This window comes from Neopsephotus bourkii, unplaced genomic scaffold, assembly GCF_033783945.1.
Source record: "Neopsephotus bourkii isolate Nb327-2 ecotype Australia unplaced genomic scaffold, CSIRO-AGI_Nbou_v1 NB_936, whole genome shotgun sequence".
Classification (NCBI taxonomy): Eukaryota; Metazoa; Chordata; class Aves; order Psittaciformes; family Psittacidae; genus Neopsephotus; species Neopsephotus bourkii.
In genome coordinates, this window is record NW_026901430.1 from 4,122,838 (window position 1) to 4,177,219 (window position 54,382).

Below are 54,382 nucleotides of genomic sequence, written 5' to 3' on the forward strand. Positions count from 1 at the left end.
CCAGTACAAAGAGGCATGATTCAGAAAGTTATACTTAGGTTTATTTCATGGTTGCACGTGGCCTTACAGCATTCTTTCACCATTAACTATTGCCTGGGATATATATTACTTAATAGAAGTATATGTTTGCAGAAACAGAGCAAAGCAAGAGCCCCACAATAAAGACCCAGCACCTTTTGATTGTGTAGTTTAAAATTTTCCCAGTGATTCTTTGCTTAGACAGAGCCTCAGTTATGAATACCAAATCATTGTGAGAATTCCTGTGGGCCTGTGAGGAGTGGGAATGGTAAACGGGAGGTTGGTCTGATACCAGAATTTAGTCTAGGAGCTGTTTTCATTCTCAGTTGTTCTATATAAAAGTACACCAAGCTCTTGACATTTTCAAGCGAAGCAAATAAATATTTATGGCTTATAAAGGTTCACCTGGAACTACATCAGCCCTGGTGTCACCAACATTCTTTAAAACCACCATGTGCCCAATGCTGTCACTGAACTTGGGCAGCTCTGCTGTTCGCCAGCTTGTGTACCTGGTGTAAGTGGAAGTCATTTCCTTTGTGCTTGAGCTTCCCGTACGCAGGCAGATGAGTGTTCTTCAGTGAGGTGGTTCTGAAGTTCCCCATAATGGTGGTTTCTGGGGTTTGCTTCATCTTGGACAGGCAGTGGTAGATTGAACAGCAATCTGGAAATCTGCGTGCAGTGAAACCAGCCATTTGGTGTGTCTGGGACACAGATCTGTATCATTCCCACTTCTCAGCATGAGTAGCCAGGGCAGGAGAATATGGCTATGAGTGCAAGGAGGAAAAGGCTTCAGACATCTTCCTTTTGTATCTCAGATTGCTTCAGGAGTGGCTGAAGAACAGAATTTGTCACATCAAGAAAATGAAGTCCACAAACACGTGGTGCACCATGCTCCTCTGTGTCAAAAGCATGTGTGTGAAGAAGTACCAGCAGCATCTGTACGCAGGTGGTGGTGGCAGACTACAGACACAGGTAACCGTGCATGATGAGACAGTGTTCTCCGTCATCTTCATGCTTCCATGTCCTTGGCATGTTCCCCAGCCTTTCCCACTATCAGACTGAACTTGTTTGAGATGCAGAATAGCAGAAAGTAAAGCAGCTTTAAGTCATCGTGGACTCCTCTGAGCAGCTGACGGCCTGGAGATCTCTCTCATTCCTGACAGAAATAAGCAGTTTGTTAGAAGAAAATAGAGACTTATTTCTGTGTATAAACAAAACTACGTGGGCTCTAAGGCCTGTCATTTAATGAAGTATTTCTGTTCTCCAACAGCCTGACTTCTGAGGTGTCTCAAGGGCCCACCGAGCCTTTCACAAACCTGTGCTCCCAGGCACCAGTACTAGCAAGGGCAAAGTTGTGTCATTAAGCTGGAAACGGTTTTGTTCAGGGAGGGGCCGACATCGGAACAGTCAGGATTCCCCATCTGAGTAAACACAAACCAGGGACAGCAGCTTCTTCTGTACTTGGGAAGACAGCCAGGAACAGGAAGGTATCGGGCACCCGAAGAGCAGGTACTGCAAAATTTCCACCCTAAAAGTTTCTCTGCTGTAACTAGGATCCATGTTAAAAGTATTTTCACCCAAGTATCCAGAAGGACTGAGCCTGGTAACTAACACTGGGGGGAGGATGGTACCGTGTACCAGCCATGTGCTTTCAGCACAGCACTCAGATACCAATCAGCGCTCTTGTTCAGTAACGAATGCAGATAGGCAGATCTGGCCGATGGTACATAAACACAGCAAAAGGACGTGTGAAGCTTGGAGGAAAGGCAGGACTGGCACTTCTGTAACTCAGCAAGTTTATCTCGCAGCAGGAATTTCATTTCAGCTGAAACTTGCAGTAGTGATTGATAGAGACCTTGGGAAACTTCAAATACAACAGTTCTCATTAATGATACTGATCTCAACTGCCAAGTGCTCTCGTCTTTGCCATTTTTGATAATGGAAAGTCTGACTAACTTTTCAAGGCAGCGGGCTGGGCTTTATTTTTGTAACTTCTTTAGCTAATGTTGAATTCCTTTGCATTTCATTAGGTTGCAATGCAGGTGGATGAGTTTTAAATCAGTTCTAAAACTGCTGCTTGCCAGTTACCTCTGCTTTTTGTTTTCTTAACCCTACTCCAGGTAATGTGTCCTTTTAGAACATGCCAGATGTTTTACCCTTCATCTGCTCAGGTAATTGTCTTTATCTTGGTAGTTTCCCACCCTCAAAGCTACTTTCCAAACAGATTGGTGCTGCTCTACTGTACTGTGCCTACAGACAGCATCGTCAGACTCCACTGGTCACACACGTGGTTGGGAGCTGCCCATGTTGCTCCTGCTCAAGCCTCTGCCTTGTACTGAGACTTGGCATGGTGGCCTTGTGCCCTGTAACATAAACAGCTTCAGCAGTCCTGTTTTCTGTTTCACTTTGGTGACTTTTCAAGGAGCAATTCACTCTTCCACAGTTCCTGGGTTAGTCATGGCCCTGTCTCAATGCAGGTTTCAGGGATATGGTGCTTAACACATTTTAATAATAGTGTGGAGTCCCTAGTACTCATGATTCAGAGCAGTACTGCCCACCAAAACACTCCTTCCCCTGGGAGCACAACACGGAAGAAGCTCCTACCTAACCAACTTCCTGGTACAGCGATGCCCAAAGGCTGCCTCGTGCGAGGGCAGAGCCTGGTGTGGGACAGGGCTGCTGCTTTTGTTACAGGTAATTATGTGTCCAAGAAAACAACAAAAGGTGGTTTTATTTATACCCCACCCACCAATTAACTGCCTCCTTGCAATAGTCAGGGCAGTTTCTGGTCTTTAATCAGCCAAGTTCAGTTGACTTGGATGTCAGTTTTGGCTGATGCTTTCTTTGAAGTTAAATTGAGTACTTAAAAATTTCAGAGACCAAACAGTCGATCTCCAGGTAAACTTACGTGTTTCCAGATCTCTCCCGTCCTCTCAATGACAATGGTTTGTGATTTATTGACAGGTGATGTAACCTTGTAGTCGTCAGACAGGAGTCCCAGAATAGGGTACTGATTCCTGTACCTGTGAGGATAAGAGTTGCAAACCTGTGAACTGCAGTCCACATGTCCATATCCATGTCACAGACTCTGATTATGTCATGTTGGCCATCCAGTCCCACATCCCCCCAGAGTGCCACTAGTAACTAAACTGCCAATACAGGCATTTAAACATTGCTTTAATGTTCTGGCCACCCCTCCAATTGCTCTTGCAATGTTTAGTATGGAATGCTCCCCGGAGAGAGGAAAGCCTAGCTCAACTTTTCCCTCTTCAAAGTGAATAGGCACTATTAAGCCATTTGCAGGAATAACTCAGGTAACGGAGGCTCCACAAGGGAAAACCAAAAGGAGGTCTTTTTAAGAAAGGTTAATAGCTACATTACTTCTTGGTGATGACAGTAGTTACAGCAGGGGACTGACTGCCAGATAACTTGTCATGCTTCAGTCTGTAGAGGTCCTGAGAAAACCAAAAGTAAGCATTCAGATGCAGTCATGTTTCCTGACGTATTCCCTAAAGTCACAACAAAGAATTTGCAGAAATTCATCTCAAAAAGCAATCAGAAATGCCCATCCTGCCAAAAGGCTGGCAGTGGAACAGCAATAGATATCCTAACCCCAATCCCCAAAGCAGGAGAGCACTGGTGACTTCTGGCATGTTTCTACCTATGCAGTAAGCAAAGGCTTAAGTACAAAAATTGTTATAAGAGAAATCTAGTGTTATTTTACCTCTTGCTGTTGTTTAATAAAAGCATCTTTCTCCTCCAACATTGATGTCAGTTCATGCAACCGCATTTGCAAGTCACTGTTGCTTCCTTCTCTCCTTGATATGTCTTGCTGGAATTGGCATAACTGAGACTGCAAAACACATGTTGAGGGACAGTCAGGTGTTTGGGGCTCATGCAGGTCACCAGGCAGGAGTACCCAGGGCTCCAGGTGTGTAGTTCTCATGAGCTCCATGAACAGTAAGAACCAGAGATTGTCAAGTGAGAATGTTGAGCTGCACAGTAAATCCAGAAATGCTGAGTTCTACCCAGTATGACAGCCTTATAACTGGGGTTCATACAGCACTAAACAAGTGGAACTGGCTGCCAGGGTGGTAAATTATTACTGTAAGGACTTCAGTGAGAGACACTTCCTACTTACGGTTTTGGCTGGGTGTTTTGTTTTCTGTCAGGTGTCTCTTCTTTAGTGTCTTACTTTACCAGGACACTCAAAGTGTCCCTTTTGGCACTCTTTCCTATCTGATTAATCCCTATTTTCTACATCTGAGAAAGTGTATTGATTTTTACATCACAGTTTGAGGTGAACCATAAGGGTTCCTGAACTGTTGTGGGTGTGTATTAAGGAACTGCTGAACCAAAAGATACCTGGTTGATTTTTCCCATTCCTTAATCGAAAGTGAAGCTGTTTCAACTCCAGGTGTACAGGGGGAGGAGCACACACATGCCAAGTGAAACAACTTACCCTAAGGCTGCGGATCTCGCGATCTTTATCCTCCCTCAAGTTATTGATCATCTCTACGTAACGGCTGGAGAGTTCGTCCGTGGTGGTCTGCAGGGTTGGATTAGAGCAGGCCTGCAGAAAATGAGATTGTATTTCACTTTAAAAAGAGAGCTTTCATCTTTAATTTTCCTATATTAACGCATCTGTACCTGTGAATAACAGCCGCTGGACACAGAACAAGTGAGCCGGTTACCTGCAGCCTGAGGCTCTGGATCTCCTGCTCCAAGGCACGCTTGCAGAACTCCAGCTCCTTTAGCTGACAATCCTTTTCTCCCTCACTGAGCCGAAGGCAGAGGAGCTGTTCCTCCAGAGAGCGACACTTTGCAGTACTTTCTCTGAGTCCTTGCTGGAAAGCACAGAAATGGGATGAGGGCAGTGTTCCTTAAGGAAGTAACAGATGACACGCACACCCCGACAGGTACCAGGCAGCAATTACTTGGAATGCTCAACAGCCAAACACTGGCTAGTTTTTAGCTGACTAATGACACTGAAAATACGGGTTTAGACTTACCTGCTGCTGACGATTATTCTCTCTCAGAGAAGCCAGCATAGTTTCATACTCTTTTACTTGACAATCTTTAAAAGCCAAATCCTTCTTAAGTAACACATTGTCTGTTTCTAACTTCTGCAAGACAAAAGCCTTTATGTCAATAGCTGTAATTGTTTAGTAAACTTTTCCTGTGTTCAAAGTGAAACATACTGAGCAATTAGTAACTAAGAAAATACTCCATTTTCTTGAAACAATGGGGTTTTTTAACTACATCACACACTTGAAGTAGCTGGCTGTGTGCTGGGGTAAGCACTGGGATGCTGAACCCTGCTCTTTCAGTCTGCCCCAGACAGAATTACTCAGTTATTTACAGAATAACAGAAACCAATGAAAAACCCCAATCCAAAACCACTTCACTGTACAAACTCCTTGTCCTCTGTTAAAGGTAACAGTTAAAACTCCCTCTCCCCTCCCTAAACTTGGTATTTTCATGTTTCCAGTGGGGCGGAGTACTTGGGCTGGTGTGGGAAAGGTTTCTGCTTTCCTAACAGCAATTATCTACTGTCTACTGTATGTGTGGCCATAGAGCTCCAGCTTCCAGGTGGGAAGCCTGTACCAGGTGAACCACTGGAGCTGTTAATGCCACGAGCTGACACCAGCTTTCTGATAAAGTGGGAAATGCAGCCCTGTCAGGGTGAATGGAACTGAGGTCCCCTGATTCCTAGAACAGCACTAGTAAATAGCCACTTGGTGTACACCCCTTGCCCAGGTCTAAAGGAAAACTATAGTTCCATGACACCACCAGTGTGCATCACAATTCAGAGCTTTAAATCCAATTTCACTCAGCAAGGTCATTTCTTTGAAAGTATTTGGTGGGTTTAGGCTTCAGACTGATCAGCTGCAGACCACTGCTAGAAAGAAATCCACCCCATCCACTGAGCGAGTCTTGCAAGCCCAGTAATGAACCAGCCATTTCCAAAAGTGCCTTACCCCCAAGTCATCCTGCAGGTGGCAAAGCTCTTCACGTAGATTCTTGAAAGTGGAAAGCACAAGTCTCAAAGATTTATCTGATGTGACTCTCATCTAGGAGATGAGGGGGACAGTGGAAATGGATTAATAGATAAGCTTTGTTTACAATATGCTTGACAAGAGGTAGAACAGAAAATGCTACACAGCTGAACACAACTACTCCTGGAGCTACTGCAGCGTGCCTCCAGTTTCTACAGAGCAGCCCATTGTCATGCAGTTTGTTCTGCAAAGGGCACAGGTTTTACACTGCTGCCTTGTAACACAGGGTAATGCTTTTAAAATGGAAGGAACACGAGAGTAAAGAATTGCATGTGTACAGCAACACAGGGGAACCCAGACGTGTTCCATTGCACAGTCATTAGTGACCGATGCTAAGAAAGCAGCAGTAGTGCTCTACCCCACCTGAGGAGGCACAGAGGAAGCAGCAGCAGCCGGGATCTGGCCAAGTGCTTGCAGCCAGGGGAAAGAGAATTTAATCAGAGCTGTACAAATAAACTTTAAATAAAAGCCATACAACCAACTCCTCCCTTCAAAAGGAAAAAGGTGCCAAAGATGAAGGAGGCGACTAGATGAAGAGGGGCAGCCGTGCACAGCAGCCTAACCCTGTTCCTGGATTTTCTTTCCATGCAGGTAAACAGCCGTGTATTGATTCATGTTAAAACACAAACAGTTGTGTTTCCTGACACACTTCTGATATTTGAAAGAGTAATAACAAGTTTTGACAGAACACACAAAGGAATTCCTCAAGTTTTGACTCATCTGGAAGGGCTGAATATTCCATGCAAACAAATGATTTTTCTGCTACCTGGACAAAAGTGAAATCTTCCTGCCTGTCTCCCTTCCTCTGACTCTCTCCCTTCACTTCATCTGGCGATCATTTGGGCTGAGGAGAGCCATCAAGATCTCCATCAATACAGTGATGAGCCCATGTCCTACTTTTTTATCCCCACATCCCCAGGATGTGACTAAAGCATCAAAAAGTAGTATGTCCAGTGTAACCCACCCAATTAAAATGGAATTTCAGCTTTGACTTACAGTTTAGTTGGTTTTATTGTGAAATGCACTCTAAGAGTAGGCTAAAAGAAGAAATTAAGTCAAAATGGTTGAGTTTAGGCTATAAAATGTATCAGGAAGTCCCCACTCGCAATTAGTAAGTGTTAGAGGTTGCTAAATTCATGTACTCCTACAGTGAAATTCTCTGTGCTCCTAGACGTGAGCCTCTGGGCATACCCCACACAATCACTCCCTGAGCCGTCTGACAAAGCTCAGAATCCTTCTTGGATGTGAAGCCAGAGCACACAACCCCTTACCTCAGGGAGGCTGGGTATAAACACACCTGCAGTACTGCACTAAAAGCCATACTGTAGAGTACTACAGTGATGGGAGGCAACAAACGAGTAGCCATTACCAGAACTCATCTGCCTCCCTTAATGTGGCTGGTGATCGCAAAGGCAGGTAATGGTAAGGCAACTGAAGAACAAGATCTGAAGAAACAAAAGCCTTTATAAATGTAACCAAGCCAGAAAGAGTTCTGGTTTGCTAGCGCATGTCATAAGTGTGCCTCAGCACAACGTGATCTGTTAGAGGGTTTTTAACCAGGGTACTGGTAAAAGGTGAGACCTGAGTTACAAGCATTGTATGTAGCTGGCAACCAATACCAAATACAACATTCAGTGAAGCACCTACTGCTTGCCTTTAACTTTTAAAGTAAAGCAGTAATAAACAACTAAAAGATTAAAGGTTTGTGTTCTCCTGTGACTGATTAAAAGCCAAGATGGTTTCCAGTGCAACTGGAAGAAAGCACCAGTAAAGCTCAGTTTGCAAGTATGAAAGTGGAACCAACTGCTACAACATCACTTGAAGCCACCTGTATGATTCTGTGCTCTTTACACTAGGAAAAAGTGCATAAGCAGAACAGAGAGTTAAGTGTGTTACATAAAGTCCCTGGTATGTGTAAGCCAACTTCTGTTGTTTCAAGTTACTATAGACGTCCACACACCCCCTCCACCCCACTCGTGTACCTGGAGGAGATAACGAATCTGCTGCTTTGTTGCCTCAGACAGTCCTTTGGGAATTAATTCTTCAATATCTTCAGTCTAAGCAAAGAAGGGAGGAAAGGGGAGACATCTTGATTAAGAATTTTGCCTGTAAGATCACAATGTGGGTTCTTCATTAATTACACAGCTCTTCTATGAAAAACATCTTTAGTACAAGGCAAATAAGAACGAAAATAGATCAAAGTGTATCCAGCAAATTTCTAAAGCCATATGTATGTGAGGCAGATAAAACCCGAGATGAAGTGATACATGCAGCATACATTCAAATCACTACGGGTAACATTTATTTTACAAGCAGTATTCAAAATAATCCTCTCCAGAAGTAGGAGGTGACATCAGAACAGAACTCCCAGCAGTCGAGGACAGGAGCAAACCTCACGTTTCTCCTGCACAGACTGTCAATAAAGAAGAGATGAGCAGCCCGTCATAGGAGACACTGCTTCATGTGGTATCATCCTAGACAAGTGTTTCTGCTGTGCACACAATGTCTTCAACGACATAACAGAGGTGCCAGTGAGCCTATCCTGGCCCCCCTGGTAAAAGGAAGCTTGCTGCAGATGGGAAGCCTGTTCTGGCAGCTCACATTCCTCTCGTTCCTGCGAGAGGCACTGTCTTCACTCCTTGCAGAGCAAGGCAGCGCGTGTTCCTGAGCTGCAGCTCTACTGGCAAGACAGTGAACGCTGCTTTGCAAAACACACGTAATGAAAATACGTGTGGCTGTGAGAATTTGTTTTACAATGAAACCATTAGGCACAACAGGAAAGACTTTCCAGAATTTGACTCTCATACACCGGAATAATGCAAATTATCAGAGTTTCAGTGTTATCACATTTGCAAATATGTGCCTCGCTGTAGGATTCAGACTGTGAATGTTACTAACAAGCAGGGATCATTAACTGATAAAGACCAGCATCCTTCATTTAAACTGGCTGGGCTTAATTTGCTTCGGGATCCACACTACTGCTTTTAACACTGTTGGGGAAGAGCTTGCCAAGAGCATGCCTGATGCTTACCTGACCCGTAAATTCAATGTCATGGTTCCTGTAAAACAGAAAATCCAAGGGAACAATTACCAGAATGCTTCTTGAGGCATTTATTCAAGTCCACATTCACAACTGTACAAGGATTATCTTTAAAAAACAGAGCAAGAAAGGTTCTTTGCCAGATTAAGAGCTGTTACCTGCCTCCTAAAGTGTTAGGCAACATGAGGTGCCTCACTCCACATAGAACTATCTGAGGAGAATGGACTACTAACAGCAGTACAGTTAACACAGGCTACCTCCTTTCTCTGGATAGTTACCCCAGTTGTGTTCAGTTAACCCCATTACAGTCTTAACTGGCTGGGTAATGGATTACCCAGAACTATGCTGCAACATACTGACATGCCTGAACTGTTCGCACTGCAGTGTCAGGGTCTGTGTGTGGCTTAAATTCCACTCTTCCCCTGCTATGGGACCAGTTTTCCCATATAAGTGACCTTGGAAAGCACCAAACAAGAGTGGGAGTGAGGGGGAAGAATGTTGTGGGAGTAGTTGTGAGGGAAAGGTAAGAACTTTGTGCAGGCTCAGATTACTGGCTGCTGTGATGCTGCGTTTCTCGTTAAAGACAATGTGCAGGGCTCTGCAGAATACCTGCTTAACTTTGCATGAACACACTGGCTTTATGCCTTATAGTGACCGCCTTATAATCCATGCTATAACATAACAACATGGCACAGCAAAGGAAATGGCAATCTGGACATTTAAGTTGTTTCTTCAGGACGCAGGAATAGAATTGTATCATTAAACGTGTCAGAGAATGCTGTAAGCGTGCTTCTTTGCTCTATGTGCAAACAGTCATGCATAATTCTTACTGCCTATTAGTCTAACCAATTGGGAAAGGCATCAAATTCAATACATTTACTTGGCTTACAGCATTTGTATGTCCTCAGTTACTCAGCAAATTAGATGAGTGTGTAAAATACAGTCAATTCTATTCATCAGGGTAGAAAAAATCCCACAATTTGCAAACAATACTGTCCTCTCAGCTGTGCAATGGTAGGCTCTCGGGAACAGGGGAATAACAGAACAGATATAATGCCAATACCTTCCTCCTATCTTTTCCACATGCTGCAGTAAACAACTGTGCAAGTCGTTGGCCTTGCGGTGCAGCTCAGCCAGGAGCTCACCGAAGTAGCGGCAGTCCAGCTGGTCATTATTTTCCTGAGCACAATTCACCTAGCAGGAGATACGCAAAAAGATCACAACTGAGTTCCGTTCTTTGGGATGAAAGCTGAACATGAACATGCTGCAGGTATGATGGGTTTGGTTTTGTTTGCTCTTAACAATTTGCAATCTGTTTACATTCTTCTTTTCCTTGGTATTGAGTCTTCCATGTCTTCTGGTTTTCAGCAAACTCTACAGAAACAAATAGCTTCCTTTACACCACCAACAAATATGCAGAGTAGCATCTTCTGCAGCAGTGTCATCATTATGCTAATATGGAAAGTGCTGAGAATTAGGAAATCTCATTAATATACATGCTTCCCTGGCTGCAGTGGATGAACGCCTGTGGGCAGCACCGAGATAAACCTAGCCGGGTGCCAGACTCCCCACTGAGCAAATGGCATTTGTATTGCCACAGTCCAAATGTTTATGTACGTGAACAGTAGAAGGATTGCAGCAGCAACCAGAACTGAGTGTACCTAAATTGGCTTATGGGAGTATCTGGCTATGGAAGATTCCCCAGAGGTTTAGCACTGAGGTCACTAAGTATATGCTTGTCTTGCCACCTGTTTAGTGAGTAGGTGCACAGGAAGGACTGCTACACTCCCTTCCCAACTGAAATAACAGTACCCATGTATAGCAAGCCTGCTGCAGCCCTTAGAAACTCCAGAACTTGCAACCTCATGCAAAATGAAAGGAAGAGGAAAGTAATTTTGTGCTTACAGTGAATCCATGTCTAATACTTGTACAGCAAATTGAAATATATTTGAAGTCCTTACTGATCAGTTAAGGCAGAAACAATCCTGAATTGATGTATGTCAAGTTTATAAACTAATGTACTTTTTCTCCAAAACTAGAGGCTTAAGCCTTACATTATTCAGTCTTTATTGTACAGGGACTCATGAAACCTGACTAAATCAATGGGTAACTCTCCCAGATAAAGAAAAAACCCAAACAAACCAGCAAGACAACAGAGTTAAAGGACCACAGAATGATCAGTCAGTACTCCTAAGCGCAGCTCGGTGCCAACAAGAAACACACAAAACACTTAAAGCGGCCCTTTTTTCCTCTTAACATCATCTGTCAAAGCCTTGGACATTTCCAGACAACACCTGCAAATACAGTGTACAATGAAGTTACCTACAGCAGACACATGAGCTCTGCTGTTCACTTATAATGGGTGTATGGTGCTTAATTACCCTACTATGAACAAAAGATTCTGGGATTGGAGATTAGCAATTTTATGTATCTGTAAAGTTTTATACTCTTCATGCAAAACAAAAATACACTGTGAACATTCAGCAAGTGATTCTTACCTGCTCACAGGTTTGCACTGTCACCCTCCTCACTGTATTTCCTCTGCAGTCATCGCTGACAGAGACTGGAATTACTTCACAAGGGCTGCTGGTCTGTGTCTGCTGGCACTGGTGAGTGACCTGGGACTGCTCGGAGTACTGGCAGGGCTGGGCAGCCTGGCACTGCTCCACTTGCTGGGGACTCTGGCACTGGCGGGAGAACTGATACTGCTTCTCCTGGAAACAAGAATGGATTGTTTTAAGCTGATGGACATTGTCTTAATCACATGGAAGCTTCATATAAATACATAAATGACTGAAATGTGGGTTTGCAATGAAAGGACTAATAACAGCTTCACATATTTTAGTAAGCCTGATAAAGGTGTTTTTTTCCTAGCTGGAAGTTTGCCTCACTCTTTCATTGTAACAGAACTGGTGAATTACAACCAGTAATTCACCAACTCCTCAAATTTTAGTGGCTGCAAATGAAAAGCACAAGACCTTTCCTGGGCTGTTTCATTGTGTTGCTACTCTTAGCATATTCAGGCAATGGGGAACTCTGTTATTTACTTTAGAACACACATCCTGTTTCATTAAGTATTTCAGAGATTAGAAAGAGAACTCCAGTAGGTCTAAGATGAAATTTCAGACAGCTTTGCCAAATACATTTTTTCAAGAATGAGTAAAAACAAATAATAAATAATGTGTATTTTCAATTATTTTTGGGTGGTTTTTTTGTTTTTTTTTTTTGTTCTGTTGTGGAGCTACTGCAAGAAACTCCCAGTCAATATTCAGATTTATCTGACTGACAGTACAGGAGGTACAATAGCAGTTTTCATTGTTAGTGTGAAATAATCAGTTCTTAGTAAGGATACAGCAACGCTCTAACTCCTGCTCTCCTTACAGAAACTGCTTCATTTGCTTTGAGAATGTGCCCTAGATCTCAACAAGGAAAAAAAACCCAACCAAAACCACCCCAAAAAAGCCTCATCCCAGAAGCATCACATTCCTGCTACCAGCGCAATTTTCTTTTGCATCAGATAATATAAACAACCAACTTACTTGGAGGGGATTTAATAGCTCATATTTTCTTATTGTCTTTTCATAGATGACATTATTTCCAGGACAGAAATTTGCCCCTCTCAGAAATGGGGATAATGGCTCCTGTAAAACATTTTTTAAAACATTCATATAAATCAAACAGAAAATTCAGGATTAATGCGATTTTGACTAAAACGTGAGAAGGGATTTTTTGTGATTTGAAGACATGGTGGACACTTTGAGATAGTTCTTCAGGATATGTACATGTGAGTGTATGTCCATTTGGAAACAAAGTGGCTGTGCTTCCACCTAGACAATATTTGAAATAAGCATAGTAGAAACGCTCAGAAACTCATCTCCACTAGCAATGTTACTGAAGCATGTTAAGAGACTTCAGTGCTGACAGTTAGGAAACCTGACTAGCAATTCTGTAATATTTTCAATCCCTATACTTTAATCTCTCACCATCAGAGGTATGGACCATGTATTTCAACATATTTAGCATCCCCTGATGCTGAGCACTTCACCAGTTCAGGGCGATTAAGGGAGGAAGAGATACACAAATAGAACTCCATCAGGAAACAGTTTTCTTACCTGATCAGGATTCTCAATGATAATCCTTCGAAAAGTGCCCTGCGAGAAGCAAGATCAAAGATTCAGTGATGACTGCACTTTAACCTCTAAAACCTCTTTATGCTCAGAGCTCAGCCTTACACGGATTCCACAGTAACCTGAATACTGGCATCTGTGTTTCCTGCTATAAACACACTGGCCGAAATCGCCTAGAAATGTTTTACAGCCAGGGCCTTTCCACCCCAAAGGAAGCAGGCCTTGTACAGGGTGGCAGTACACAACCTGTTACTCTCAGTTTTAAGAGTCTGGTTTTTCTCACTCATCTCTCTGCAGGTTTGAGGCACTAAGTCCTTATTTTCTCTAAGTGCCAACAGAACAGGAGACAAGTCAAAGCTGGCATATCAGACTAGGTCTGCAACAATCTCATGTCCCTGTTCCATAGCCACTGTCTTTTACTGACAGTCTTTACTGCTATATATCAAGGTCCACTGCTATAAATGGATGCACACCTTAAACACTCTTTTTTCATTTCATCAAGGGAAGAAAATCTGCATTTTGCTTAAACACCAAACTGAAAGGGCTGAGGCACTGCCAGCACATCCCATCGGCCACTACCAAATGCACTCAGCAGTGGCAATTGTTTCTAAAAGTGGTCACAAAACTCCACAATTGACACCTATGAAAACAAGATGCCCACATGGAACATTCTGCACATTCTTCAATTAGAAATATGTCTTTTTACATCACAGGGATCTGTAAGTGACAGCAGTTAGGTTCATTTTCAGATAGGTCTTGACACGTTTTCCCCCAGCACTGGCCACAAGCAATCACAGACACTGTCTTCCATTTTGTGGACTACCATGTTGTACCAAACTGTGCATGTTGCTTGACATCCCCACATCCAGTTCTTCATCCAAGCAATCAAAATTCCCACTGAATCTAATTTAACGACTGGGCCATTTGTTAGTTCACACCACACCAGTTATTCTTCCCCACAGCACAAACTTCCAATTTTCATAATAATCATTTCTTCCCTTAACCCATGGGCAGTGCTTGGGAAGTTTATATTGCTGCAGTTCAGTCTCGGAGACATTCTTAACCGGGTAAGAACAGCTCTGAAGTAGGTCAAGTTTCCAGCTGTGAACTGTTGCAGTTTAGGAAGCCTGAAGTGGTTTTGCCAGTCTCCCAAGAGTGAATCATAACAGCACCAGGAAGGAGAAATCAAAGTGGAAAAGAAACTGTTTCAGCAGCAATCACAGTAATTAAGAAATCTTAAAATCATAACTGCTGCAGAGAACTTGGAAAGCAGCTTGCTGCCTCTCCAAGACACGATGTACCTCAGGTGGGTCTGTCAAGGGAAGGAACCCACCAACGCCAACAGAACTTTCTGTATCAGGACATAACACCAAAAAGAAATATCAGGGAGCTCTAGAACATAATACAGCCCAACCCCTACATCACTGAGACACCTACAGAATTAGAGCTAGAAAGTAAAACACTTAAAAAGAATGAATGCCCACTGGTGCTTCCTTCACATCAGTTTCACAGAAGGTATCATCCTGGAGCACTCCAGTGCTATGACATGAGTATTGTGAGAGAGTGGTAATAGTTCTTATTCAGAGTTGACTACTATGGTATGGCACGGCACATGAAAACAAGATAAGCACTGTGCACGAAATCAAAAGACACCTCTTCAGTCTACTGAAAAGTTGGACAAACCTGCCTGAACTAAATCCTGCTGCCACAGGGCTTTGGAATACATAACTCACACAGTCTAGTTTAGAGAGGGTAATGCGCAAAGCTATTTTATCTAGTTACCTATGTGTTCTCAGAGGAATACGCTCAGAACTGAGAAGACCAGAGCATTTTAAGTTAAAACATGCTTTTATAATATTCAAAAGGATAGTCTAATCATATGTGGAATATTATATAGGACCTACAAATGTTTTGCTTGGATAAAATCATGCTTATTTTTAAGACACCCAAACTCTTTCATTTCCAAAGGACTTTGATGGAGATACATTTCCCTCGCTCCCTCACAAACATGGATTTGCCTGCCCTTCTTCCCATACCAGCCAAGCAGGCTGGACCTGCACAGGCTGGGAGGGAACCAAGAAGCCAGAAACCCTGTGACTGTGCTAGCCTGAAGTACCCACACACAGTCCCTTGCTCCTCACCGGGAGATGCCACCTCTGAGGCCTCCGGAGCAACAAGTGTGCCGCAGGAGATATGCTGCCACTGAAGATGACCTCGGACTGTTTCCATTTTTCCCATCATTCCCAAGGGGCACAGTTCAGGCTACTCTCAAGTTCCCTACAACACTACGGAGGTGCAATGTTGTGCAACTGGGAGAAGGAAGAGGAGGCTGGGATTTTGAAGGGGAAAGCCCAGCATAACAGTGCTGCTGTGGATTTCAGCGGAGTGACTGGGTTTGGGATTTTCAGCAGGCTGATCTGGGCCTATGTTTATAATTTCAAAAGGTATATGCTAACACTTTAATAATGATTTTTGCTAGTCTTTAAGATTTTTAAATAAGATATTTCAATTTTAAAACAAGCATTCCATAGATTTATCCAGTTGTTGTGTACACATTTTATACAAAACCAAATCAGTACACTAACTCGTATTTCAACAAGGTCCCCTTAGCTTCAGACAAACCAACGATTAAGGTGAGAATTTAATCCACGTCAAAACCTTTCACCCATAACATATTGTCTTGTTAATTACAAGCAATCCCATCAGAATATATGAGTCACATTTGGCAGCTGAAATAGGGAAATGGCAGGTACCTTTGAGGGCTGTTTCCAACAATACAGATCTTACAAGCTGGTTAATATTATACCATTTCCACAACGAGAGGTGAGAGCCTTTCACAGAACAGAGCCCAGCCCTGAAAAGATCTTGCTCACAGATTTTCTCACATGGGTAGACAACTCCTACGAAGGCTTTCAGGATTCCGCCCTCTGCACTGACAGCAGACATCTTGTGTGTGCCACTTCATATATCATCTTTTATGACCACAGTGAAAGGGTTCATACGGGTAAGCCATACTAGAGGAGAATTTATTCTAAACAACATTCCTCACTTAAATCAAGCAGATGAGAGAAAAATTTGCCGTGAATTACTCCAGATGAAGCTTGTCATGGCTGGGAACAGCATTTGGCTTCTACATCAAGGATAAAACAAAGTTAGACCAAAAAAGTCAAGAAAACTGAATCCTACTACAAAAAATACAATCGTGTATTGTATGCACATGCCAGTTTCAAATTTTCCCTCCCTCTACCTTATTACAAACGTAACAAGCACACCAGAACACACCATATGACTAAATAAGACAACAGCGTATCAACAGTGATGCAGACATTTGTTATTAATCTACTAACAGCTCTAGGCTGCCATAAACTGAGAATTCTAGTGTTCACTTAAACCCGTGTGCAAGTCCGGTACCATCATGTTATTCAGTTTATGCAGCTATTCGTGATGTGCTCAAAGGGCACCTGAAGCTTCTTGCACTCCTCCCTGCACTTCTTTCTGACAACTCCCATTCAACACAAGTATGCAACTTGCCTACTCCCAGCCAACTTCCCTGTTTGCTACTGTTTTCTTCTTTAATAACTTCCTAATAATCTCTATGAGGCACCTTCCCTCTCCACCATTAAAACTGCAACCACAGCCTGATCTAACTGCACCCTCTTTTGTCTTTAAAGTCTAATCCAGTAAAACACTTCAGCAAATTATTTTTCATTAGCACGACTATTAGCACGGATTCAGTGACTAAAACAGATGCTGGAAATTAAACATACTTCATAGAGCAGAGACAGCAGTTGAGTCTATAATCAAATCATTCACGTACTTAGATAAGTAGAGGAAGCCTGGGACTGCAGTATTTGTTCTAATGAATATTTAATTAATTGAATGCAGTTCAGGCTATCATCTAGCCTAGTTGAGCAGATCACTTATCTGGGAGGTGAGAGACCAGTGTTTACACTCCTGCCCTGCATCGTGCAAAAGAGGGATTAGCAGCTTTGATACAGCAGGACTGTGTGTGTCATATCCAACTCTATAAAAGCAATTAGTGAAGTGGCTCACTTTCCAGAATCTACAGAAGGCATCCTGAGAGGCAGGCAGCCCTTGAACTACACAAATAGGCTTTGAAGGGAATCTGATTTTGTACTGACCTTAATCCTCATTTTTCATAGATAAATATTTTTATACCACAGGAAAGAAAACTAAATGAGAGTTTAACCTGAAACAAACATGCGTTGCCATATTGAGTATAACGAGTACAACGCACCAACCCCACTTCTACCGACTGTCTGATGTACGAGAGGAAAAAAATGGTGTAAATAAATTCTGATCTTTTCTGGTTTTATAGTTAAAGCAGTTCTTAAGTTACTGGTTTCTAGTTTTATTTTTAAGATTTAGCTCTGATACCAAATCACACACGTTAAAACTACATTAAATTCCATTAATAACTTCAAGCCATTCCTTGAACATGCACCCAGCACCAAACCTGCTGAACTACATTGTACAGACTTAAAGCAAAGCTAAATGCACTCTCGCACTTCCTACCTGCACAGTCGCATAGGTTATTAGCATCACTGATTCAAACACAACCATTAAGCACACATGCCTTTATATTATATTTACACAAGTACCACCAAGTAAGTGGCTTCCTGCACATCCCATCAGTGGAACAGGAGTACCCAGCCTGCAGGAGCAGCAGCAGCACAGGCCTCAGTGTTAGCATCCCATTGACAAAATGGGAAAAAATATCGCAACAGAATAAGGTGTTTAAGGGTTCAAATTAAAAAGTAAATGCGAACTGGACTTGCCAAACAGGAAACAAATATGGGACTGACAATCAAACTGGAAAGGCGAAATTTAAAGGGACACTCACGTTAAGAGTTCTAGATTCAAACGGGTTATGGTTGTGCGAGGCTTTCCTCGCTCGCCTGCGGCAAGAGCTAACTCTCTCGCTGCCCGTTCCCAGATGGGATCTTCACTGCTCTCATCTGCCCCGCTCCATGGGGCCGGGCCGCTGGGTAAGCTCTGTGGAGGGCCGACCCCCGCCCGCGGGCCCCAACCACACCTCGGTGAACGGGCGGGCAGATGCAGGATCCGCGGTGCGCGCCTAAGGCAAGGCCCCGGGGAGCTCTGGGGATGATCCGTTCCGCTCCCGGGTGGCCGCAGGGCGCGGCCGGGCCTGGCCGTACCCTCAGGGCAGCGGGGCCAAGGCCGGGCCTCCCCGCCGCAGCCGAGGCGGAGGAGCGGCCGTTCCCACAGCGGCTGCTGTGGCGGGTGTTTCTGGAGCCAGATGGGCACGGACGAGTTCCCCCCGCTAGATCTGAGGGAAGACGACTCCGCACGGCCCGGCCTCACTCCCCCTCCCCGGCGGTCCCGTCCCGACCCTCCTCTTGGCCGGGCAGCACCCCAGAGCCCGGCGGCCTCCCTGCTCCTCCGTGCCCGCCGGCACACAGGTGTCTGGCTCACGGCCCGGCGCCGCTGTTGCACCCCGGGCGGGCTTTGGCTTTGGCTTCACACCACCCCAGCCCCGGCGGGAACGGGACACCGGCGCAGCCGGGTAAGGGAGGCCCGTCGGCGCACGCCGTACCTGTTGCGGCGGGTCGCAGCCGGCGAGGACCTGCTGGTAGCCGTGCGAGCACTCCAGCGGCGAGGCCGCCCGGGAGGAGCAGGACGTGCTCACCCTCCGGCAGCCGGGGCCGTAGGTCCGCACCCGGTCGTACGCCACGCTGCTGTCCTGCTGCTGGTGGGGCGCGGGATCGATGCACGGCAGGGGCCGCGGGGGCTCGGGGCAGGGCGGCGGGTCCCGGCACGGCGGGGGCCGCGGCGGCGGCGGTGGCTCCGGGCAGGGCGGCGGGTCCCGGCAGGGCAGGGGCCGGGGCAGCGGCTCTGGGCAGGAGAGGGGCCGCCGGGCGGCGGGGAGCGTGCTGTAGTGCTGCTGGCGCCGGTAGTAGTGGTGCTGCTGCTGTTGCTGCTGCTGGAGGTGCGGAGGCAGCGCGAGGGGCTGCAGCTGCTGCTGCCCCCCGTACATCCCGGCCGCGGGCTCCGGGGAGCGGGCGGCAGTGCAGGAGGGAGCCGGGGCAGCGCGGCGATTAGTACCTGCGGGAGCCGCGCCTAGGGCGGGACACACCTCCGGGTGGCAGGGCCCTGCGGCCGCCGCCCCCTCGCCGGGCAGGCGGCCAGCCGGGAGCGCACCCGGGCGGGCCGGGAGCAGCAGCGCGGGAGCGGGGGGCAGCCTCTCGCCCAGCACGGGCCGGGCCTGGGGTGATAGCAGGGGTCCCGCGGCTGCTTTGGACCTTCCTCTGCCCCCTTCGGGTCCTGCCTGGAGAAGGACTTGGAGGAGCAGATGCCGCCCTGGGTTCCAGGCTTCGGGTACAGCACCGCGATGGAACCTCGCTAATGGAGAAAGTAGGGGAAAATGCAGCGTAACGCTGTGTAAGAAACCCCTTTGTTATGAAAGTGTTTACAGCGTGTGTAGCGGGAGTGTAAATACATAGTTATCTGCTACTTAATTACTCAAATACTTCGCAGGAGGTTGTGAACTTACCCGCAGAGCACTTTGCATCTGCGGGAGCCCTCCCTCGCCTTCCCCCCCGCAGCAAACTGTGCCCGCAGCGGTAGCGCTCTGCCACACGCGTCTGTTTCCTGAGTGCGTGCATGCCTGCACAGGACAGGCAGCCCTGGGCAACCGGACCCATCGTTACAGATGGACAGCAACGCTCACGTGTAAAGGATGGAGTTGGTTGCTTACCCCAAGTCCGGACAGAAGAATGTGAAACTCCAGTTGGTTTCTCAATCCAGTGTTTTTTGGTTTGGGTTCCTCTGGCTGTGTCGGGCAAGCCGTAACTGAGAAGTTAACTTGGTTCAGCAAGGAAATGTAGCAATACCATAATTGTAGAATCTTGTGCAATAAATATTACCCTTAATAATAAACCTCAGATTCTTAATTTTGTCTTCCCCCACCCCCCTCCACTCACTATGCTTTAAAGTCACACAGTACAGTCACAAGTTTCTAAAGGACCATGTTACAGCAAAACACCTCTGACATAATGGAGCAATACCAGCTGCATTGTTCTACGTGGCATTACGTTGGCCATTCACTGCAAGCTCTGTCCCAGAAATTAAAAAGTGCTAACAAAATCTGTGCAACAGGCAGTTGGACAGCTATGAATCTTGGGATGAGGTCCTACAGCAATTCAGTATTTTAGGGTACTGAAGAGATATCCATCAACTATTAAAAGTATTGCTTTTCCTTGAGGCATTAAACCCAAAGAGACAATCTAGTTTACATACATGTATATAAAATGCATTAGAGGTAAATCTGCTGATTTCAAAGGAACTGTATGCAAAGAAAACCTATGTTCTCTTAAAACAAGTTCACCAGCTTGAAAAAACTATTGGTGGCTTCTCACAACATAATTTGGGAAAGACCATCTCTTGGAAAGCAATGAAACATGGTTACAACAGCCAATGCCCTATTTGACACAAACCATAAGAAACTGGTTTATCTTCAGTAGGAAATTACAGAAACTCCTGCAAAATTCCTCAGGGGAAGAAAAATGGTATAGCATAGAATGTGGAAAACACTGCTGGTTAGCCAGCTTGAGACTCTTGCCTGCATGCAGTACAGTGCTCTGTTTAATAAAGAGTGTCTTGGAAATTTCTTACACGGGTCAGCAGAAAGCAAGCCCTAAGTCATCCCATTGTAATGGAAATACAAAATAACTTCCGCAGAACTTTATAGATGTGGCAGGGATTACTGGAGTCATAAATAATAACAGTAAGTAATATATGCACAGCGATCTGTACCAGTTAATGAAAAGAGCCTCAAACAAAGCATTTGAATTTTAATGTGACCAAAGTTTTGTGTGCATCTCAAACCAAGAATGGTACTGCATTCGCTATCTTGTAGGGCACTACCTGTTCAGTACGAGTTCTTGCTGTGACAACTGTGGCTAGGAGGAATAAAACTGTATTTTGGTGTAAAATAGGAGAGAAAAATAGTCATTTGGGAAGACCACTACAGGAAATGTGTTCTGACGTCTATACTTAAATTATTTACCATATGGGGTTGGGAAGCTGAAGGGGTTGAGGAAGAGAGGGTTAAGAAGCCAGCAAACTGGCAGGCAGCTGTACCCCATAAGCAACTTGATGAGGCAGAGATAAAAATCTGCTTTCAGGTGAAAGGAGGGCATTAGAGATTGAAGGGGAAGTCAGAGCCAGCTGGCAAGCAGAGGCTTCAGTTTTCTGATCCTCCCTTTGAAGAAACATCCATAATGCACTTGAGGTTTGGTGGAAGATGCCTGTCTGCAGACACTGCTCCAGATAGCCCAGTGCAGTCCCTTTGTTCGTATTAACCTTTTAACCCTGGGCTATCTGGGTCAGACTGCGCTGATAATGGGACAACACCTAGCAGAGAAAGGAATTTACACAATACTGCCTCTCTCCTCATTCCAAATGGCTGGGACAACCTGGCTACGGAGCTCTGCTCTTGTTTAACCAGCCAAACCTTAACACCATTCATTGCCTATAAAGATGAAGCCAGCTATTTTCAGACAAGACAGGTAGTATCTAGAACCTGCTGTTTAAATCACAAATAGATCATTGTCTTTTAAGAAGCTGAGCTCTGTTAAATCAGAAGTTGTGCGTTCATAGTAAATATTACTTAGTTATGGTCATAGCTTATCTTACGCAGGTCAGGCTTCTTGAGTCTGCCTTACATGAAACTGCTTGTATAGGCAGACTGCACTTTCTGATTTGAGTGTCCTTTTTATTATTCTTATTTTTTTTTTCCAAAGCTTTTGCTTCTCAACTGTCTTTCTGCCCTTAATTCTCTGTGGATATGTAGGTAACATTTGTCATCAAGCAGAATACAGAGTAATACATTTCTGGAAGCACAGAGGCAGAATGAATTGGAATGAAGAAAGAAATCAGACATTGCTTATAATATGAATATATAAGGATGGAGAATTGACTGGTCAGGGAAATGGGGAAGAATGTAAATGCTTATAAACAGTGAAGTTAAACCTACTCTTCTGCAAACACAGCCTTGCCACCTGGGAAAACAGAGAATACGATCTTTGGCTGCGAAGCTGGTACACTGTGTAATAAAACAGCACTTCAGAATAACTTTTGTCCTCTAATACCTCTTCTTTCATTAAACAACTGCAGAAGCTCTGCATACAAAAAACTCCAGAACATCAGGGTCTCTGATCTCCTGCTTGAACCTCCTGATAGACAGGTACATTTGTGTGCATGTAGCATGCAAACACACTGGGGTAGAGGGGATTATAAAGGAGCCACCAGGAGATGATTGGGAAAGATTAAAATCAGATGAGTATTGAGCAAAGATCTGACCTGGGAAAACCTAGCTAGTGTAGAGGGAGTGTTGGCTCTGTAGCACCTGGCACCCCATCTGCAACTTCAGGACAGAGAGTTCTGAGAGAGGAGGTGACAGGTTGTTATTTGTACTACCTAAACCTTTGCCCTTCTGGTTTGTGCCTCTGCAATCGCAACATACCCTATTTCCCACGAGGGGAAAAAACAACCCACAAAACCCAAGAAAAAAGCCCACCTCTTAGGAAATACCTTGATCTTGCTTTAGGACAGCACCACCTGCTATTTATATTTCAACTAAAAACGTAAGAGCACCTATGACAGTTCAGATCAAGACACAGTCTAGATCTCAGACAGATGCAGATGCTAAAGAACCATCAGTGTTTTCCAGAAATGTCTGAAGAGGATAACCCAGTGTAACATTTCTCACTCAGTACTTTTCCACTCACCAACTATTTTCAACTGTGGGTATTTCATAAGGACAAGATGGTTTTTTTCTTACCAATAACTTGCAGTCTCACATCCATGGACTTCCTCAGTACACTCCTTGAATTCATGTAAGCTTCTCGTCCACACAAAGTCCTCTGAAACTTCAGGAGATCTGCTACTGCTGCATGAAGAACCTCCTTTAGATTCTGGCTCTTAGTTCAACAGCCCCTAGTTCTTCTGTCCAATGTTATCTCTCTTACATCCTCTCTCTTCCAGGCTAGAAGAAAAAAAATACCAGCAGCCTTATTCAGTCTTCTTCATAGAAATGTTATTGCATATCGTGGTTGATTAATACCCCTTCCATGACACTTTTCCAGTTCTAATAGATCATTGCACATTATTCCAGATGTGGAAAAATCACATACTTATACAATGGTGCAATAATGTTTACTGTTTTGTTCTCTGTTATTAATAGCTTCTAATGTTTGATTCACCTTTTTGGACTGCCACTAATCTGATGTTTTCCTGGAGTTCTGTCATGACCAGAGTCTTGCACTAGAGCACTAATAGGCTGCTCAGAGTCCATCATTTCATATAGCGCATATAAGCATTGCTATATGCTCATCCACAATGACTTTTTATCTGCTGTATTATTTTATATTTTATTTTAAGTGTATTCTAGCAAGGTACCTTGCAATGCTAGCAAGATTGGATTGGAACTGTTTCTTACGTGATTTGAGAATTTTAATTCTCTTTACAAGTTATAGTAAGAAAATTCAACAAGCAGAAAGGGTTAATCAGAGCTTAGGGTATGTTTCTAAGACTATAATTTACTATACTGGCATTAACTATTGATTAGACTATAAAGTGACTGATTTTGAAGGAAAACTCTCTTATCCCATTAGTAGTTTCCTTGTAATTAATAGTGAAATCAGTAGAAGTTTATACCCTTCAAAAAGAAATGGGAATCCTTGGAACATACTGCTCTGGTTTATCAAACATACAAAAAAAATTACATTTAAGAATTGCATCTAATTATCAATAACTAAGATAATTTATAATCTAAAATTGTCCAGGAACATGCACATATACACCTACTTTTGCTATACCAGCAGAGGGGAAAAACAGTCTTTGTATTATAGTATAACAACAGTACACAGAGTGACAAAACAGAATAGAATTAATTTGTTTTGTAAGGACACTTCGTGATGGCTGTCAGTATCTTCAACAACTCCAAAGCTCAACAGATTGTATTTCATTCTATGAAGTGAAATAATCAGCAGTGTAAGCAGAAGTCACTCTTTTGCTCTAACCATTTTCCTGTTTGAGTTATTGAGGTTATTTAACAGTTAATTTACTTTGTTTCAGATGATTAATACTATGCACGAGATTTTTTGTTTGATCACCAAACACGTTGAGCAACTTTTCTCCTATCCATTAAAGACCTTATTCAGCATGCTAAAGAGTGAAAGCCTCATTTTAATGAAACATTGCCAGTCATCATTTCCCAAATACTGACTGCAAAAAAATAACTTAAGAATACAACACTGTATGCTACAGCCAGAATTTTATCCAACGATAAGGCTTAGTACAAAATAAATAACAAAAGATGACGCTAAACTTTCCTCTCTTCACGATACTGCAGAAGTCCTCTGATAATCAGTGATATCTATATTATGCTGCCAGTTCTAATGTATAGTTCAGCGATGCTCTAAGAAAACTGATAAAGGAAAAGGGCCTGCAGCCATGTGGAACATAGTACAGAACAGCTGATCTGCGGAGCTAGATACTTTCAAATTTCATGCCAAGGAAAGATATTACATTCATTATGACCAAGGAGCAGGAAATGAGTTCAGTTCCAAAGCAACAATTTGCATTTCCCTCCCCTGGACAGACTGCCTAAGGAACAATCCTCTTTATTAAAGGAGATAAAGGAGCTGCGATTGTGACATACTTTAAAATAAATGTCGGTACCTTGGATCTTTAGGAAGAGCAAGACAGGGATGTGGGCATTTATTTATCTTGGCTTTCACTTGTACATAACTAAAAATCTGTCCTAGAAACAGCTGGTCTGTCTTTAAAGAAAATCTGAATTCCTTAGGCCAATAGCACAGAAAAGCGTTCAGAATTTGTCTAAAAAAAATAATAATTAAAAACTACATAAAACTACTAAAACTATGGGGGTAAGTTCTTAATATCCATAAACAAAATCTAATATAGATTTTATAGACTGTTTTTTCCACCTAATAACCTATCAAAAATAAAAAATGCTTCAAGGTCTACTTAATTTCCCATGCATTAGCATCTCCACATTATTCAACTGCTGTAAGATTTCTGTGGCCAAGGATGACAGGAATTTAAAGTTACAAGTGTAATTGATAGCCAGTTCTTTGGTCAATGTATGTTATAGCTACACATAAATTAGAACATAGATTGAAATATCTGCCTCAGTCTGGTCACAGAAACTGGAACAGGGACAATTTAACCTGCTTCATGCTTCTGTAGCCACAACTGTTCCACTATCCAAAAGGGGTGACTGAAACACGTCGTCTCCATATTGTGACCTAAGTATTTCTCTTTTATACCATGTTATTTGGATAAATATATTTAAAGACTTATAAGCACGTATCTTTCTGTCATAAAATTTAAGGGTTCTTTCCATAGTTCCTCTTCCTTGAAGTGACCTAGATTTTGCTGTATTCCTGTCATTTAAATCTGACATTTCAACTGTTGCTGTGAGTACAGTTTATCCTGTTTTGTCTTTATGTAGCACGGAGGTTTCCAGGTTATGGATGCATTCAGCAAGCTTTTGGTTTTGCTTAAGTAGAACGTTGTGTAGAACATCATTTTAACAACTTAATCGATTTGAGTCATTAAATTAGGACTTCCACTTTTGTGAAAGTTTACATTTCTAATTGATCTCTCCTGGTCAGGTAGAAAGTAAGAAGACAACTCAGTGGTGCTTTTTTCTCCCCATAGGTCTGTATTTGCTTCTCTCAGATTTCAGAAACAACTCATGACAATCCTCCCACATCTGTTTCATCAGCTGATTAAAATGTAGATCGCCTACAAGGTAACACATTTTTGGATGATGGGCGTTGCTCTAAGCAACTCATTATTAAGAGAACAACTTTATGCACTATCAGCAACTTGGCAGTGTAAACAACATGAAACAGTTCTTTTAAATAGGACTCCTTATTTTGTTTACAAGAGCTTTCATTTATGGGAAGGCTTTATGGCTTTTATAACCCATTTAAGCACAAATGTTTTCATTACCGTTTAAAACCTTTTTGCAGTAAAGACTGTTGATTTAGCACAAGAAATAATTTAGACAGGAGCCTTAAGTGAAGCAATGAATATTTGGGTTTCTGGTTGTATGTGTTGTATGATTTGTGGTGTGTATTGGAATACAATGAAGGGCCACAAGACACCTGACAAGTTCTTCAAAAAGTGAGATTCTTTTCCTGATAAGGACGGAGGGTGCTGTTCGCTTAGTTTTATAACTTCTTTTTATTGATACTTAAGGTTGAGAAAAGTCCAAATCAAAACATTTCAATTAAATGTATATTTTAATTTTAATTTCAGAATGAGAACGGCTATTTTAAAAGCACAACTGCTGGGCTTGCTTGAGGAGGGCATTTTTATTTTGACCCAGTTCCACTAACTGCTTATTTTCAGACTTGCTTTACTCGTGCCCACTGGAAACATAGCAGCTGGTCAATCAATCCTCTACATGAAATAGAATACAAGAGTTGTACTAAGGTAAAGCTAATCCTATTCCATGCTGCTACTAAAACCAGTAAATGCTCCGAGCCATTAAAACTTACCTGGCATTAGAAATGGGCTTTAGGAAGCACAAACATTTATCTTGCAACTCTTTTTTACTTCAGTCTCTCCCTCTTATTTATGTACAGCATGAGTCTGTGAAAATGGAAAGTTGAAAGAGGAATGATTAATGATCGGTGCCTCATCAAAGTGCATCAGCCAAGTGAACATAGCATTCCTGAGAGAACAAGCAGGGGCTCGGTCATCCTGTGCCATCAGCTACCTGAGTCGTTCTCACTTCCAATTCTCTGAGAGGAGTACCAGCTTCAGAATGGGAAACACCATATCAGACTGTCAAACTTCTTTGCTTATAACAACATTTGAAGAGTCGAGTAGGTGTGTGGTAGGGTAGCATACAACTCACCATGTTGGTAACTACTGTAACTCTGACTCAGACTGCATTTTGTAGTTTTAACCTCTCAGTAGAATTACTCTTTTCTCAAGTTCTGTAAATTTCCTCCTGGATCAGAGATCAAAGAGAACATGCAAATTCTGTAAAGGCAACCTTCCATATACCTTCCCCTAGACAGCCACATTCATGTTTGTAAATTATGTTTTCAAACAACTTATCATGATACCAATGATTACTCTTTTATTATGAATAATGTTATACTTTGCCCCCTTCTCCAAGGCGGGTCTTTATACACATGTATTCTATATAAGGCTATGGAGTAAGAGCAAAGTCCATTAAGCAGTGAGAGATTAAAGTCTTTGCTTTCACTGTCTTCTATTCCCTCATTTAAAGAAGCTTAACAAATTAGTTTCTTATCATCTCTAGATACTGGCTATCCTCAACAAGTAGCACTGTGAAGAGGTTCCCTGTTGGAATACCGGCGATTTACATACGTATGAGTTTACATATGCAAAATACCAATAACTGATGCTGTTCTTTCCATCCACATGAGCTGGTGCTTTTATATTTGTATCAGATTATTTACCTTTTCCTCAAACATTTATGTATTTTACAGAGATGCATTTAAATATTACCAGATTCTATTTTCTACAATAACTTATTCACACATAGGTAATACTCCTGCTTTCTGCTATATGGTTCACACATATTTGTTCTCTTACAAGTATTTTTATTTTTGCACTATTATATTTGTCAATAAAAGTCTTTACTTGCATAACTTGTCAGGTATACACATACTAAAAAGCAAGCATACCTACACATACACATTAAAACAAGCCTATGCATGATATGTAATACTGCCACATTAATTGAGTTCAATGAATGTTCTTTAGCGTTCACTTTCTTTTCTCCTGTAACAATGGCACAATATACACCCTTCCTACAAACTTCTCAGAAAGTAACAACTTCTGGAGTGTATGGTGTGAAACAGCAGTTCCTGAAGTGCATTTTCAGGATTCAGAAAGACAGAACTTTTTAGTCTCAATTTATCTGTTACACAGGCAATTTATTAACCAAGTGTGATGCTACTCCTGTTGCACGAAAAGCCAGGTTGTTAGGCTCTTGTTCTTCCAGTACTGGCATATTGAATAGCACTGAAAGAAGTGACTAGGGATCCAAAGGTATGTGTACGGCACTAACTTCAGGCAGCTGAAGTGACCAGCAATGTTCTCACTTGTATTTAGTCACTTTTGTCAGTGACCTACATGAACTGACACCAGTATTTTGGAGTATTTGTCAACGTGGCCACTTTCCTACTTCCTACTGCTGCTAGATCAGGGAACAAGTGAGAATCTTAAGCCATGAACAGGTTCAGGCTTTCAGCCATATTAAAAGAGGCTTAAAAAACTTAAGAGTGTTTTAAGACTATTCTATTTGCATAAAATCTTAAAGACAATATTAAATATTTTATAATACCTGTAAATGAGAGCAGTCCTTACTTGAGAGGCTGTTGAAGGTAATCAACTTGAGAAATTTTAACTTCCTTGCAAGAGAGAGATTGTTCTTCCATGCTCATCTGTACCCTCTGAAAACCAAGATTCACTGTTTTAAGAGAAGAGTACCAGATTTTTTTTCCTAAAGTGAAACCTGAAGGGTAACTAAGAGATGGCAACTTTCAGTCACTAGGTGTTTGTGTGCATGGTCTATGCCATACCTGGCTTAGTCCATTTACAAGCTATTCTTACCAGCCATTAAAGCTACTGGTAAAATTCTCACCTCATAACAACAACAAAACCAACCATTTTAACTGTACCAGAAAAGATGTTCCCCCCTTCCTAGCAGCACAGCTTCTGCGTCTCTAAGGAAGATTATCCACAAAATAGAATGAAAGCATTTTACACTGAAGAGCACGTGTCTAAAATAAACTCAATGTAGTAGAAAGAAGCATGTGCTTTGCAGACAGCGAGAGTGAAGAGAAAATAACTCCCCCACAAGCCTCTAATTCACAAACTACTAATTCTGTGGTCAGTGCAATTTAGACTATCACTTCCAGAACTCTTGACATAATAATTGCCTTGTTTTAATTGCAAGTCAGCTGATAACCCAACTGACCAGTCAGAAGCACACGGAAGAAACTTCTACCTGTGGCCAAAGCAGAAGGTAATCATCAGAAGCCTTTCATAAATGATCCATCAGCCCCCTATTTGTCCACCTATGAATGCAGAATGTGGTTTCAGAAACATGGCTGGTCTGTGAGCATCTAGTTTGTAGTTTCATGAACTGAGAAGAGTACTGGAAAATCATCAGCTATCAATAGTGAGTTTTCCTAATGACAGGGACAGAAGAAAGAATATTCTTTCAGCAGGTGTTATTAGTTCAAACTAGTTCTGCAGGAAGTTTCATGTGGCAAAGATCTAGAAGAATGCTAATGTGCAATCATTAAACAGAATAGAAGCCAAAACTTGATATAAAGCATGTAATGAATAAAGCTATACAATCAGCTTCTATACACCCACAATGTATCTAAATTTATAAACAGTACAGGCCATTGGATAAAATTTAAATGCATTTCCCATCGTTGAAGCGTAGTATCCAATCTGCTCTAACACAGGACCATATTGGGATTGAGTAGACCATTCTGTTTGTTAGAAATGTTACCAGAATGTGCTGGTATTTATATCTCACAAAAGCTGTTCAGTAAACACAGCACAAAGACCTCTGATTTCACAAATGCATAAACATGTGCGAAGAATTTCATTCTAGGATTTCGGACATATGAAAGCTCTCTCTGTCAAATGAGCTTAACTACCATTCCCTCATCCCAGTGAGTTAAACATCCTGGAGAAACTGTCACAGGTAAGAATTTCAAAGTTCTAAGGATAAACCCTGAGTTTGCCTATAATATAAACTTTAAGGGAAAATGCAATATCGCTTCTTAGAGTTAAGAGTTTGGGGTGTTTTTCCCCAACTAATCAGAGTCTTGAGTGACAAAACTTTAAGGATGCAAGACTTGTCTCTGTTCCAGTTACATTTGTGTGAGGACTTACATATGTTGGTGTATTTTTCATGGATATGACAGTTTAAGCCTGTAAGAATGACCGTTGTAATTTAATTCATATTGTAAAGATGCTTTGTCAGTCTAAAAAGAAAAGTGAAAGAGAACTACAAAGTACCTTGATTATCTTTGTCGCATACAATCGCAAAACCTGCTTCTAAAAGCCACACAAACTGAACAGACAATAAACCAATACACCAACAGAATACAAGCATGTCAGGGTCATAACTTCTGCCTTGACAAGGAAAGAAATCTAAGCCTCTGTGAGGCTGAAAAGGAATAAGGCACACTTTATTTCTTTCCATGTTTCATCAACAGTAGGAGGAGAAAGGACCTTGAGAGGTCATTCCATACAAAGCTGTGCCTAAATGCTTCTTAATGTTTTTCGGTCCCTTTCTAGCAGCAGCAAAACCTTCGCAGACAATACATTCCAATGCTTAACTGCTGTCATCAGGTTATTTTCCTCAAATTTAGCTGGAATTTCCCTTGCTGACAATTGAAATTGTTATTTCTAGAACTGTTTGTGGTGAACAGGGAGAAAAACTCAACTTCCTTTCACAGGTTAAAGAACTTAAGATAACAAAGTTAATAATATCTAAGAAATATCCACTTTAATAAAATTAAACCAAACCAGAACAGACTCTCTCTAGTAATACCTGAAAGAGTACCAAAAGCAGAAACAACTACTTTGGTAGACAAACCAAACACACTTGTTTAGAATTAGTCAGGGGTTGCAAAACTGCTCAGAAGAATCCCGAAATCCCTACACTTAGCCTGGAAGCTGTTTGGCTTTGCCCAAGAAGCTACAAACTGCCTTAGGCCAGACAGGATGTTTGAGAGCTGATTGTACTGGGACAGATTGTGTGGTTCCATGCGATGTTACCTTTCTGCTGGGAGTGACCTACAAAGGACTGTTAAACCAGGAACTACCATCTTATAAAAACACAGCAAGAGCCCCATCACAGCATTAGAGTGCTTTATTCCAACTTGCTGTCTTCAAAATGGGAAAAAGGATGGCATTTCATTTCAGATTTGAGATTCAAAACCTTTATATGCAAAATAAAGGTCAGCATGATGCCATAATTACTTTCACAAGAATTTAGAACTTTTTTGCAGAATGCAGAGTTCATTACCTCCAAAAGTTGTATGTGCTAAGAGAGTCTTACACAGTAACTCAAAGCTAGAGCATCACTGTAATTATGATAGTCCTTACTTCTTTTACTGAGATCAGTTTTGTATTTATAGAAGTTACGTGGTTCTGGGATTCTTATAATACAATCAAAATGTGAAAACAAATCTTGCATTTGAAGAAGCTTTGTCACTATTAATTGGGCCAATGACTGGGCAAAATACAACGCAAAGGAAAAATAACTGACCTGACAGAAATTACCTGAAAGATAATTATGTTGAAAATTCACAAACTGAAGTAATATCACGTCTGATTTTAGTAAAATATTCATAAAGATTCAGATGTTTATAGTCTGATAACACTAGAACAATAGACTGGACCGTGCTATGTAACTTTCATTGTAGACTAGAGCAGAATTGTAAGTACTCCAGAATTACCTTACCCCAAAGCACTGGGGGAAGATAAGTGACGAGGCAATTTTACTGTGACTCAAACAGTTTTGATTTGTAACCTTGGTGGTGTTTTGAATGGACGGCAATACCCATTGATCTTGTGCAAGCATTTTACAGAGGAAATTATGGGTATAAATCAGGAAGAAGGAGCTTTGTAGGGTGGAGTTAAGCTTCAAAGACGGTGAAATAAAGAACAGTCATCACTACACCTAACAGCTGTCCTTCTATTGTAATTAAATAGGACATTAATTTCCAAGTGTTATGACATTTAATCATCTATACAAAAATAATAATAGTAATAAGAATGATAAGCATCAAAGTTATTCTGAGAGCAAGCCAAGATCACATGCCCGATGTTTCTAAAAGCTGCTATAGACAAGCTCTTCTAATCCATAAGTACTGTCCAAAATATTTTCTCTGAGATATATTCCTTTCTTTAAAGATAAATCGCTTTCTTTAAAGAGAAACTGTACAAAGAAACCCATAGTTTCTATTCATTATACAAAACAATGACCATACTGTGCCATTGCATTGCATTGCATTGCATCTGTGTATCCTCATAAAGATGTGAAATAATTTTCCCTTTTTAGTCAGTACACATTCATGGAAAACTGTTGTTTTGTACCATATTACAGGTGGCAGACTAAGGAAAAGGATGTTAAGTGACTCATCACAAAACATAATGTTTTAGCTGCAGACTGAGAATAAGAATCCTAGCTTTTATTGTCTGATTTTTACACCATTTTCCTTTCTTACCTGAGGAACTGGATTAGATATATACATTCCTTTCTTCTGCTGTATGCTAGTTCTAAAATAAACTGTCCTTCAATAAATGGGTGTTTTATATCCTATCCTCCAGAGTTTTGGAGTAAAACACTAAACCAACAAAAAGATGTCAGGAATGAAAATTAATGCATTTGATCAGTTTTGGCATAATTCATGTGCTAGAAAGCAAAAAAAAAAAAAAAAAAAAAAGTGCAGGTTTTAAAAGAATTTGGAGTGGAAAAGAAAGGGTAAGTTGATGGATCTCAGTATTTCCTACTGCAGGCTTTATATCTATTTTCAGTGGCTTTCTGGGCAGTCAGCACTGACAACATGCTGGAACCTATGTGTGGCTCATAGAAAAGGGTCAGCACAGTCCACCTGAGCCACACTGAAACCCTATCCACATGCTGTGGATATGCTGTTCCTGTTATGAGTAAGATGACAGGATGATACATTTTTAACTTGTGCATTTTCAATCCCTTGCAGCATATGTAATAGGCAGTTATTTAAAGCATATTTTTTTTGTTTTGAGGTTTTGTATGTTTGGTTTTTAGTGAGCCACTTCCAACAAGGGCAAAAACCACCAGTGATATCCTTATTAGTGGTTAGGAAATCCTTCTTAGACCATTATGAAAAGTTCTTGGAAAAGAAAAGTACCTGTTATGTTCCAACCATATTTCATAAAGATTTAAGCAGCAGTAGAGAAGAACTGTTAGAAGAAACCATTATGTGTATTTTATCTTTGAATGTAGAGCTATAATATAAGCTAATGTATGAACTCCAGGAGCCACCTTGCCATAGGAAAAACTCACTCGTCACAAAGAGCTGCACGTATCTCCCAGCTTGGTCCATGTAATCAACCAAAAATGCTTCTACATATTCTGCATACATGTCCATCACTCCCTTTTATATACTTGAAACATCAACTAGCTCAGCAGCTGGCAATTAGACAAGATATAACGATTAGGAGGAAAAAGATGCTTTCTCAAAAAAAGGCCTTTTTCAATTATTTTAGAGAACAGGCACTCAGTTAACCTCCCTTTCATATATTCTTGCTAAATTGAGCCAGTAACAAATTTTCTAGTGAATGTGGTGTTATCTTCAAGACTACTAATTTGGCAAAACAATTACTTCCAACTGCTTCCTAACAATCTGCAATTAATTATTTTTTTCTTGTATTATTTATGTGCACAACAGCCCAATGATAGTCCTACCAGCATGAGCGTTTTTACTGATGTTATGCACTGTTTCCCACACTTTGCAGTGGTGTTATATTTGTTATTTAGAACAACCTCAGGTTGTTCCTGGAACTGTGCCTATAGAAACTACTGCTGTAATGTGTTTATATGATATATAATTATAGGCATGCTGTAACCTGTCCATTGCCACTGCAGAACAAGTTGCATTATCAGAAACATAAACCAGTCCCTGGATTATCTATTCAGTCTGCTCTATTCCCTCTCTTCAGTAGCTAATGTCAAATTAAATGACCACAGATTACATTCTTATGGTTTAGTAGAAAAGATGGCAATTATTTAATATGCCAAGCCAGTAATATGACATTCAAAACTACTGAATACTCCCTAATGCAACATGAACTTCAAGCCACTACATCCAAAGACTAGGCCCCTTAATTAATGCCAGGCATCTGCATTTGAAAATACTTGCCAAGAAACCACAAACAAGATGTAGAAAGAAAGATGGTACTCACCTACCAGTGGAGTGAGTCATGGTATTCAAGGAGTTGAGCCTATGCACACAAATATGAGTAGTAAAATCCAGTTATAATCCTAGCAAACAACAGATTATTATAGGCTTTAAGTATTTTTAAATCACTGTAATACTTACAAATACATTTTATTCCCTATATTAAATGTCTTTCTTACATGATGTCTGAGATTTATAAAACCTTGCTTTAATAATATCTAATTAACTAATGTTATTGTATAACCTGTTGCTATATATACACACCATAACACCACAGTTAAAAAGTAGTTCTGATTGTATTTTTGTATGTGCATCCACATTCACAAATGAGTCAAGCCATAATATGAAGCGTAGGAGGCACTGCATTCAAAGCGGAGTGACAAGCAGGGTAGATCTGGTGTTGCAGTTTGCCATTTTATTTTTGTTTTATAAATTTGAATTTGGATCAAATCCAAACCCAAGAGACGAATTTTGCAATTATGAAATGGATGTGGTCGAAAACACAAGAACAGCTGGTCTCACTACAATGAGTTACAGATGGGAGAAACCTTGCATTAGCAATTTTACAGGATTTGGTAGAAAAATTGCACCATCTGCCTTACCAATTCACTGAGTGCATTCCTGCAGATGTGAGGCAAACAACTTCTGCTCTCTTGTATCTGGAAATTTCTGGTTTGTTACTCTAGTAATATTTTGTGTGTGTGAATTAAATATGATTTTTTGATTTAGACTTGCTCCACACTTATAATCAAGTGCAAGAAATAACTATACAGTATTTTAATATGGAGTTCCCATTGTGTTTTCTGGGACATACAATATTATTACATCATGACATCATTAAAGAGTATACAGTAAGTTAGTGCAAGCTGGTATCTTGTGCTGACTGATAAAGTGGAAAAAGGAGAAAGTAAAGAAATACACTGAAACAGTACCTTACCGAGGTAACCACTATCATAAGGGAATTACAAGACATGTTTGACATTTATTGCTACACAGCGAAATTCCAGAAGAATTGCACAATAGTACCTTAATATTTTGCTCTTATAGCTCCAGCTCTTCCTTCCAGATTGAATGCAAGTTGCTATAACACACAAAGCCAAATGATGTTTTTAGTCAGGAAAATAACTCCATCTTGTAAATAATTTTTAAGAATTACAGTTTCATACAACTGCATGGTGCTCTTTTTGCATTTTAGTATTAATGAAATTTGAACCAATATGGGAAGTACTATGCATATAATTCCAGTAGAGAATGTTACTTAATTACATACATATCAAATTATCTCCTAATGACATTTATTTCTGTTTACAAACATGGATATTACTGTATATTTAATACATTTAGGTTTATTCCAAACATTAGTAACACCTCAATATGTAAGGTATTATAAGCCATTTCTACCAAACACCCCCTCCCCCTATTTGAGTATGGCAGTTGGTAAAGCATGATAGATCCATCATTATAATGGTAAGACAGTGAAGATTCTTAGCCGATAGGAAAATGTGTGTATATGGGATCATCCTTTTTACTCTCAAGTTCTGTCATGAATTTTAGGTTACTCAAGGTAAAATATTTATATCTTCTGCCTGCACTTCATTACAAAGAGCAGAATTCCATTTCAGCAAGTCCTAATAGTAAACTATCGCTTCTCACGTAACATGCTCTTGGCAAAGCTGATCCCAGCTCATCACAGTGGCTGAACTGGGTGACTTTTGATGTCCCCTTTCCTATGATGTGTAAATACGTGAATATAAATGTATGCATGTTTAAATAGGAATTTATAAAATAGATTAGGCAAATTATTTTCTGGAATATTCCTTTTTCTTCGTTACAATCTTCTGCAGTGTGATCTTCTCACAGTTGTTTTCTGAGTGTTTTCCTGTCTGAGGGTGCACATTCTGAACTCAGTTGCATGACAGTAAATACTGAGCAACTGCCCTGAAGTTAATGGAATTACTTCCAACCAAAAAACCTAAGTGAAAAATTTGCCTGTTCTCCACTGTGGGGGGCAAATGAATTTTTCCAATCAAGTGAAGAAAGGGAACTCTTTCAAGCTGTATTTTATGCCATGAATACAAATGTCATTCTCTCCTGGTACATCCAGACTATTTAACAGTAAAATACATTTGTTATATGTACTACAGGAACAAAGAAAGAAATACAAAAGCCCACCTCCCATGTTCTTACACACAAGTATCTCAGCACTGCTGAAGCTATCCTGACTGTAACCCTGCCCTTTGAACAGTTCTGCTGACATGCTCTGAGGGTTCACACAAACAGGGTTAGCAAGTGTTGGCCCTTTGTGTAAAGACATTTAGATAGAAGGTCATTCAAGATAATTCTGCTTATGAAGACAACTGCTCATTTGAGTCAACCAATTGTATAATTATGTGTTACCCTTAAAGTGGAATTTTGGATGTTATTTTCTTTGATATCTTTGTGACTCATACTTCAGTTGAGCAAAGCAAGCTACAATTTGCTAATGCAAGTGTGTACAAATTTGAAACTGGTTAGGTCGGGTGTGTCTGCCTACAGAAACACGTTTTCTCTCAGTTTTCAATAAATGTTACTGGTGCAAAATTAACCTGGCTACATCTTAGTTGAATTTAAATATTTCATAGTTTGAATACCATTCCTTAAAAGTTAATTCAACTGGGTAAATGCTGAGGTTCAGAACAGGAAAACTGCCTTAATTATGAAAACACCAGTAACTAAGTCAGAAGTTGTCTATCTTGATCAGGTCACATAGGTTATATAATCAGTTGGCATCACTTCACATCTTTTGTACATGCAGGCCTGCTTCCCTCACATATCCTGAGGAAAGCAGGGGGCAACTGGTTTTCATTTGAGAGAATGAAGAAGTTATCCTTTTTGTTCTCCTTCAGGCTCATAGTTTGGAAAGCTTGGAGCTAATTTGCGCCCTCTTTATCATTTTGTAAAGATGAAGTAGAACACAGCCCACAGTTCATGTCTACTGCTATGTGGAACACTGCCAATATTATTAAATGGATTCACAATCCATTTTTATGTAGACATTATAGTATAAGTTAGAAAAACTCACCAGATACAGCAAAGAGCAGGGGCACGTAGGCGCTTACGGCTCTGTTTGCCCGTTCCGTGGTTATGGGTTTGGCTCAGGGGCTGGAAGAATAAACAGGGCACTCTTAATCTGAGAGCGGGCATCTCTGGAGCACAGGTAACCTGTATAATGCAAAAGAGTCTGTAAACTGTTTTGGCTATGCTAACAAAGTCACCAGCAATCCCCAGAAGTGAAATTAAAAGGTAGTTTGATCCAAATCTATTAGATCCAACTAGTTGTCTTCTATCTGAAAACCTAACCTTTAAAAACTTGCTGTCCTCCCCTCGAAGCTAGCACAGCTGTGGAATTACCAGTTGTCATGGTTTAAACCCAGCCAGCAGTAACTAAAAACATCGGTGTTATCAGCGCTGTTCCCAGGCCGAAAGTCAAAAACACTGCTGCACCAGCTCCTAAGGAGCACAAAAAATGACTGCTACTGCTGAACCCAGGACACCAGTTCAGAGCTGGAATGTAATCATCACAGTACAAAAAACAAATGCAAGACTTATCGCAGTATAAAAAACAAATGCAAGACTTCCTGGGGAATCTTACCAACAGACTGAGACTTCTGAAAAACAAAAACCAAAACCCAACCATAAATGTAGTATATATTTAAATGTAGGTAACTGCCCCCAGTGCATCTACCGGTACTATTCAAAGTCTCGATTTATCAGTCATGCACTTGCAATGTATGACTGATAAATCATGTATGAGAAAAATAAGGCTAACAAATCAGATTCCAGCTTACTAATTCACTGCTTTGCAATAAAGTTTATTATTTCCAGCTTTACAAATATGTGGAAAATTGTATCATTTGCTTTCTCAAAATAAATATGTGTTTTCATCTACCAATCCAAATGTTTCCAAAGAACTGAGTGATTAATATCGTATCTAAACCTGTGATTATTTTAATAAACATAAAGCAAGATATTGGACTAAGTATGACTTGAACTGTGAGTGATTTGTAGTGATAAAAATACACAGATGCCATCTGTACCAACAGAAGAACACTTATCACAGATTTGATTTACGGTAACACTTCCCTTTCATTTATCCTGAAATGAGCACTATTTCATTTAAAATGATACTGACAGTAAAATACAGCCACTTTTAAAAAGAGTAACCTAACAGTAGGAGAAACACACTAAAACCTATGAATTAAAATACTCATTTGACTTGCTCAAGGCCTCCATCATGTATCACTGAATGCTTACCAAATATTAAGCTAAAGTTTGCCAGACTAGCTTTGCTAGCTTAGTAGCTGCTTGAATACTGAGAGTTTTTGTTGGGTGTAACACTCCTTACCCCTCCCAAAGAGAATCAAAACAGAAAAATACCTCAACCAAAATGGCAAAAGCTCTAAGTTCAGAACCCAGCCTAAGTCATTAGTCTGACTTCATCAGCTTGTCTATGATAAAGTTTGCCAGCATCTTTGCCAGTTCGGCATTAAGCAAGAAGGCCATGGGGTATGCACCAGGGAAACTAGGCAGGTAGTGAGAACACAGTGATAAATATCAGTCAACTTCAAATACTAACAGCAAGATCAAAAGAAAAGTAGAATTTAAATAAAATCTGCACACAGAGAACTTCATTAGAAGCAGTTGTAGAAACAAAGATGTGATACCCAAAGCATTAATTTATAACCATGCACTAGATACTGAGAGTTTTGAGAATGGTGAGGATTACCATCGCACATATAAGCGTCATAAACCAATGCCAAGTGCAATATGCAGGATAGATTCCAGCTTGGTCCCGCTGTTGAGGATGCACAGCCACAGCTATGCTATCTTTGCCTTCAGTTCTCAGTTCTGTGCTAACTGTAGCCTTCAGTGATGTAGTGAGGAAGGTAGATTATATACCCCCAAAAGCCTTGTGAAAATATTTTTACTAGTAGTGGCCTTATAGTACCCCTATTCTGCTTTGGGCTCTCAAACACCGCAAGAATGTAAATTAAAGAGCAAAGTAAATCTGTACTTACTTCTGATTTTTATTCTGCAACTGTGCTTCTATCCCCACTGCTGTCAGTGCTCCAGCCCTTCCAATTTCCTTTGTATCAAGAAGTGACAGATTTAGCTCCTGAAAACTTCAAGCTAGTTTTCTTGTTGAAATCTAGGGAAACAGAACAGCTGTCATTCAAACATACTTCAGCAAATGGCAAGCCTGTTCACTTTCAAATGTTATTCCACAAAAATCAACACTTAAATGACATGTCCTGCTGACATGTCATAATAACCACTTTCCAATGTGACAGACATGTGGAACAAACATGTGCCAGAGCCTGAGGTTCCAGAGTTCCTACACATGCGATGTTTGGGATATTTGTAATATCTCTTTCTTTACTGTTTTAAACTGGGCAGCTTTTTTGGTCCAGTGCTTTTTGTTAGTCAGGTTATGAATTTACACTTTCTTGGAGTGAGACTTGAGTATTAGCATTAACCACGTGCAGGCACAGCCAACAGTAATGGATAAGTAGCAACTGTTGTGGCCCCAAGCTGAATCACTGAAACTGCTTCTTTCATGCGGATTTTACAATTCCGGTGTCCAAACAGGACCCTACTAGTAAGCTACACTCAAATCCAAGATCTTTTTCCTCTTTAACCAAATTATGAGATTAAAAAGCCTTCACCTACCAGTTGGGCAGTAAGTATTCGGTCAGGAGCCCATTCATTCACAATTTGACTTTACTGTGAAGGTCCTCATTAAGTCTTCTGAAATGAACTGCACTTAATGCAACACAAAATCCAATTTATCAAGGACTAGGGAAAGACATAGTTAAGACACTGTTCTTGACAGTTTTTAATCTAAGAAACCAAACAACTTTTAAATTCCAAAGAAATCACTGAAATGAAAAAGAAGTTTACTGTACTACATACAAGACAAAACAGCAGTTTGGTTTCCCTCATTTAAGCTTTACTACTCATTCTAGGGGGTGGATTTTTAATTCAAATTTAGATGCTGCTGTGTTCCTTATCAGATTATTCACATTAGTCAAATGCCACTTACATACCAGGAAGACACACAGAAGTAGCTGATCTGAAATTATTTCCCCTAATGACATTTTCTTTCTGGATGCAAATAAAAACTGTGTATAAAGGTGTATGTGTATAATACAATTACATTACTTGTATCAACTAGACATGGTAAGTACAACCCTAAGTTAAATGACTGCACATGAAAATTCTATGACAATACAGTCCTGGTCGTTAATAATCCTCGTTCACCTGTCAGCAAGCAAGCATTATAGGCCTTGCTCTGCTGAATTTTAGAAGTCAAAATAATGCAATGTTCTTTCTAAAGTAGTAAGCACCCACTCCTAGCACAGTTGACCATTGATTTTTTTACTTCTGTTAATGGAAAAAAAACCCAGCAAGCAGTAAATACTTTTCTATACAATGTACCTATAGATACTATCAATTAAGTATGAGTTGCATAAATCTTTTTGCTATCCATACTGCAAACAGCTTTCATGTAAACTTTTCTCTCCTGTGGGAAGTAATGCTTCAGGAACCTGTACTTACTTCTCCCCAGCCCCATCCTGAGAACAATACAACATTAATGAGTTTAAAATGTGACCCAAGACTGGAAGAAAATGCTAATTTTACATTTTTTTGCTATAAATTTAGCGAGGTGAATAGCATCCGTGTACTAATAGTTTTCATACTTTGATACCCCCAGATTAACAAGAGAACATGTCCTAAATGTCTTTGTGTAAAAACATCCACACAGGAAAGAACATAAATGAAAATAAATGTCACACTGTAATTTGTATATAAAGCAACTCATAGCTTGCAGAATAAAGAAGGCTAACAAACAGTTTGTTTCTACCTTCTGAAAAAGAAGAAGGGTAGTAACTTGTTAATCTATAGAAGTCCATTGTACTCCTTATGGGCATGTAAATCCATGCTATTATCAGAAGTTACACTTCTCAGATATACTGCTGGGGCTCAGATTTTGTACCCATTTTACTCAACTTTTACTGCTTGCTTTCTTCACAGCTTCTACAGACTTTGCTTTTTACCCACAAATGGACACACTTAATACTTCTGTTTAAAATCTGACAATTTTCATTTAGTTGAAAGAAAAATGCCTAATCAAAGCCATCAAACATAAGCAATTGCGACATATGGCTCCCCACCTGGGAAAGTGTCTGACCAGCATAGCAGCAGTTTGAGAGACAGAGACAAACAGCCCCATCAAATGCCCTTTCACCATGGCACAGGTGCACTGGGATGGAAGCCAAAAGACCATGCTTCAAAGACCCAATTACTGAGCAATACCATCGAAGGCGGAAGGTATTGTTCCCCCATTTTACAAATGAGGTTACTGAGAGGACAAGGATCCTTTTGGAAATGGCTGGCAAGGAATCCATATGTCCATTATGACAAAACCTACTTTCATCCACTAACTGACATCCAGAAAAGAAACTCATCCGAAGTTACCTTTCTGGTTACACAAGGTGTGCAGACACTTGCACTTTTATCACCACCGCAATGTAAATATTTTGCTTATAACAAACTATTACAGTTTTTCTGAGACCATATTGCTCAGGATGGCTAGACTCTGACCTTGTGTTTTTGTTGGGATACACCCCTTTCAACAACACAATGCTGTTATCTTCAAGGTTCAGTGAAAGTAAACCTGTTAAGAAATACAGCAAGATGGGATTGAGAGCAGCATGAATCTGAGTATGGAGTGGTTGGCAACAGACTGTATCACACTGAGCGTCCTTGTTTTTGGGAAATGGTGCACAGCAGAGGATAGCAAATGGGCACAAAGGCAGAGAAGGCAGGGGCAGGACAGGTAAGAGAGGATGAGACCACAATCTCTGCAATAAGGAGTGTCCAAAAAAGAAAACTTATGTGCAGATTAACGCAGGGAGACTGTAGGAGAAGTGTGTGGTAAAGAGAAGAGTGTGGGCAAGATGGAGGAAAAAGGATGCACAGGACTGCTGGGAGAATGAAAGGAAAAGGAAACAGAAAAGGACAGTAATAGAGGGAAAAGAATCACAGCTCAGTAAATCCAGAGATGTACAACAAGTATACAGAAACTGACCCTAAGAAGCCATGAGGCCAACACTTGGAATTATGTTTAAAAAATGTATCTGAATTTTAAAAGTAAATTTATAATTTAAAAGTAAATTTATAAATTTATATAATGATCAGAACAATCACATTATTTTCCCCAAGAGTCTTGAAATCTAGAAAACACAGTTTCTAGCCAAAATCAGTTTCATTAAAATGTATGTTTCACTAAAATGTATACCGGTCAACCTTGGTATGACTTTTTTGAACTTACGGAACCAGAATTACCTCCCCTCAAAAATGTATTATAAAGCCTTCCAAGTGTCTGAATAAACACACTCAAATTCAGTCCCAGAGCATATGGTAGGTATTTTGGACACTTTCCACAGTCTTTCAGCTTCTGTTTTCAGACACAGAATGTTTAGGGCACAATGAAATAGCTGTTGTATTCACATATCACTCAAATCACATGGTAAAGCTGATTTTCATTACAAACTTCAGAACAGCTGCTAGAAACAAAGTTAGAGAACACCTCCCTCTACTGTTCTTTTCCTGTAAAGAAAAATAACGCTGCTTAAATAGTAACAGAGCAAAAGCTGAAAGCAGAAATACATTCAGGATAAGCAAAAAAAGGCACATATTTTTCATGTGACACCTTTCTCTTTTTAAAAAGAAAAGTGCTAAGTATACTAACCTCCAGCTCAGCAAAAAGGAGAGGGATTGTAAATGACATTCAAAGTGAAGAATATGCTCCGAGAAAGCAGAGAAAGGAAGAAAGCAAGAAGGCATAGTGAAGGGGTTGCCATCACCTGTCTTTGGACAGAACTGATTTAGCAACACAGGCACCACAATGTAACCCTGGCATGAGACTCTCAGGTGAAACACTCAACGTTCAGTTTGTCTTAGTACCTCAGCTATTTTCTTAGGTACTAACAGAAGCCCACTTATTTCTATTCTGGCCATGTCTCTGTTTAGGCTCTGGATCTTAAGGGTTAGGCAGCCACCTGCATCCAAGCCCCTGAAAACTATATTCCATGCTCCAAGAATTAAACTCCAGGAATTAGCACAATCAATCAAACAAGGGCATTAGAGAACTGCCACGTTGCATCTGAGTATCTTGTTTTTATGAGGTCTAGTAGCAAATCCTTAGGGAAAGAGTGTAAGCAACAGGATAGACAATGTAGTCTTTCCTCAGGCAGTCTTCCCTAGCTTCTGGGACTTGCAGATTGTTCCAACAATCCATAGTAAGTTCATGCAATAAGAGACAAAACTAAAACATTATGAAACACCTACGGTACAATTTAATGATTAGTCTTTTCTGCAATTATGATTATGCACCTTATATTTTTTCACATGTGAAATTACATTTTGTCTTATAATTCAAATATAGAAAAAAGTATTTCATAAATACCACAAGTGAGGGTCTGTTCCTCCCCAACAGCTATAACACGCTAACAAAACCTCCAGTTCCTACTTGCAACAACACCATTCTTCCATATCAGTGTGAGTGTTCTCTTTTTAAGACATTACGGTTCGGCTTTACATGTTTAGAAGTTATAGTATTTTGAAGTCACAGTCCTCAAAATAAAACATTGTACATAAACTAAAGCGTGTGCAAGCTTGCTGTTTAGGCCAGCATGTGCTATCTTATTGCCTCTCAGAAAACAGCTCATGCTACATATGCAGGGTTCTTTCTTTCATTAATAAGATTTTTAATCAGTGTGCCTACAGGCAACTCACGCTTTCATCAGCTGCAGTATCTGCAGTCACCTAGTTGTTCTGCTAAGCAGTGGATTACAAAAGAACAAATTTTGGTCAAATGGAATGTAGGATTAAAATGTTCCCAGTTCTACCAGTGCAAGCAGACTGGCTTTTGCTGTGCTAAGCATTCCCAAAACAACTTTTAAAATGAAGCAAAAAGAAATAGGATTTGCTGTGTTCCCTCAGGGGTAGGAGATGACTCATTTGAAGAAACACAGTCAGCAGTGATAGAGGCAGCTAACGTCATAATTTTCTGTTCCAAATAAGCAAAACTTCATCTCTGGATAACTGGAAGGATTCCTGCTTTACATGTACTTTCAGAAATGAATAAGAACAGAACTTAGCAACTGGAGTTTAACTAAGTGTTGTAAGCAGTGGCATTACAGGATGATGATAATTTCTAATCAAGATGTGGTCCATGAGAAGTTAAAATCTAAACTATGATACTCATCTGCTAATTTTTAGTTCTTTGATTTGTAAGTAAAGGAAGCAAATAGACTCTATGGTACAGAAGTCCTCTTATTCCCTGTTATTTCAGCTGTAATCTGTGAGGTACACACAGAGCACAGTGAGGAGCTACTGCAGGCTGATATCAGTGCTGGGATGGAAGGGTTCTAGGGATGAGGATGCTGTTCAGTGGAAGCAGCAGAGTTATCTTTTCATACACTTTGAATCTCATTATTTACTATTTTAAAAGTTAGAGAGTGGTTTCTCCATATTCTGTTTTGTCCAACTACTTTTTACTGTGTTATCCATAAAACATTTGATTTCAGGAACTGCATTGATTTCTGTTTTTTACTACACTTTTTCATAGAGATGCAGAGCATACACTTGTACAGAGAACTTACTACCTGTGGCTCATAATGCAACAGAGAGGTGGCTTTTTTATATTATGTAACCTAGTGTTTTTTTGTTGATTTCCTGTCACAACCCCGTTTATACTTCAGTCCTTTCAGTTAACAGACTGTGGAACTAATTTCATCATCAGATGTTTATAGTTATTTCTGCAAGAGGTAGGTAAATGCACGAATGTTTTTCAATTCTCTATGAATATCAAAGGGAAATTTTAATTTAATCTATGCCCTATCAGTGAGCTATCTAAACTAGTGCAATTAATTTGAAACACTGCTACAGAAAACAAAATAAACCACCCTATCTACCATGGGCAGACAAATAACACCTAAGCCATTTTAGGCATAACACATCTACCTCACCTAAACACTCAACAAAGCTCAAGTTACAATACTTTTACCCATTTAAGTTTTCCTTTAAAAAATCCCAAACAAATCAACAGACCAACCACAAAAGCAGACAGTCACAAATCTCAGTGTAAAATTAAGTTTTTCACCCCCTACCTACCAAAGTATTTTAAATGTACCCTTGTAGGTTGTGCTTAATTGTAATCACTTTAATGCACAAAAAAAGTAAAGTAATGAAAGTAAAAACCAAATAATATTAAAAGGTACACTGAGTGGTGTAGAAGACAGTGATAAATCTGTAGTATACTGTTTAGCTTTAGTTTACAAGGAGTTAAATTTCCTGCTGATGTGTGTTTTTAACTTATGTCTCTGAAATTAGTGCTTTTTCTCCCAATTTACTCCAGAAGCATCATTCATACACTGCATTGTACTTCTTGCTTATACATACATTGCCAAAACAAGTGATAATTTCAGTGAATTTGAATTTAGCATATCTTCTATATATATTCTATATATATTCTGGCATATAGTTTGAGAAACAGTGTGGCCCCCCAAAAGCTGGGGACCGGTGATGCCAAAACCCAGCTCTGCTCAGCCTTGGCCCCTTCCCGGCAGGTGTCAGTGTGAGGCAGTGCTGCCACAGGGAATCTAGCTCTGCTGCAGATCTCGGAAGAGCAGCAAAGCAAAACAGCAAGGGATTGCCTACTTTTCTGCTAATATACAACTAATATATATAGGAACAAACAGAAGCACAAATTTATTGAAAGAGAGCATACAAAACCAGGCCAGGGTCTGGGAGAGGGAAATTAAGGCTCTATAGAGCTGCAGGACCAACGAAGGAGCAGAGATCACCCAAAGATGCAAGGCTATACTTAGATATTTTCCCACAATTTGTCCACCTGTGTCCAGACAGTCCTCCCTACCCCCAGAAATTGCCATTTTCCCCTCCTTCCCCCTCTTTTCTTTTCATACATATTGAAGGACTCCTAAACATGAAGGCAGTTATTTTTAATTTTCTTATGATAAATTATTCAAAAGAAAACCTAAGCAGCAGATTAATACTGCATCAGATACAATGATTTAACTTTCCTGTCTGTACACATCATTATTCCATATTTATGTGACCATATGCTGTTTTGCCCCTTATTTAGAGCAGAAGACAAAGCATGCTCCCTCAAATATTCAGTATTTCTCTCAGTCTTTGTAAGTCTGTATGAAATTCCCTACTTTACTTACTCCGTGCAAAAACTGAGTATAGAGATGTCCATTCTCTTGAGGTCTTTTATGTAGAATTTATTGCTAACAGTTTTCTTATAAGTACTAGTTACCTATACACCCAGTTCTCTCAAAACAGAAAACTACATTATGAATCTCATTTGACAAATAAAGTGGGACAGAGTTCTGGAAAAGCAGAAGTGGGAGCCATGTTTATGTTTGCCTCTTTTCCAAGAGAAGCAATATTTGGAACACATGGACAGTTCATTTGCAGCCCTAAAAAAAACTAGTACTGCGCATCTCGACACTCCCCCCAATTGCACTGCTTTTGCTGGGTGACAACCTGCAAGATGAGACATTTGCTGGGTACTCTACAAAAAGTCTATTACAAGGCCAGGACACGACTAAGTTGACCCCTATTCCTCTGGGGTTGGTTTTTAGTTGCTTTTGCGGTGAGTTGTGGTTAGTTTGTTGTTTTCAATTCGCTTCAGTGCACTGGACACTTCCTGTGTAAATACAGGACTGTTCTTACAGGTAACAAACAGCATAAATGCCTGTCTCTGTCACTCTCTGAAATCTAGTTACCCATACTCAGACTGCAGGGGCCCTGTCCTACAGGATTTTTATCTTCACTATCACGTATTAACATAAGAAAATAAACAGTGCTTATACAAACATTTCCCAAATGAAAAATGTTGGACTCTGCAATTTGGCTTTCTAATAGGTTGGATTCTTTTTATTAATTCTTTCATTTTATTTAAAACAAAACCATGAATAAATGCCTTCAAACAAAGCATCCTTCTCAGGATTAAAACTGAAGATGCCAGGTTGATAGCCATCAGCACTCTATCACTATCAGCAACACTGGAAGCAGCAAAAAGAAAACTTAAACCTGTTGGTCCAAGCATTAAAGAATAGCCTCACATTAAAGCAGGCTCCCCATTACATGCAGAGTGCCCTGAGGATGTCCCATCTCTCAAATACTAATTGGCTTAATATTAAGTAGCCAGGAGAGCAGCCATTGGAGCCAGGCAAAGGGTCTCTGGCTCTGCTCTTTCCCAAAGCTACAGGGTTTTATTCAACAGCTGGATTCTTTCCCCAGGAGGTGCTGGTTTACTGCAGGTTGCTAATGCTGCCTTAGTGACTGACCATCAGGAGAATTCAGAAACTTTGCCACGCTACCAAATGACACTGAACAACGTGAGTGGCATAAACAGTGTCTTTAAACAAAACAGCAAGAAACATCATGGCCAGAATGGCCTTAAGGTTAGGGCACATCAAAGGCAGAGAAGAAAAGCTCTTTCATATTGGAAAGCTCTGAAGATTACTATCAGCTTCCCTTATCTGCCAATAAGTGCCTGATGACCTATTACCTCTCCTTGATACCCTGAGCTTAACTAAGAGCTCTTCTTTTTGGAAAAGCAAGGTTTGGGCTAGTTTTGGAAAACTAATTTTTTGGAAAACCAAAGAAAACATTTAAAAAACAATCCAGGGAAACCCAAAGGCTGACAGTATCTGTTATTACCTTGCAATATTTTCCAAGCCACAATCTATAACCTCTTCTCCTATGCCTGCCTCCCACTGGATGCAGGATGAGAGAACAGAGAAAATACTGTACTATGTTACTTGAAATATTAAAAGTTGTGACAAAACTTTTGCAATTAAATAATTCATAGATTAAAACCCAATCAATATGTTACAGAGGTTCTGGGAGTTTCTCCATGTTATCTGCTTACTTTATACAGCCTGGTCAAAACTTACCATTTTCATGGTACTTTTTAAAAAATAGAGCTTCTTTCTTAAGCTCTTTGATTTCCTTGTTAGAATCAATATTTAAAGCATTTATTTAGGTAAATATGGCTATAAACCAAATTAATGCAATTATAAATAAGCCCTGGTTTGAGCACATGATCAAATGTGGAATAATTACATTAAAGAAAATTATGACTTCACTGATTCCAGTATTAATTTCTATAGGGCTTTCACACTTACATAGACTGAATATAGTGCTTAATACATTTTCTTTTAATATAAAACTGTGGCAATGTTTTTACATTGCTTACATGCAAACATTCATAAAGTATTATTTGTTAATGTTTCATGTAGTACATAAGGAAAGAAAATGGTGCAATTTTGTGGCCTTATTTCTACATAAAGGATATAATAATTGATAGGATTTTAATTTAAAGCCATAATGATTAAAAACCCAAGGCAGGTTGAATTTTCTGCTGTCATTCTATTTACAGAATGTGAGCTCACATTGCCTACAGGCAGCACACAGAGAAGTGTTTATTTTGTGAAATCTGGTAAGAAGAGTTTGGAGTTATTTCTGAACATTCATATTATGCAAAATCTGCATTTCTGCAAATAAAACTCACTGTTTACGTTGTATTGCAATAAAATCAAGACACGCATTATGAACAAGACTTTCAGACCAATTAGGCATACAATTACATGTGCAGAAGGCATGCACAATTGTGCAGCTAATTTGTGCATGAAATTACTTTGATTGCACATACTAATTGGATAAATGTGTGTGCAAATGCCAGTAGTCATTTGTGCTAGCAATTATCCAATGCGCATACATAGTCATGGCAACTGCATGCATAAATTAGATGCAGTCTTGCATACCTGACTGGTCTTGGGTTTTAATCAGAAATGCTTTTTTTAATTCTACCAGGTCACTTGGACACAATATTTTTGGAAATTTCATACTTAATTCTTATCCAGATGAGCCAAAGCAATGAATAGCAGCATTACTGAGCAATCCCATTCCCTGATAAACAAGAAAAGGAGAACAAGGGAGTTTTTTTCTAGAGATAGAACCTTGTATCTTCCTTTGATAAGGGAGAAGATGAGACTATAAATCAGTACAAAACACAACTTTGATGACACTTACCTGAATACAAATGATAAAATTTGTTTGTAGGTCATAATCTATAAAATAGGTTATAATCTATAAAATTAGTAAATAGGTTATAATCTATAAAATGAGTAAATGTGGAAAATCTTCTGTATTCACATGGAGGTTTTGGGTAATTCTTCCAGACAAGGATGGTAATCCTTGCACACCTAAGTTCAGTGTTCACAACCTTCAATGTTAAAAGAAATTCTTCCATTTAAGAGTAATGGATATGAGTTAAAATACATATCCATCCATACATACATGTAGGAGCCCAAACCCTGAATTCCTTAAAGGAAACAGTTTACATTATTTATTTCAAATCTAAAAAAGCTATTTAAACATACATATAGTAGGAAAATGTCTTTCAGTAAGAATGAGCTATTCAGTATTGTCAATCTAAGAATAATACTAAACTGAGTGCTTACAAAGCAGCATCTGGAATTTTAAAGATACTTTTTTTTTCAGCCAAGTAAGTTTATTTTGCCATCAGAAGGAGTCTACTTTACAAATGAGTAAACCAGCTTGCTCCCTTAATTATTGGCTTCAGTTCTGGTCACACTCATTCAAACAAAAGGACAGAACAGACCAAAAGGCTCTAAAGAAGATCAACAAAAATGATCAAAGATACAAAAAAAAAAAAAAAAAGAAAAAGAAAAAGAAAAGAGTGAAAAATAGGACATTTGTCTTTAAAGTCAAGATGAGTAAGAGAAGACACGATGAAGAGATAAAAAAGAGAACATTTAAGAAGGTAAATTATGTGCTTCTGTTTACTCTCATAACAGAGGCAGAACACTGAAAGGAAGTATATTTAAAGCTGACACCACCACCCTCCCCTTTTTAAACAAAACTGAACTGTACTTAATCTGTGAAATACATTGCCAACAGACATCACAAGAAACAGAGATCTTACCAGCATTAACATGGAAGTACTACAGAAAAAATTGTTAACATCTACAATTGTACTAATTAATTTTTAGGAAGATTTATTTTATAGCTAAACTTCCCCTGCCCCCCCCCCCCCCCACAAAATAATCTACATCTCTTCAAGATAATTCTTTTGTTAGAAGATGATTATAAGATATGCTTTTTAGTAAAAATGTCTCAAAACGAGTTAGAAATGCGCAAAACAAGGTTACAAATAGTCAAGGAAGTGTTAACTAAGAATAGAGGTATGCAAAAATGGGTTAAAAATTGCCAAAAATGGCTTGAAACGTTTTCGTAATGTCAAAACTGGGTTGGAAATGGCCAAAAATGACGTCAAAAGCTTTAGACAGAAAACAAAATTGCATAGAAATGACAAAAAATGTTTAGAAATAGCCAATTCATGTCTTCAAACAGCTTAGAGGCAAGTAAAAATAGGTTACAAATATTTACAAATTTGTAAAAACGAATTAGAAATGGGCAAATTTAGGTTAGAAATGGCCAGAAATTGTTTAGAAATAGCCAACAAGGCTTCAAACAGGATAGGAGGAGGTAAAAATGTGTTCGAAATAGTAAAAACGGCTCAAAACGAGTTAGAAATGTGCAAAACAGGGTTACAAATAGTCAAGGAAGTCTTAACAAAGAATAGAGGTATGCAAAAATGGGTTAAAAATTGCCAAAAATGGCTTAAAATGATTTCGCAATGTCAAAACTGGGTTGGAAATGGCCAAAAATGGAGTCAAAAGTTTTACACAGAGGACAAAATTGGATAGAAATTGCAAAAAAGTTTAAAAATAGGCAATTCATGGCTTAAAACAGCTTAGAAGGAAGAAAAAAATTGGTTACAAACATTTAAAAATATGTAAAACCGAATTAGAACTGGGCAAATTTGGGTTAGAAATGGTCAGAAATTGGTTAGAAATAGCAAGAAACGGCTTAAAACTTTGTAGAAATGGGCAAAACTGGGTTAGAAATGGCCAAGAGTGGGTTTAGAAATAGCCAACAAGGCTTCAAACAGGTTAGGAGGAGGTAAAAATGGGTTAGACATAGTAAAAATGGCTCAAAACGAGTTAGAAATGGGCAAAAGAGGGTTACAAATAGTCAAGGAAGTGTTAACTAAGAATAGAGGTATGCAAAAATGGGTTACAAATTGCCAAAAATGGCTTAAAATGTTTTCGCAATGTCAAAACTGGGTTGGAAATGGCCAAAAATGACGTCAAAAGCTTTAGACAGAAAACAAAATTGCATAGAAATGACAAAAAATGTTTAGAAATAGTCAATTCATGTCTTCAAACAGCTTAGAGGCAAGTAAAAATAGGTTACAAATATTTACAAATTTGTAAAAACGAATTAGAAATGGGCAAATTTAGGTTAGAAATGGCCAGAAATTGTTTAGAAATAGCCAACAAGGCTTCAAACAGGTAAGGAGGAGGTGAAAATTGATTAGAAATAGTAAAAATGGCTTAAAACGAGTTAGAAATGGGCAAAAGAGGGTTACAAATAGCCAAGGAAGTCTTAACAAAGAATAGAGGTATGCAAAAATGGGTTAAAAATTGCCAAAAATGGCTTAGAATGTTTTAGTAATGTCAAAACTGGGTTGGAAATGGCCAAAAATGATGTCAAAAGCTTTAGACAGAAAACAAAATTGCATAGAAATGACAAAAAATGTTTAGAAATAGCCAATTCATGTCTTCAAACAGCTTAGAGGCAAGTAAAAATAGGTTACAAATATTTACAAATTTGTAAAAACGAATTAGAAATGGGCAAATTTAGGTTAGAAATGGCCAGAAATTGTTTAGAAATAGCCAACAAGGCTTCAAACAGGTAAGGAGGAGGTGAAAATTGATTAGAAATAGTAAAAATGGCTTAAAACAAGTTAGAAATGGGCAGAAGAGGGTTACAAATAGCCAAGGAAGTCTTAACAAAGAATAGAGGTATGCAAAAATGGGTTAAAAATTGCCAAAAATGGCTTAGAATGTTTTAGTAATGTCAAAACTGGGTTGGAAATGGCCAAAAATGATGTCAAAAGCTTTAGACAGAAAACAAAATTGCATAGAAATGACAAAAAATGTTTAGAAATAGCCAATTCATGTCTTGAAACAACTTAGAAGGAAGAAAAAATTGGTTACAAATATTGAAAACTATGTAAAAACGAATTAGAAATGAGCAAAATTAGGTTAGAAATGGCCAGAAATTGTTTAGAAATAGCCAACAAGGCTTCAAACAGGTTAGGAGGAGGTGAAAATGGATTAGAAATAGTAAAAACGGCTTAAAACAAGTTAGAAATGGGCAGAAGAGGGTTACAAATAGTCAAGGAAGTCTTAACAAAGAATAGAGGTATGCAAAAATGGGTTAAAAATTGCCAAAAATGGCTTAAAATGTTTTAGTAATGTCAAAACTGGGTTGGAAATGGCCAAAACTGACGTCAAAAGCTTTAGACAGAAAACAAAATTGCATAGAAATGACAAAAAATGTTTAGAAATAGCCAATTCATGTCTTGAAACAACTTAGAAGGAAGAAAAAATTGGTTACAAATATTGAAAACTATGTAAAAACGAATTGGAAATGAGCAAAATTAGGTTAGAAATGGTCAGAAATTGGTTAGAAATAGCAAGAAACGGCTTAAAACTTTCTAGAAATGGGCAAAACTGGGTTAGAAATGGCCAAGACTGGGTTTAGATATAGCCAACAAGGCTTCAAACAGGTTAGGAGGAGGTGAAAATGGATAAGAAATAATAAAAATGGCTCAAAACGAGTTAGAAATGCGCAAAACAAGGTTACAAATAGTCAAGGAAGTGTTAACTAAGAATAGAGGTATGCAAAAATGGGTTACAAATTGCCAAAAATGGCTTAAAATGTTTTCGTAATGTCAAAACTGGGTTGGAAATGGCCAAAAATGACGTCAAAAGCTTTAGACAGAAAACAAAATTGCATAGAAATGACAAAAAATGTTTAGAAATAGCCAATTCATGTCTTCAAACAGCTTAGAGGCAAGTAAAAATAGGTTACAAATATTTTCAAATTTGTAAAAACGAATTAGAAATGGGCAAATTTAGGTTAGAAATGGCCAGAAATTGTTTAGAAATAGCCAACAAGGCTTCAAACAGGATAGGAGGAGGTAAAAATGTGTTGGAAATAGTAAAAACGGCTTAAAACGAGTTAGGAATGTGCAAAACAGGGTTACAAATAGTCAAGGAAGTCTTAACAAAGAATAGAGGTATGCAAAAATGGGTTAAAAATTGCCAAAAATGGCTTTAAATGTTTTGGTAATGTCAAAACTGGGTTGGAAATGGCCAAAAATGGAGTCATGGAGTCAAAAGTTTTACACAGAGGACAAAATTGGATAGAAATTGCAAAAAAGTTTAAAAATAGGCAATTCATGGCTTAAAACAGCTTAGAAGGAAGAAAAAAATTGGTTACAAACATTTAAAAATATGTAAAACCGAATTAGAACTGGGCAAATTTGGGTTAGAAATGGTCAGAAATTGGTTAGAAATAGCAAGAAACAGCTTAAAACTTTGTAGAAATGGGCAAAACTGGGTTAGAAATGGCCAAGAGTGGGTTTAGAAATAGCCAACAAGGCTTCAAACAGGTTAGGAGGAGGTGAAAATGGATTAGAAATAGTAAAAACAGCTTAAAACGAGTTAGAAATGTGCAAAAGAGGGTTACAAATAGTCAAGGAAGTCTTAACAAAGAATAGAGGTATGCAAAAATGGGTTACAAATTGCCGAAAATGGCTTAAAATGTTTTAGTAATGTCAAAACTGGGTTGGAAATGGCCAAAAATGACGCAACTCCACCCAGTTTTGACATTGCGAAAACATTTTAAGCCATTTTTGGCAATTTTTAACCCATTTTTCATACCTCTATTCTGAGTTAACACTTCCTTGACTATTTGTAACCTTGTTTTGCTCATTTCTAACTCGTTTTGAGCCATTTTTACTATGTCTAACCCATTTTCACCTCCTCCTAACCTGTTTGAAGCCTTGTTGGCTATTTC

At 39.7% G+C, this 54,382-nt stretch overlaps 1 protein-coding gene and 1 long non-coding RNA gene across 3 annotated transcripts; both read right to left on the reverse strand.

Moving 5' to 3' along the window:
• Positions 1 to 502: 502 nt before the first annotated feature.
• Positions 503 to 19,380, reverse strand: POF1B (POF1B actin binding protein). 2 transcript variants are annotated; one of them, XM_061358138.1, is made up of 15 exons: positions 18,823 to 19,378; positions 13,230 to 13,268; positions 12,657 to 12,758; positions 11,616 to 11,831; positions 10,181 to 10,311; positions 9,109 to 9,136; positions 8,060 to 8,134; positions 6,000 to 6,092; positions 5,031 to 5,144; positions 4,713 to 4,865; positions 4,481 to 4,591; positions 3,743 to 3,871; positions 3,400 to 3,473; positions 2,927 to 3,041; positions 503 to 1,174 (listed from the first exon to the last, which is right to left on the reverse strand). In XM_061358138.1, the coding sequence occupies exons 1-15, from the start codon at positions 19,261 to 19,263 to the stop codon at positions 1,169 to 1,171; spliced, it is 1,827 nt and encodes a 608-aa protein (XP_061214122.1). In that variant the 5' UTR covers positions 19,264 to 19,378; the 3' UTR covers positions 503 to 1,168. The 2 variants fall into 2 exon arrangements, with proteins under 2 accessions (XP_061214122.1, XP_061214120.1); XM_061358136.1 differs by lacking the exon at positions 503 to 1,174 and having other exon boundaries at positions 2,433 to 3,041; positions 18,823 to 19,380.
• An 8,999-nt stretch (positions 19,381 to 28,379) lies between these two features.
• LOC133214826 (uncharacterized) lies at positions 28,380 to 37,656 on the reverse strand. The gene is made up of 4 exons (XR_009726240.1): positions 37,344 to 37,656; positions 34,287 to 34,325; positions 28,674 to 28,759; positions 28,380 to 28,572 (listed from the first exon to the last, which is right to left on the reverse strand). It is a non-coding gene; the product is annotated as an uncharacterized LOC133214826 (long non-coding RNA).
• Positions 37,657 to 54,382: the final 16,726 nt, after the last annotated feature.

What these genes read in the sequence shown, in the direction of transcription:
- POF1B (XM_061358136.1), bottom strand. Translation starts at nt 19,263, where the DNA reads ATGTACGGGGGGCAGCAGCAGCTGCAGCCCCTCGCGCTGCCTCCGCAC. An exon ending in ACATTGAATTTACGGGTCAG is followed by an intron (nt 8,135 to 9,108) that starts GTAAGCATCAGG and finishes TTCTTTGCTTAG; the next exon opens with ACTGAAGATATTGAAGAATT. An exon ending in AGATTCGTTATCTCCTCCAG is followed by an intron (nt 6,093 to 8,059) that starts GTACACGAGTGG and finishes CTCATCTCCTAG; the next exon opens with ATGAGAGTCACATCAGATAA.